The sequence below is a fragment of the Mus musculus genome, chromosome 17, assembly GCF_000001635.26.
Source record: "Mus musculus strain C57BL/6J chromosome 17, GRCm38.p6 C57BL/6J".
Taxonomy (NCBI): Eukaryota; Metazoa; Chordata; class Mammalia; order Rodentia; family Muridae; genus Mus; species Mus musculus.
In genome coordinates, this window is record NC_000083.6 from 52,415,011 (window position 1) to 52,487,099 (window position 72,089).

Genomic DNA, 72,089 nt, shown 5'->3' on the forward strand with positions numbered 1-72,089 from the left:
ACACACATGAAAAAATATACCAGCAGCAGTAGCAACAACCATAGAGCCTGAAGGTAGCTCAGTACCTGAGTCCAGATTACTAGAACCTCATAAGGAACAAAACAAACAAACATATAACAAAGACAAAAACAGATGTAGCAGTGCATGTCTGTAATCCTGACATTTCTAAGAAAAAGACAGAAAATGGAGATGGGAACATCATCCAGAAGTTCATCCAGCTATCCTTCAGTACAAGACAAGCTACAAAATAAACCAGGAAGATTCTGCCACATAACAAGATGAAAGATGAGAACTGACTTCAAGTTGTCATCTGACTTTTACACACATACCATGTCAACCCTACTTACACACATCATACACATGTCCACATACAGTACACACACACAGAGAGAGAGAGAGAGAACAAATTAAAAATGTTCTATATTGTAAAGAAATACAAAAATACAAAACAAAAATATCAAATTATAGGCACAGCTAAGAGGCGCGCAGCACTTTAGACAAAATAACCCACAGACGTTTATGTGACATCAACAACTGTGAAGTCTAATGAAAAACTCAAAGACCATATAATTACATTTAATAATACTGTCCCCTTAATAGAAAAATATACACAACAGAAATGACCAAAGAAGAAGTTTGTGGTGTAGCATTCACTAAAGAAGTAAGTCTGGCAATGTTAGTAGGAAACAACAAGGCAGAGAAATGAAACTGGGACCCATTTAGATTGTGGGGAGAGATTTGCCAGACATTTGTTAGGATCTGAGGATCAAATTTTTACCAGTCTTTTACAATATATCCAAATGGCAAGTCTAAAGGGATAGGAGAGAAAGAACCCATCCTATAATGAGTGAGAGGGTGTTCCTTCTGGCCTCAGTTGCTGTCCCTAAAACTCCACCTACAGTTATTATTGCTGATGCTTTATATAATAATAACCTCCAGTGATTATTACTCCTGACTTTGACCATAAACCCTGCAAGAGCTGATGCTCAGGATTTACTAGGCACCAAGTAAAATATTAAGTATCTTATAGATATCATCTTATTATATATTCCTAAAGCACACTATTAATTCATCCTCAGATTGGTAAAAAGTGAGGGCCAAAGAGGCTAAACAATTTACATGTGAAGAGGTGTTTTAATATATGTGGTAAATACCACTGTTATTAAGAAACCGTGTGCCAATGAGGAGGAACTGGCCTTTCATCTCTGAGATGAGCAGTTGCTTTTCTGTTTAATGGTTTCTTAAAAATCCCCTTGTGACGAGCTCTAGAGGACAAATAATTTATTTCTCGTGGTGTATGGCTCTCTAAATGAATTAATTGATGGACATCCCATTGTCATTTTGAGGGATATGGAAATAAAACAGGCAGGAGATGCTCTCTACCAAACTAATTTGTGCTATGAGCACATAAATAATAAGTATCTTTAAAAGTGAATGCGGATTTACCAGCTCATCTGTTTTTCTTCGAATCCAAGATCCTGTGTCTCTGTGCTGTCAGCTGAGAAGTTTGATTGCGGTTTTTAAGTATTGAAGTAGAATTAAATAGTAATTATTGTTGGGGGAGAGGAAGGAGAAAAATAATTATTTCAACCTCCCATACCCTGTTCACTCTAGGAAGAATAGAATGAATGTGTACATCATGAAGATGATAGCCCAGCAAGAGCCACTCGCCCCCCATTTTGGATCCCTAAGATAAACATAATTTTCATAGAAATGCTTGCTATTTGTGTTTTCATGGTGGTGACATTTATGTTGGCAGTGTAAAAGTAATGGAAGCTCAGCACAAACTAAGACAGCACACACTAATGTATTAGTAATAAGGACAGTCTCCACTGCTGTCTACTTGCGGGGGTTAAAAGCCAGTTGCATCCAAGAGAGTCCTTAGTTAAATAGTAAAAATTATTAATTTTGTTCAACCTTAAACCTGCATGCAAGAAATTTATTGTTTAGTTCCATGCAAAGCTCTTCTGCTAAATGTTTCATGGTGAAGATCATCTCTGGGCTAAGTGCTCATGTAATGGTTGAGACACCAACAGGACTAGTTCTTTTGTTATAGGACCAGAGTCCTCATGTGAAAGACAGACAGACAGATAGACACTGTTGTCTATGTCCAAGTATTTTCAGACATTTTCTTGCAAATAAAGAAAGGAAGGCTGTGGTTCCAAGGAAATCAGCTAATGGTGTTCTATAGCTGTCTCATGTGAGACTATGCCGGGGCCTAGCAAACACAGAAGTGGATGCTCATAGTCAGCTATTGGATGGATTACAGGGCTCCCAATGGAGGAGCTAGAGAAAGTACCCAAGGAGCTAAAGGGATCTGCAACCCTATAGGTGGAACAACATTATGAACTAACCAGTACCCCGGAGCTCTTGACTCTAGCTGCATATGTATCAAAAGATGGCCTAGTCGGCCATCACCGGAAAGAGAGGCCCACTGGACACACAAACTTTATATGCCCCAATACAGGGGAACGCCAGGGCCAAAAAATTGGGAATGGGTGGGTAGGGAAGTGTGAGGAGGGTATGGGAGACTTTTGGGATAGCATTGGAAATGTAATTGAGGAAAATACGTAATAAAAAATATTAAAAATTACAAAATTAAAGCTTTTAAGGGACTATGACTGACACAATCAAATGTGCCAAAAATTATAATTACTGTATAACTTCAAAAAAAACCAGTATTATCACATGACAAATGTAAGATTTCTTACCCAACGATTAATGAGTTCAAGATATATTTAAGTACAGTATCCAATACTCTATTTTAATGTAACAGAGTACAGGGTCTTCATTTCAGATTTCATATTGTAACCAATGCACATATGACCACCACTTGCTGAGCTCTGAGTGGATACTAAGATGTATCTACAATTCTCTGAAAAGCTTGTTAGGTAGCTCTCTTGCCCAGCTCTGTGTCTGTGTGCACTTGTATAAGTAAGAGAACCAACTATTTTGTTGTTGACATGGACATAAGACAGGTGTAAGATGATAAATATACTAATCCTTTCAACAATATGGGATTTAGAAAAGTAGTTACTGGGGACTGTTTTTACTATTAAATGTATATTGTTTTAAATTTTAAAATCAATTGCTATGTAAGTCTTTATATTCTTCTAAGCTCTGATTTATGAGTTGATATATCTTAGTCTATGCCTAACACATGAGTGAAACTTTGGGGCCTCAGAATTCCAAGAGTGTACAGGTTCTGAGACGACTGAGAGTTGCTGGCAGAGGGAGTGTCCCTTGGTATCTTGACTGCTACAACCTTTCTTCAGAATATTTAACTATGAAAACTCTTAAAATCTGGGCAAGCATTTTCTATAACTATCCGTGTGTATATAAATATTTTCTTGTGTGTGTGGGTGGGTGGGGGGGATGTGTACTTCAGTTTATGTGGAGATCAGAGAAAAACCTTGGGTGTCTGTCACCACCATGCACTTCATTTGTGACAGATCTGTTTTCTTTTGTTCTCTGGCCTTCCAGTTTCCAGATATTCTGCTATATCCACATTCCATAATTCCATAGGGACACTTGATTATAAACATGTAATTTCATTCCTGGCTTTATGTGATCTTTAGAATTCAAGCCCCAGTCCTTACCATTGTATCGAAAGTTCTTTACCCACTAAACCATCTCCTTAGCCTCCAAATTTGAGTGGCTTTTAATTAACAATGTTTACCTTAATAGCTTGTCCCTGAGAAGTTTATTTATTAAAGTGTGTATCAACATCCTCTTTTGTAAGAGAAAATAATTTCCATAAACATACAGGGAATTATTTAAATATTTTTGATAACCTTTTAAGACAGACCACCATGTAACTGTTAAACATATTGAAAAGAAGTAACAAGACTAATGATATATAATTTTCATTTTGCAAAATGGAATTGAAAATTCCCTCCTTCCCTTGTATATTTGGGAGGCATATTTTTATTTACTTTCATATAAGTAAAATGTTAATAATAAATTGGGAGGCTAACGAATGATGAATTGTTACAACTTGACAATAATTCATGGTTTTAGATTTTTCTATAGAAAAGAATAATTTAATCAAAAGAAAATTTAAAATGTGCTGTAAAATGATATTCTAGGGATAATTTATCCTGGGCATAGCCCAAAATAGAAATAACTAGAAAATCCTACAATGAATATGGATGGGAGGAAGGGAAATGAGTGCAAGGCTTGTCTTTGCTTCAGGTCCACATTATGGATCCATATACCATGCCAATGTGAAAATCTACAAGAGACATGCTTTGTCTGGGTTTCACACAATGTTTAGGATGAGATCTCAATCGATAGTTATTTTTTAAAAACTTTTTTAGTCTTAGATATAGATACGTGTCTGTGTGAGTGTCTTCCGTGTTAAGTGCAGGTGCTCACAGGACCCAGAAGACGGGATCATAACTCTTAGAGCTACAGATACAGGGAGTAAACTGAAATTCTGTCCCTTTGGAAGAGCAGTGAGCACTCTTAACAGTCGAGACATCTCTCCAGGCCCTCTCTTTGTGAGTTTAACATTCTGAAACTTTGCTGTGCTTCCCAAAGGGATGAATATGCTGTTGAATTTGCCCAGCCAAGACTCAGTCTGGTTCTCTAGCATTATTATTCAAATTAAAAAGTCGATACTTTCTCACTGGTTTTGAGTAATACCACATTACAACTCCACCCAAGTCTCCTTTTTGTAGGTTTATTGGCTTTATTATTTGATGGTATGTTTTTTTGATGAGTGGTATGTAATTACTCTGACCCTATAGCAGCGTTTCCAAGCATTTCATTCCACTTACCTAAATTTGTGATTGAGGGATGACAATGTAAATAAAGGATAGATAGTTCAATTTCATTTGGGCAAAGATTCTAGACTAAGCTCTTAATGTTGCCATGGGACCGACTGCAGAGAGGTAGAAGTATTAATGGTTTACTATGAGAGATGAAGGAAAATATCAACGGTCCATGGAAATACAGACCATGTAGAAGAAAATATGATAGGGTTTACTGGCCTTATGCTACATTGAGCACGCCCATAGGAAAAGTTAGTCCATCTTGTCAACTCTGAGGTCTTCTTCGATTAGAGTGTGGGCATTCCATAAGATTCTAGGGTATCTTGACAAGTAACTTTTTTCCAATTAGGTGGAATACTTAATCGATTCTGGTTCTGGTTTTGATTGATTTTTGAGATGTTATTACTATGTTGCTCAGGCTGACCTAGCACTTGTCATCTTTCTGCTCCTGTCTTCAAGGTGCTGGGATTACAGGCAAACCTGGCCTCTGGACTGGTTCTCACTGATGGTATAACTCTTCTCTCACATTATGCATACTTTCCATAATGCAGAACAAAGTTAACTTCAACAAAGCATGTTTTGTAATATCTACTTCTCCCACTAACCAGTGGTCCTTCAGGGCAAAGGCTACATGAAGTTCATAGATACAAGTTATACTTATCCTAAAATTGATTTTATTTGTTCTCATAATAGAGCCTTAACCTTTAGCTGAAAACACGGCCACTCATAATTAAAGTGTATTTCTCAGCCCCTGGTAGGAAGAATAAAGATGGGATAGGAGTACTAGTTCTGTGGATACTTTCTGGACAGTCTTCCCCTGTGGCAATCCATTTTTCTTGGTGACAGTTGACAGCACGTGAGTATATGAATGTGACAAAGACTATTAGTAGCCACTGATCATACATTGATCTTCCACATTTACCACCTTCCTTTGCCTCTAAATTGGGATTGTGGGATTAACTGCAGCTCACAGGATTTGACTGGAAACATGGGACATCTCACCTAATTAGAAAAAATTACTTGTCAAAATAACCTAGAATCTTACAGAAGGCCCATGGTCTAATCTAAGATGATTTTACTTCTATAAAAAGCTAACAGAAGTATCACATATCTTCTCCATTATTTGTTTGTTTGTTTATTTTATGTCAGTAGAGGGCATTAATTTCAGATACAGTTATAAAAAGAAGGGCCCATGAACCCACACAGAGCAGCGCAGACTCAGAACAGACTTGTAACACAGCCAATGGTAGTGATACCGATACCGATGCTGTACTATCTTGAGTCATGAGGTCCAGCTCACCACCCTGGGAGTGACAACATCATAGTGGAAAGTGTTTATGAGATTACCAAGATGGAGATGGAATCTTTCCTTTTACTCCTCCCACGAGAAACAAAACCTAAATTTGTTTTGAAATCGCCCTAGTTCTGTGCAATTTTTCAATAGCCACTCAGTGCTCTCAATAACAAATCTGATGGCATCTCGAGTCTCACTTGCCAGCGATATTCACTGAAACATTTCATCAATCAGAACCAAATGGATTGGCTGATTCAGGAGATGCTAAGGAGTGCTTGGACAAGAGCAGATCTCGGCGTCCAGTGGCGAGGAGAAGCTGTTTAAAAGGTATTGCCTTGACAAACTTTCCTGGTATTTTCTGGCAAGCCAAATGAAAAACAGAAATCCAAGCCAGGGGTGGCTGTGTCAGCCCAGGGATGGCTCTGTCAACCTAATACCTTCATCAAACGCACAAGGGAATTCTGTCCTGTTTATACTGCCCTTCTGAAAACATGTGAGTTAGATGCTAAAACTCACAAGTAGGGAGAATTTATAAGAAAATCCAGATTTGGGGCTTATTTTGAAAAGAAAGTCAAAGACATTGTAACTGTCTCACAGACGTCACAACTCGAGGCACAGATTCTCGATGATTGAAAAAAATAAAGGTCTAAGGTGATGGTTAATAATGCATAAGTGTTAATCATTTGAGATAAGCATGGTATTATTTATCAAAAAATTAAAAGTCTGTATGTGTATCTATATGTCTCTGTCTCTGTAAATAGCCTTTCCAGTGAATCTACAAAAAAAGCAAGATTGAGAATTCTTCCTAAGTGGCTACGCCCTTTGCTCTGGATGTTTACTTTAAGAGAAAGACCCTGACATGTACAGTGTAACAGCAAGAATAAAAGGAACTGAGAGACAGAGGCAAAGCACAATTGGCATCAGAAAACTCTCAGACAACAAGAATAATAATGGCAGAAGGCATTTATGTGAGCAGGTGTGATGAGAGGACAGTGATCCCGGAAGGCATATGACCATCATAGTCTCTGCCTGTTCTCTTAGCTCCACCAAAAGATGAAGTGGCCCCCAGACCCTGGATCTAATGTAAGAACCATATGCTGTTGTGCTCTTTTGAGCCCTGCTCCTGGATCTTGATAGAATTCTTGACAACTTGAATGGTGATTGGTGCTTCTCTGAAGACTTGGAAGATTGAGAGGAAAATAGATCTTCCATACATCTCCCCTCACTCATCTTGGTTTCAGTATGAAATGTGAGGGCGGAAGGTGAAATACAAGCAGAGACAAAATGAGGTTGTAAATCAAACACTTTCTTATTCTCCTTGATCAGAAAAGCCTGTTGAGTGCTAGAGAAAGAGCACACAAGATGTGGGGAAAGAAAGCAGATTCAAATTGAGACAAAGGGAAAAGTTGTATATTTTGTGCCTCACTAAATCTCTTGGTGGGGGTGGGTGTAGAGCCCCAGATGTTAGAGTTAATGTAATATGCATCAGTCCATCACATTGGGAAATGAATAGTCCCCACAACAAGGAATTAATAAATCTAGTAATTGTGTCATGTCTGTAATATCAACTAAGAAAAAAAAAAAAGCTCAAGTCTTTTGATAAATGGGCATATCCTGAGCACATGTGTTTCTGGAACCTTCCATGGGGATTCATCCAGAAGGTCACCAGGGCATCTCTTCTCTTCTACTGTGCTCTCTGTGGGAGGAGCTGGTGTGAAACAGAGTGGCAGTGTGTGTTTGCCTCCAATTAATACCATCCCAAATTCATTCTCTATGCTTTATTTCTTACCAACAACCTTCCCCAGGATATGAGCCCTCCAAGGCTATTAGACATTATAGGAAGCTTGCCAAAATGTCCTTTTCCATTTTCTAAATGGTATAACTAGAATGTGGTTTGCTTTTAGCTCTTCAAAGGCTCCTTTAAAAAAAAAAGAAATAAAACGAACAACTAAGCAGTTGTCAGCAGCACCAGGGTATTGCAATGTATCCAGGATGATATGTGAAACATTCATGTAAGACACTTTGGATTTTCTCTTGGTTTTTCAATGGTGTGTTGAAGGGTCTGAAATAAAAAGCATTGCGATCATACCATTACCTTGGGTATGATCAAGCCTCTTCAGCATACTGATTTCTACACAGAGGTATGGGTCTGGGAGAACAAATCTGAGAAACAAAAATTTTCAAAGGAAATGTTTTGAGGATAGAATTATGTTTGCTGCAGTTAATCAGGTTTTGCTTGTAGGTTACTTCTATGCTGTTTATAATGATAAGCCATATAGGTTTGAGTAAACCCAGGAAGACTAGCGAGCTGTACCACCATGCGTACCCAGACTGAGTCTGGGTTGAGGATCAGTGAGTGCATATCTAATGACTTGAAAATATCCATGTAATCACCAAGGACTGTCACATTCCAGTCACAAAGCCATTACCCTGACTTTACCTATTATTATGGATTTATTTTGATTCCTGGTTTGAAGGGATACCAGCTATGGTCTGAAAAGTATACTGTCAGAACATATTTGAAGCTGAGCCTGGAAGAGCTTGTTCACATCTGGGTAAGTCAGGTAGAAAAGAAAGGGTCAGAAGGAGGACCATACTGTCCTGAACCTAGCTTCCTGCAGTTCTTCCTGCTTAGGCTCCTAGGGATTTTCACAATTCCCCAAACCTGTGTCACCAATTGGGATTCAGATATATGAACCTGGGAGAATACTTTGTATTAAAATCATACCACTGTTATTGCTTGCACCATAAAGAAATTTTAGACCCAGATGTAGCTGTCTCTTGTGAGACTATGCCGGGGCCTAGCAAACACAGAAGTGGATGCTCACAGTCAGCTAATGGATGGATCACAGGGCTCCCAATGGAGGAGCTAGAGAAAGTACCCAAGGAGCTAAAGGGATCTGCAACCCTATAGGTGGAACAACATTATGAACTAACCAGTACCCCGGAGCTCTTGACTCTAGCTGCATATGTATCAAAAGATGGCCCAATCGGCCATCACTGGAAAGAGAGGCCCATTGGACACGCAAACTTTATATGCCCCAGTACAGGGGAACGCCAGGGCCAAAAAGGGGGAGTGGGTGGGTAGGGGAGTGGGGGTGGGTGGGTATGGGGGACTTTTGGTATAGCATTGGAAATGTAAATGAGCTAAATACCTAATAAAAATGGAAAAGAAAAAAAAAGAAATTTTAGGAGTAAAATCCACCTCCACCACTGGAAATAATGGACCCCCAAAGACAGGACTTTATCTTGCCTTTAACCCCTGACAGATGGGTGGTGATTCCTAGCACACTATGCTGAAGGGCATGCCCAGTTGCAGCATGAGTAAGCAGGTGAGTGGGTGGATTGGTCAGAAGAGAAAATAAAGAGCTTAGGGGCCATGTGGATGGATGTTTGCTGCCTTTTCCTGAGCTCTCCAGAGACTCTCTGATTGACTCCTGTCTTCCTCCTTTGATGTCACTATCTTTGTACCAAGTAATATGGAGCTTAGAATTTTATTAGAAATACGGATAGTCCATCCTTTCATCTTACCACCAAACTTTGCCTCTGTAACTCCTTTCATGGGTATTTTGTTCCCAATCTAAGGAGGAATGAAGTATCCACCCATTGGTCTTCCCTCTTCTTGATTTTCTTGAGTTTTTCGAATTGTATCTTGGGTGTTCTATGTTTCTGGGCTAATATCCACTTATCAGTGAGTGTATATCTAATGACTTCTTTTGTGATTGGGTTACCTCACTGTACTGGCTAGTTTTGTGTCAACTTGACACAGCTGGGGTTATCACAGAGAAAGGAGCTTCAGTTGAGGAAATGCCTCCATGAGATCCAACTCTAAGGCATTTTCTCAATTAGTGATCAAGGGGGAAAGGCCCCTTGTGGGTGGGACCATCTCTGGGCTGGTAGTCTTGGGTTCTATAAGAGAGCAGGCTGAGCAAGCCAGGGGAGGCAAGCCAGTAAAGAACATCCCTCCATGGCCTCTGCATCGGCTCCTGCTTTCTGACCTGCTTGAGTTTCAGTCCTGACTTCCTTGGTGATGAACAGCAGTATGGAAGTGTAAGCCAAATAAACCCTTTCCTCCCCAACTTGCTTCTTGGTCATGATGTTTGTGCAGGAATAGAAACCCTGACTAAGACAAATTGGTACCAGGAGTGGGGTATTCCTGTGACAACCTGACCATGTTTTGGGGAAGACTGTGGAAGGACTTTGGAACTTTGGGCTTGAAGATCCATCCGTTGTTAAGAGCTCTGTCGGATGTTGTGTAGGAGCTTGGAAGATAATGTTGAGAACACTGCAGAAGATGGAGGTCTGGTTTGTGAAATTTCAGAGGGAAAATTAAAGACTCTTTTCAGGGCCATTGCTGTTTTGAATGTGAAGATTCTGTAGTTCTGGTTAGCTGGGGCTGAAGAATCAGCTGTGATTAACAAGATACCAGAACTACCAAAGCAAAAACTTTGCATTACTGGGACTATTGATGCTGGTTAGCTGGAGCTAAGAAATTAGCGGTGATTAAGAAGAGACCAGCATCATTGAGGTGACATCTTCTGGGAAGTGTTTTCTGAGAGCACAGTGGCTGTGTTCCAGATATAGCCAAAGTTGTACCTTGTGCTGTGGCTGGACTTGGTAATGTGTAAGGGTCACCCAGGTGGTACTGGTTTTGAAGGCATGAAGGAGTTGAGCAGAGCAGCTGAGGCTTGGCACTGTGAGAGGCCATGGAAGGCCATTGGTGAAAGTGCAGCCTCAGTTGCAATTGATGGCCCAGGACTGAAGGGGTCATGCAGTGTTTTGGAGATGCCAGTACCATGAGATGACCACCAAGAGCAGCAGCAGCAGTGGAGTACAGGCATCTGGAGCCTAGAGGATGAAGCGTGTGCTACAAAGGGCCTGGCTGGAGAAGTGACCCAAGCCCTTGGAGGAGCCCAGAAGATTGTAAGTTGGATCCCAGACATTGGACGGTTGGAGATTGACTTTTGCTTTTGATTGTGGCTGTGCCCTGATATTTTCCCTCTTGAAGGAAGAAACTGTTTTAGTGGAGCCCACGGTTAAGAGACTTTTAATTGTAAAAAGACTTTGGATTTTAAGAGATGAATATTTTAAAGAGATTGAAATTTTAAGAATATGTAAAGACTGTGGGACTTTTAAAGTTATTTAGATCTTGGGGATGAATAAGAATGTAAGGGTTGAGGCTTACTAGTGATGTGTTTGTGTGTCAAGTTGACAAGGGGTCAATTGTACTGGCTAGTTTTGTGTCAACTTGACACAGCTGGGGTTATCACAGAGAAAGGAGCTTCAGTTGAGGAAATGCCTCCATGAGATCCAACTCTAAGGCATTTTCTCAATTAGTGATCAAGGGGGAAAGGCCCCTTGTGGGTGGGACCATCTCTGGGCTGGTAGTCTTGGGTTCTATAAGAGAGCAGGCTGAGCAAGCCAGGGGAGGCAAGCCAGTAAAGAACATCCCTCCATGGCCTCTGCATCGGCTCCTGCTTTCTGACCTGCTTGAGTTTCAGTCCTGACTTCCTTGGTGATGAACAGCAGTATGGAAGTGTAAGCCAAATAAACCCTTTCCTCCCCAACTTGCTTCTTGGTCATGATGTTTGTGCAGGAATAGAAACCCTGACTAAGACACTCACTAAGGGTGATATCCTCCAGATACAGCCATTTGTCCAAGAATTTCATAAATCCATTGTTTTTAATTGCTGAGTAGTACCCCATTGTTTAAATGTACCACATTTTCTGTATCCATTCTTCTGTTGAGGGACATCTAGGTTCTTTTCAGCTTCTGCCTATTATAAATAAGGCTGCTATGAACATAGTGGAGCATGTGTTCTTATTACCAGTTGGAACTTTTTCTGGGTATATGCCCAGGAGAGGTATTGCTGAATCTTCTGGTAGTATTAAGTCCAATTTTCTGAGGAACCTCCAGACTGACTTCCAGAGTGGTTGTACAAGCCTGCAATCCCACCAGCAGTGGAGGAGTGTTCCTCTTTCTCCACATCCTTGCCAGCATCTGCTGTCACCTGAATTTTTGATCTTAGCCATTCTGACTGGTGTGAGGTGGAATCTCCTGCCACCAAACCCAGACACTATTGCACAATGCCAGAAAGATTTTGCTGAAGGGACCCTGTTATAGCTGTCTCGTATGAGGTTATGCCAGTGCCTGGCAAATACAGAAGTGGATGTTCACAATCATCTATAAGATGAAACACAGGGCCCCCAATGGAGAACCTAAAGAAAACACCCAAGGAGCTGAAGGGGTCTGCAACCCTATAGGTAGGACAACAATATGAACTAACCAGTACCCCCAGAGCTCATATCTCTAGCTGCATATGTAGCAGAAGATGGCCTCGTCGGCCATCACTGGGAAGAGAGGCCCCTTGGTATTGCAAACTTTGTATGCCCCAATACAGGGGAATGCCAGGTCCAAGAAGCGGGAGTTGGTGGGTAGGGGAGAAGGGCGGAGGGAGGTATAGGGAACTTTCGGGATAGCATTTGAAATGTATATAAAGAAAATAACTAATATAAATAAATAAATACGGATTCTCTTAACCCTTCTAGGCTAGACACATCATTTCTAAAACAATGAAAACCTGTTCTACAGTAACTCTAGCTTCAAAAAAAATACCTAAATAAACATTAGAATATTGTGACATCTATGAAAGTATCACTGCTATCATTTAGGGCCTGGCTACAGATAGGGGGAAATGACATGAGAGGAAAGATGGCGGAGGGTGAAAGGGGAGCTGGCTTAACATCACACAAATTCCAGAGAATCCAAAAAACTATTTAACTGTAAGGTTAAGAAAAGATTTCCTACCCACCTGAGATGATGTTTCAAAGTAATAAACTATAGATTAGAGTTAAGGGTAATTGGACAGTTAATTCTCTATCCCTTTCCCTCCCCCTCTCCCACTCTCCCCCTAACCTCCCCCCCAACACTTACTTACAGATTCTCAAGCCACAAAGTAAGAAACAAATCAGGAAAATTAAAGGTATCATGTGAAAATGCCACATAAACACCAAGAAGGATGCTCCCACCCCATAGAACCACCAGACACTATCAAGTATCAGACTCAAAAGGCACAAGTGTTAGGGTGATTCAAGCTCCATCATTAACTTGACTCAGCCGTTTAGAAATTTCACTTAGCTGAGCCCAGTCAACTTTGGGGAGGAAAAGCATGAATAGAAGAATAAATAAACATAAAGTATTTAAGTTTCCTTTTTTATTAATTTTCAATCACTTTTATTTTTTACAGTCCAGTGTTGCCCCTCTCTAGGCCCACCCTCTCACAGTTCCTCCTACCCCCTGTCTTCAAGAAGATGCCCCTCCTCTAGGCCTCCCCTCTCCCTGGAGCCTCAAGTCTCTTCAGGGTTAGGCTATCTCCCATCAGGCAGTCCTCTGCTGTATTTGTGTCATGGGCCTCAGAGCAGCTCATGTATGCTGCCTGATTGGCAGCTCTGTGTCTGAGAGATCTCAGGGGTCTAGGTTAGTTGAGACTGCCAGTCTCCCTATGGGGTCACCCTCCTCCTCAGCTTCTTCCAGCATTTTTCTAATTCAACCACAGGGGTCCCTAACTTCAGTCCATTGGTTGGGTTTAAGTATTTGCAGCTGTCTCAGTCAGCTACTTGTTGTGCCCCTCAGAGGACAGCCCTGCTAGTCTTCTGTCTGTAAGTACACCATAGCACCAGTAATAGTGTCAGGCCTTGGAGCCTCCCCTTGAGATGGATCCTAACTTGGGCTAGTCACTAGACCACCTTTATAAGTAACCATTCAAAAATAATATTAATGACAGTGCAGATTATATTAGTTCATGATAAGAACAGTGGGTGATTCAATTCTATAGTATGGCAGGGAGAAAAAGAACATTTTGTCGCCTGGTGCCCATGCTCGTGAAGTGACTCAGTGCTGCTCAGTAACAGAATCATCAGATGCACATTTCCAACATGGAGCATTCAGGCAATTTTCAAAGGAAAATATAATTGGTAAACTATGTATTAAGAGAAAATCAAATCTAATAACATCCTCAACTAAAATAATGGGAGATAGGAAATTGACAAAGGTAAAAGGGAATCAGAAGATAGCTGAAAATATGGTACATAATAATCTAATTATATGAAAAAATCATTCCTAGTGGAACTAGTTTAAATACAAAAATTAGAAGGCAGGTATGTCAGGGTATCATATAAAATTGAGACAACTATTGGTTGGCTACAAGAAACTGACTTTACATAAAAATACACAGATTTAAAAAACAAAGGAATGAAGGAAAATATATCACACTAGGACTATTCAAAGAAAGCCCAAGAAGCTGAATTAACTTCAGACAAAGCAGACTCCTAAGGAAGCAAATTTGTCAGGAATAGAGATGTTGCATAATGACAAAGGATCCGATTGTCCTGGAAGACACCACAATCCTTAATGTGTGCATACCTAACAACAGAATGTCAAAACACCAGAGACAAAAATTGATAGGACTGCATGGAGAACTAGTTGGAGACTATTACAGTTGAAGACTCTAACGCCCTACTATCAGTAATTGGCACCAGGCAGAAAACAACTAAAGATGTATTTCAACAGAAGCACTCCATCAATCAACGGGAACTAATTGACATTCAGAGAATGTATTTTATCCAACAACAGCAGAATAGACATTCTTCTCAGTTACATGCAACGTTCACAAGAAAAGGCCATGTGTAAGAACACAAAACAAGCCACAACACACTTTAAAGACTAGGAGTTCTATGAAGTATGTGATTTGGAACACGGTGAAATTAAAAATGGGAATCTATCACACAAGGACACCGGTAAAATTCTGAAATAATTGGAAATCATACATACATTTTTGCATTGCAGGTGAGTCAAGGTGAAGGAAGTCTCAATAAATCAGTAATCAGACTGACTAAGATAAAAAGGAGGAAAAAGAAACAGTGTTACTACTGTAAGTGAGAGGGGCTCAATGATATTCCCATTTAAAATGAAACATTACTAACTATGCACACACATTTGATAAAATTCTTTGACATAATAATTACCAGAATCTTTACAAAAGGAAGCATTTTATGGCTAGGGCCTATTGAATCAATAATTGATGTTTCCAAATTGAATACACAAGGCACAGTTGTACTTACTAGTGAATTTTAGTAAGTATTTAAATGGAAGAATGATATTAACATTCTGGGTCTTTTTAAAAAAAAATATATATATATATATAATCAGAGGTATGTCTTCCTAATGTGCTTGATAGAATTGGGGCTACAAAACAGAAGGACTATATAGACAGCTGTCTCAGATAAGTCTAGATGAAAAAAATCAACAGATTATAGCCAATTGAATCCAACAATCCATAATAAGAATTATATAAAACAACCAAGTGGAATTTATTCCATATATTTGTATTCCCTATAGAACACACTCTAGGGTAGACTCCAAATCCCAGTGTCTGGGAAACACAAACTGGAGTCATTATGGGGAAATAAAACAAAAACTCAAAGTTAGAAGCATAGAGAGGTGACAGGGGTGATATGGGAGGAGTTGGGGTGAATATGATCACTATGGTATATGAAATTCTTAAATAATAAACTAATATTTCACAAAAGAAGACAAGTGCATTACATTTGGATATACAGGTGTCAGAATTAAAATTGTCATGGTGTTTACTATTTTTTTAGTTTTTACACTTTTCCCATTTTTGGTGAATGATTATTTTATCTTTGAAGTGTCTTTCCTCCTTTCATTAGCTTGGGAGGTATATTATATATATATATCTTATATTTCTCTCTGTTCTCTTTTTAGTATGTTTGTGTGACCAAGTTACAACCTAAGTTGCTAGTAAATCATCACAGAGTATAGAAATATCTGTGAGGAAACAAAAATCTCAGGAACATCTTCTATTCAGGATGACATTTCATACAAATGTAGTTTAGGTGTGTGTGTTTGTATGTGTATGTGTGTGTGTGTGTGTGTGTGTGTGTGTGTGTGCGTGTGTGTGAGAGAGAGAGAGAGAGAGAGAGAGAGAGAGAGAGAGAGAGAGAAAGAGGGGAATGAATGTATGTACACATGTTTTTGTGGGTGCACATGGAGGCCAAAGACCAACTTGATACAAGGTCTCTGAGAAGAGAGAACCTTAACTGAGAAATTGCCTCCAAAAAAGAGGTTGGGTTTTAGGTAAGCATGATGTAGGGTATTTTCTTCTTAATATAGGAGACCTCAGCTCACCATGGGCCATGCCAAACCAGTATGGTGGTTCTTGAGTCAATAAGAAATCAGGCTGAGCGAGTCATAAGGAGCAAGCTAGTAACCAGCACTCCTCTTAGTAAACATGGCCTCTGCATTAGCTCCTGCTTCCAGATTCATTAACCTCAATGATATATCCATATATAATCCCTAATCCATGCTTGTTGAATCTGAGTGGCTGGCCTATGACAGTTTTCAAAGAGACATATCTGATTCCTGTCAACAACATGTCAATGTCTTGTGTTCCATTTTAAGTCTTGAGATGTTGTTTGCAGACCAGTAAACTTAAACAACATGTGTTATTCTGTTCTACCGTAGTTTAGATAGCTTGTGTGATACACACACTTTAAATTTAGGACTAATATGGGACTCAGATGTCCAGGAGAGAGGACAATCTGGTGATGGCACAGAGCATCTTCCATTAATCTTACCTGACAGGCTTTAACACTAGTGTTACTTTTACATTTCCCCTAATGCTAAGGAAATACACTTGCAGAATGTACCGTCTGTGCTTTGTGTGATTAGGATCCAAATGGAATGCATGTCAAATTCTGACTCCTTTTATGTTTATGAAAATAAAAAGGAGTTTCCCTTTTCCTTCAGCTTTATGAGGGAATCAATGGGAAGTCATCCACTGCACAATCTTCTCCTGGAAAGTGATAAATATTTACAGTGGATAATGAGATTTCATGTCAAAAATTGATGGTATTTATTGTGTTTTAATAAAAGCAGATTTGAAAACATTAGTTTTATTAAACAAAAAAACCCCAGAATATTGTTTTAAAAATTGCCATTTTCATCTTTGCTTTTCCTGTGGAGACCTTATATACAAAGGCAGATTTTTAGCTAACTATATTACTATGGAAATCAGCTCCTACTGAATAGAAATGGTACAAAATAATGGAAACACTAATACATCTTTACACATTGTATTATTCATCTATCAATTACTCTCCCTTATGTGGGGCTCACTCCTCCAGGTCTGGCTGTTTAACAGTCATATATTTTCTAATATTTATTCTCAATCTCTTTCTTCCATCTTGATCCTAAGAATTAACTAAGAAGAATATTTAAAAGGTCATGCTGTCCTTTGCTGTGCAAATCTGGGAGATAAGGCTGTTACTGACACATTTTCTAATTTTTTGAGCAAATGTTAAGGGAACACTTGGTCCTATGAGAAGCTTGTCACAAACAGGTCAGATATGTTACAGGTGGCAGAAACACAATCACCGTCTTGACCCTACTTCGTCCCTTTGACCTCCAGAAACAATGAATTATAAAGATCATTGCTGCAAACTGACTTAAAATAACACTATGCCTGTTGAACAGCAAAGGAACCAAAGCTCGATAGGTTTAGGGTCATTTTGAACATACATACACTCTTCTAGGAGAGTATCAACTTGGAATTTTATAGACTGGCTCATCCTATGAGCGTTCTTGTTAGGAATCATTTTGGTTATTAATTCATTTAGATGGACTGTGTAGTAGCTCTGAACTGTATGAGAGGAAAAAAAAAAAAAAGAAAACAAACCAATTAATTGCCTTGCGTTCCCCTCAATGATGGATTGTAACCAGCCAAATTATCTTTCTTCCTATCAGTTACTTTTGGTCACAGTGTCTTGTCTTGTCCTGTCTTGTCTTGTCTTGTCTTGTCTTGTCTTGTCTTGTCTTGTCTTGTCTTGTCTTGTCTTGTCTTGTCTTGCCTTGACTTGCCCTGCCCTGCCCTGCCCTGCCCTGCCCTGCCCTGCCCTGCCCTGCCCTGCCCTGCCCTGTCCTGTCCTGTCCTGTCCTGTCCTGTCCTGTCCTGTCCTGTCCTGTCCTGTCCTGTCCTGACCTGTCCCCTCTCGTTTTGTTTTGTTTTGTTTTGTTTTGTTTTGTTTTAACAGAAGCATCAATGAAACTAGGACAACACCTTAAATATTGACCTGGAGGAGGTAATGGGACCTATGGTCATAGGTGACAAAAAAGGTAACCAAGGACACTGCATCAGATGCTTCTCAGTTCGTGGTGTAATGTAAAAGAGATGGTTGATTGATGAGCACAGAAAGCTGAAAAGTGCAGGGCTGTGTGGAGTGTGTGTCAACCCAAAATGTACTGTCCAGGAAAAATAGGCAACAGAACAAGCACAAAAAAGAAACTAAACACAAATCTGTCATGGCTAAAGAGAGTGGATAAGAGCACTTGGCTGATCTTTTAAAGAGCCTAGGTTTGAGTCCCAGCTCCCCCATGGTGGGTCACAATTCTCTGTAACTCCAGTACCAAGAGATTCGATGTCCTCTTCTGATTTCCGTGCCTACCAGGCACACAAGTGGTGCATAGACATACATGTTGGGGGAAAATCACCAACACACACAAAATTATACATATATTTAGATGTATGCTAAATGCAACCAATAGGGCAGTAAATTTGGCTTCCAAACTGTACAATGACGTGACATAGCTCATGACACTAATTCTGTCTTTCTTCTCTTATATGTAATCGTTAGTCTTCTTGCCACATCTTTTTGATGATTCTTTTGTTTGCTTTGTATTTTTTCCAATTCTAAGAATCAAACACAGGGCTTTATACACATTTGGCAGGTATTCTACTCTGAGATACACCCCCAGCATCATCCATGATAAATTTGAAAAATCCCACACATCAATGTCTTTCTGGATGGTATGATAAATCTTTCCTGAAGGTTTTCTTTCCTGGTCGATAGATAGATTTATGTTATTCAAGAACAAAAAGAAGTTAAAGGCATTGTACCCAGCACTGCCTTTTATATCACCAGTTCCCATCCTGATTCCTAGGCTATGGCAAATTCTTGCTACTGACTTCAAGTTTCTCCCAATGTTCTTAAGATTATATAAAAGCAGGAAAGTCTATGCACTCATGTGTTCTTGTCTCTCATTGTAAACTCTGATACCCACAACCTACCGTTGGAAAAATCACTTGATGTTTAAATACATAAAAATAAAAATACATACAAACTCATCTAAAACTCAATAAGCTTTCTGTACCTCTACTCAGTATTTCTCTTTCCTTTCTTAAAACACAGTGTATCTCTTCATAAAGATGTATATAAAAGTGTCTAACTCTATTAATAATTATGAATAGTAGTTTTCAAACATTTTTTCCTATAAGACCCAAGGTATGCATTATTTTTCACTTTAACAGTATATTTTGTGAGACAAATGTCATAAATGAATATCTGGGCCAAGGGGTAAATATATTTATAATTTTAACAAGCTACCCATCTGCTATAATTGTAAAATTTCCCTTAGAAAGTCTGTTTCAAGCCATACCATTCTCAGCATAACCAGACTCACTATCTTTGGCATGAAAACAGCTATAAGATTATTTGATTTCTGATAATACTAGCTAAAAATATTCTATTGTTTTTAGTATATATTTTTAGTGTTTTAATGAGATAACTATTTTTGCATGTATTTTAACTATTTTCTTTCCCATGAAATATGTATATATATTCATATAAAACCTTTTATTTTAATTTTTTAGTTCTTTATAAATTAAGCATTAGAAATAGTTACCTAAACAATAAGATGTAAATATGAGTTTCAGTTTGTTATCTTTTATTGTTGCTAGTATAATTGCATTTTTTCATACACACTAGGTGTTTTACAAATGAATTTATAAATTATTTCTTTTATAGTGTTTAGACTTTGAATCATAGATATTCCTCACTCCAAGCATTTCATGTATTTCATAAGTTCCTCAGTATTTGCTTAAAATTTTTGAGAATTTCTTATATTCATACAACAAAGTACAATCACTTTAAATGTTTATCCCTAACCAATTCCTTCTGTGGCCAACATGCCTTTATCCCAATTTAATTTATTTTTCATATTTTTCTTCTAAATAGTTTGTTACGTTTGAGTTGGTATGGAATATAATATGACACATGAATAGAACTTTAAATTTTTATATATTTTTATAATACAATTACAAATTTATAATATCTCATTCCTTTCTACAATCTCTCTCATATACCTATTGTTTTTTTTAATTCATGACCTCTCTTTTAATTAATTATTGTTGCACACCTACACAAACAGTCATTTATGTTCCTATATACATACATATAAGGTGCTCGTCTGTACAATGTTACTTGTGTGTATGGTGAAGCCCTCCTCAGCTTTCCCTCATCCATGATAGCATGTCTATTTCTGTTGCTTTTGATCTGTTCAGTTTGGGGCAGTCATGCTACTGAGACTTTATGGGTGTGATTCTTATGTAACTAAGAGACAAGGAATCACAATAAATTTCCTGTTCCTCTGTCTCTTACAGTCTGACAGTTGCAGCTTTAAGGAACATTTCACCTGTGCCTCAATGACTTAACATAGTATAATGTAAATAAAATGAAAACAGACAGGGAGAATACTGGGGACAGATAGCCATACATGATTGTGGGTAGGAAATAGGAAAAGGAGGGAATTGGGTAACCATAATGAAAAATTTATGAAAAAATATACAGAAACCTGTGATCTTAACACACACACACACACACACACACACACACACACACACACACAGACACACACACACACAATCAGAGAAAATTAAAGCACAGGACACATGAAAGAACTGGGAAGAATACTCCAGGGGTGATAAAGATTAATGAAAACTAAAGATATATGACCAAGCCTTATGGAAACAATCTAGTTTGTAAGAAATCTAAAATTTAATGCATGTTTTTAAAGAGTTTTAACAGAAGTTTTCTCATTGGGTGAAATATACTGCTCACAAAAGACAGGATTGGCTAATTGAAAAATCTTACTAGTGGGTTGGGCATCTCACTGTTTGTTATTTGTCACAGAGATTCTACAAACACACCAAATACCATAAACAATGGCACACCATATCTAGAGAGTGAGACACTTTTGCAGACGACACCACTTGTTTTAGACATAAAGAAATCCACCTAGATTGACAAGCTACCTAGCTTATGTCTATAGGAGATGGCCTCTCCAGGTTCCATATCCCCAATGCTGTGAGTGTCAGCTAATGTCACTCTTTTGATTCTTTGGAGCCACCCCAATCCCAGGTCTCTAGCATGTCCTTGAGATGCCTTCCACCCCATATCAGTCTGTAGATTTCCATTCATTCTCATGGCCACCTGGCTGTCTCTCATACTTGATCCTGAAACCCTCCCATTCCCCTCCCCATCCTTTCTCATACCCAGTACCCTTTCTCCATCAGCCTCCTACAACTATTTTATCTCCACCCCCCAAGTAAGATAAAAGAATCCTTGCTTAGGCCTCCCTTCTTGTTTAGCTTCTCTGGGTCTGTGGAGTGTGGCATGGGTATTCTGCATTTTATGGCTAATATCCACTTACAATGGACATACTGTAGATGTCATTTTGCATTCTAGATGTACCTCACTCAGGATGATATTCTCAAGTTCCATCCATTTGCTGGCAAAATTCATAATGTCTTTCTTTTTAATAGGTGAATGGTATTCCACTGTGTAGATGTACCACATTTTCTTTCTACATTCTTCAGTTGAAGGACATCTACGTTGTTCCCAGTTTCTGGATATTATGAATAAAGCTACTATAAATATAATTGAGCAAGAGTCCCTGTGGTATAGTGGAGCAATTTCTTAATATATGCCTAAGGGTGGCTTACCTGTGTCTTGAAGCAGAACTATTCATGGTTTTCTGAGAAAAATGCCAAATTGATTTCCAGAGTAATTGTACAAGTTTGCACTCCCACCAGCAACAGAGAAGTATTCCCCCTGTTCCATATCTTCTATAGCATATGCTGTGCTATCATTTGAAGATATTTTGGTTTTTTGTTTGTTTGTTTGTTGTTTGTTTTTGGGGGGGATTTTTGTTTGGTATTTTTTTATCTTAGTCATTATGATTCGTGTAAGGTGGAAGCTCAGGGTTGTTTTGATTTGCATTTACCTGATGACTAAGGACGTTGAACAACCACAGCCATTCAAGATTCCTCTGTTGAGAATTCTCTGTTTTGCTCTGTACCTCATCATTTAAATTGGGTTATTTGTTTTGTTGGTGTCTAAGTCCTTGAGTTTTTTGGTTTTTTTTGGGGGGTTTTTTGTTTTTTTTTTGTTTTGTTTTTTTTGTTTGTTTGTTTTTATCAACCTTGGATATTAGCCCTCTGTCGGATATAAGGTTGGTGAAGAACCTTTCCTAATCTAACAGCTACTATTTTGTCCTATTGAGCATGTCCTTTGCCTTACAGAAGCTTTTCAGCCACATGAAGTACCGTTTATTAATTGTTGACTTTAGAGCCTGAATCATTGGTATTCTGCTGAAGAAGTTGTCTCCTATACTAGTGATTTCAAGGCTATGCCCCACTTTCTGTTCATTAGATTTAGTGTGTCAAGTTTTACATTGAGGTTTTTGATCTGCTTGGATTTGAATTTTGGGCAAGGTAAAAGATATGGATCTATTTGCTTTCTTCTATATGCAGACATCCAGTTAGACCAGCACCATTTGTTGATGGTGCTTTCTTTCACCATTGTATGGTTTTGCCTTCTGTGTCAAAAAATATTGTGTCCATAGGTGTGGGTTTATTTCAAGGTCTTTGATTCTATTCCATTAATCAACCTGCCTGTTCCTGTACCAATACTATGAAATTTTTATTACTATTGCTCTGTAGTACATCTTGAGGTCAGGGATGCTGATACCTCCAGAAGTTCTTTTATTGTTCTGGATTGTTGTAGCTATCTTGGGTTTTTTGTTTTTCCATATGAAGTTGAGAATTGTTCTGTCAAGGTTTGTAAGAAATTGTGCTGGAATTATGATGGGAATTGTATTGAATCTGTAGATAGCTATTGGTAAGATGGCCATTTTCACTATGTTAATCCTACAGATCAGTGAGCATGGGAGATCTTTCCATCTTCTGATATATTCCTCAATTTCTTTTTTCAGTGACTTGAAGTTCTTGTCATACAGGTCTTTTATTTGTTTGGTTAGAGTAACACCAAGATATTTTACCTTATTTGTGGCTATTATAAAGGGTGTTGTTTACCTAATTTCTTTTTGGGCCCATTTATCATTTGTATAAAGGAAGGTTATTTTTTTTTAGTTAATTTTATATCTAGCCACTTTGCTCAAAGTGTTTATTAGCTGTAGGAGTTCTCTGGTAGAAATTTTGTGGTTGCTTATTTATAGTATCACATTATCTGCAAATAACAATACTTTGACTTCTTCCTTTCTAATTTGTATCCCTTTGATCTAATTTAATTGTGTTATTGCTCCAGCTATAACTTCAAGTACTATATTGAATAGATAGGGAGAGAATGGACAGTCTTGCCTTGTCCCAGACTCAGACTATTTTCTAAAGTGTTACTACGACAAATCTTTGATGTTTCTAACCAGAGATTTGTTTTCACCTTTGTAAAAAAATAATTATCTTTGTAGTGGGTAAAAGTTAATGCATTGGCTTATCTCTTTTCAATGTAGCAAATATACTACTAGAGAATGTTCATCTGTGGATGAATTTACATATTAACAGCCACCCATTTAAGGATCAGGGAACATCTCAGAAGATTGTGTGGAAAGAATATACAAGCTCAACTTGTACATTAGGAAAAGATCTGTGAAATACAAATGGTTGGACATGACATGGTGGCTGAACATATCAACTCCTTGCACTTGAGCTGGCTTGTCTAAGACCTACATAAAAACAGTACTGTCAAAATTCCGGAGTGGGTGGACGAAGGGATCATAAGTCCCTACCATTAATGGAGGATCAACTGTAGTTGATGGTACTGAGAGAAGGAAAGTCTCTCTTCTGTGCAAATGTGACTACTAATAGGTAGTTCAAGTTCCAATGAATGTCCCTACATCTGTGCACATATGGGCACCTTTAACTGAACTTAGGTCCATTAATATCAAGAATTATTAAAATGAGGGCATAAAGTTAGGCAGGAGATAAGTGGTAAACACTAGGGACATTTTGAGGGAAATAATGGGGTATAATTAAAATACATTATCTAATTTTATGAAAATTTCAAATTAATAAATAAACAAACAAATAAATCATTTCCTACAAGTAAATGGAAGGGGCACCTTATAGGGTCTCCATGATTGGCTTCCAGCTATTCTTCTACATATTTCACAGCTGTCACCAAGTTGAACTATATTCTTTTGCTTAATTGAGCCTCTTAGTTTCAGTATCTCACAATCAGGAAGTGTGGTTCAATTTTGTGATTTTTAGTTATGACAGGGAAGCTGTGTACTTGAGATCTCAACAGTATGGCTGTTGAAACAAGACTTGAACAATGAGAACACCAGTTGACATGCCAAAACAAATAGGTGAAATTTTATAGGATCCCACTCCTAAATGGAGCATGCAATTAAAATCTGCTCAAGAGGGAGAATTAATCTTCCCCATAGATGAGAACCCCAAATGTCTATCTAATCTCAAGTATTCATCCCTAAAAAATAAAGACTAAAAAAGACTCATTGGGTTGCATTTATGTATTTATTTGCAGATATATACAACAATAGTAATTAAATCATAAGATGCCATGACTTTGAAATGGAGCAGGTTGACACGGGAGGAATTGGAGTGAGAGGAAGAGAGTTAAGTGATGTTTTCATTAAATAAACAAAATTAAAGAAAGAAATATTTCCACAACTATACCCACAGTCCAGTCTGGTAGATACAGTTTTTCAGTTGAAGTTCCCTCTTTCCAGGGGACTTGAGGTTATGTTAAGCTGAAAATAAGAACTAACCATAACGAAAGGTGAAGGTCCAAAATCCCCGTGGAGGGTTACAGAATGAGCCTGGATCCAGAGGACTAAAGATCTGAAGTTGTCTATGGGATTCTGTCAGGAGCGAAAGTATACACGCATGGCAGGCTTAAGAGCAATCAAGCTACTGAGCAAATGCAAGTTTCCTGTTTGATCTGTGCCCTGTCCTATCAAACCTAAGCTTACCGGACCTTGCTACCTGCATTCAGGGTGGATTTTTCTACTTCAGTGTGCTGACCCACAAGTTAATGGCATCTAGAAACGTTCTGACAAACGTATCCTGAAGTGTGTTCTGCAAACTCTCTAGGAAACTGTCAATAAGCCACGTTGACAACCAAGATAATCCAGCACTGGTCCTTCATTTTTAAGAGCTATACTGTCTTAAATTTCTAGCTTGGTGCCAAATGGAAATGGTAAAGGAAAACACCCTTCTTTTGACCATTGTCTTAGAAAGATGAGTAAACTATGAAAGTAAAAATGTGAACCCCCTTCATAAAATGTTGTGTAATTCTGGTAGTGATGGCCATGCAATTCTGTGTTATTCACAAGCAGAAAGTCCGAACTCATGACTGAATCATCTTTCTAGTCTAGTCAACAAGGGCAAGGCCCCCAAATACAAGAATGATAGAATGCATTTTTTTAAAGAAACAAATAAGCAGGATTTTAAAGAAATTTCATTTTATAAAACTAACTCTAAGAGGATTCTAAGGTGCTAGTCTCTAAAGAGGTTTATACATTATTCATTCTAATAGGACACCATTTTCTAGTTATAAATAACTCTTAAACAGCAACATTCTGCAGATTGTGTATTAAAGAGAATAGATAATTATGTTCATAATATAGGAGGTGATGTATATTTACACTCATTTTTATATTTCAACTACCTTTTGCACCATATCTGTTTCTAATGATGGTTGAAAATGAAAATGTAATATTTATATCTTTAAGTGACAATATGCCTTTATGAGATGAAAATCTTATCATTTTGATAAATTTTAATTAAACTTAGTACCTACAGATGGTCCTCACAATTTCCTTTCCAAAATGTAACTGGAATTAAGAGCAATGCCTTTTAGGGCTTACCTTTGTCAAACTCCAATTGTGATGACTTGTCTTCCTTTCATCCAGGAAGATTCCATTCTCCAAATTACATTGGCTTTTCAAAAGACTATAATAAGTGTAGCTTGTTGTCTGTCATCTCAGAAAAATTAAAAACCTAGGGTATCTGTCTATATTTTTATAGACTTGAGTTTTATGATGACAAAATTTATATTCCACTAGCACAGGATGTGATCTTATTTAGAAATGGAGTCATTGATGTAGACGTAATGAAGTCGTTAGAATGGATCTTTATTCTAAGAGGAAAGTGTGAGGACAGACATGAACATAGAAACCACGTCATTGGGTGAGGGTTCGGAATTGGTATATAAGGGAATATAAAATGTGAAGAAATCCACCAGAAGATGGAAGAGAGACATAGAATGAGTTCTTTCTTGCAATCCTTCTGCCATGCATCTAGAACCATGAGATAGTATTTGTGCTATTTAAGTCACTTGGTCTGTGTCAGTTTTTCAGCAGGACTACTAGACTGGCATATTCTCTGTATGTCCTTGGTTCCTGTTGCTGTTCAGTTTCGATGTTTTTAATTGTAATAGATCTACATCATTTCCTCCTTTCCTTTCCCCCCCCCCAGCCTCTCTCAGCTACTACCTCTCTTCTAATCCTTCCCAAACACTCCACTCACAAGTTGATAGCCTTCTTTTCTTTTTCTTTGGTTATTAGTTGCATACATATATGTGTGTATGTATGTTTGGAATACATGTATGTATATATATTCTACCTTCAGGCCTTCAGGCATATATATACATACACACACACACACACACACACACACACATACATATATATATATATATATATATATATATATATATATATATATACACACACATTCTATTTTTGTATTTTTGTATATATAGTTTAAGGGCTGATAACTCTACATTGGAAAACCGATAAAGAGTCTCACCCCCAGAATTTTTCTTTTGTTGTCTGCAGTTCTTTGGTGTGGGACCCTGTAACATTTTCACTTTTCTACACTAACATGTCCTTTGATGTTGCTATTGTTCCCAGGGCAGACTATTTCACAGCAGACTTCTTGATATATCTTTTATAATATCCCTACTGTTTCTTTAGCTATGTTCCCTGAGCCATAGATCCAGGAGCTGTAATGTAGTTGGATCACTGGGACTGGGTTCCCTCATGATCTGCTAATCTCTATTGTGTCTAGTTGTGTTTTTCTATGATAATCTCCATTTTTTTTTTATTGTAAACACAGGCTTCTTCTAGGAGTGATAGTGACTCCACTTTTCTGTGGGCATTAAGACACCATTTAAAATGAAGCACAGTGATAGTAGAAGATTTTTTTCCAAGGTCTATGATCTTACTAGCCCTGGGAATCTGGATAAGTTTCCAGTACCGGGAATCATTTCCCTTCTGTTGACTGAGCCTTGTTTCAACTAGACTGTTGATACTCTCAATACTCTGCTTTATAGCTATAGCTGGCATTCTATGCCTAAAAATGTGTATTATCTGTTCTGTTCTACATATCCTGCCACAACAGAGACCCTTATAAGTCCATCTGGTAGTTTCAACTTGGAAGGGGCATACCTCCACCGAAGGACTTCAGTTTCCTTTGTAACCTATCAAACTCTCCTGTCCTTCCTCACTGGGTCCATGAAGAATCCATGTGGACTCTTTATAATATATTTGGTTCTTCCCCTTGTATTCTCTTTCCCATGTGAAAGTTATCACCTTCCTTCCCCTGTTTCTTCCTCTCTTTGCTTGAGAAATATATCATGAAGTCTTCCCTTTGTTTCGCATGAGCTTATAAAACAGACATACTGAGGTGATGAGAAAGATTGGGAAACATCTTCCCTAATTCTAGATCTGAAGCAATTTCAGTATTTTTAGCAGCAAATATTTGTTAAGACGCATAGGAATATCATTCAGAGGCCTCTGTGATTTACTTTCCACTAACTAAGACTACTCTGCTGTGTTTATTGTAGTGTAATTTGAGCACAGAGAAAAAGAGAAGGCAAATTCAGTCATAAAATTGCATTAATTAATATTAAATGTGGTGTAAGATATTGCACCCGTTTAGACTTAATAGAATAGAATTGAATTATCAGAATAGAACTGGGGGTATTTTAACTAAAAAATATAACAATATTGTTATGCTTCTTTTCAGTAAGGAAGGTGATAATTAACATAGAAATTGCCAATAAGATCATTCCGGAAAAAAATAAATTATTTCATTATATGTTAATATTGTGATAAAATATAAGAAAGAGAAAATAACAATAAAAGAAATAATAATTTGCAAAGTATGACAAATCGCTTTTGAATAAATATTCATAAATATTTCCCTCCTTTGACTTCCTGTGAAAGCCATGCAGGGACACTGCTTACACTGACCTCTTCTTCCTCAAAGAAGGAAAGGAGCTGCTGGGTAGTTGTACCCTGAAAGTGAGTTGTCACTGGGATGTACTAAGATGCAACAAATGAGAAATTGGACATTTGCATTACTTGAAGGCCTGGGGCAATGACTCAGAAACAGAAACTAAGTTCCCAGTAATTGCTATGTCTGCTCCTCAGATAGAGAAGGTATTCCTCTCTGCAGAGGAAAGTAGGTAAAATGGTCCAGCACATTGCTTCAGTGTAGACATTGGAGACTCTAAATCCTGGAAAGTCTCAGAGATGCTAGAGCCTTTGTGTTCCGTCAGGGAACAAACCTGGACTCTGCACAGCATCTCCAAGGAAACAATTTAAACTTTCTTGCCTGTAACCCCTTAATCCGGGCTGTTCTGGTTCTTCACCCTTTTAAGAGATGAGATATTCTCAGAATTCATACTGATGTAGGGTCACCTGTGAAGACCTTGCAAGATTTATCTCCTATGACATCTGTCAGTTCATTGGGGGTGGAGTGTTGGCACATGCTGATGCCAGGTTTGTGAATGTCATGGTCAAGGTTCTTCTGTGTGGGTCTGTACCTCTGTCTGGATGAAGCCAAGTGTACTTTGCCAAAAACCATTGTGTCTCATACCAAAGGTCCTTGTCAACAGTAGAGTTGGTTTGCCAATGCCAGAAAGGACCTCCATCAAAAATAATGGTATTGTTTCATTATTTATAAAAATAGCTGCATATACCAACTGTTACCTACACCATACTTGCTTGAGTCACAAAAAGAGTATGCTCACTGTGTAGCTTCCAGAGAAAATGATTCTTTTTGCTTATACAATGACAGACAATGCACCCATAATCTTAATTATGAATTACAGCCAAAGGGGGAATATATATTTGGCCCAGGGAGTGGTACTATTAGCAGGTGTTACCTTGTTGGAGAAGGTATGGCGTTGTAGGAGGAAGTGTGCCACTGTGGGGTAGGCTTTGGGGATCTTCTCCTATGCTCAGGCTTAACCCAGTGTGCAAGAGAGCTTCCTTCCAGCTGCCTGAAGATGAAAGTTCCTCCTGCCTGCAGTCAGATCGAGATGCAGAACTTTTAGCTCCTTCTCTAGTACCATGTCTGCCTGGATACTGCTATGCTGATGCCTGGATTCCACCATGATGATAATGAACTGTAAGTCATTATCTATATGAAACTGTAAGCCAGTCCCATGGTCATGGTGCCTCTTCATAACAATGGAAATCCTAACTAAGAACTAAGATACTGTGCAAACTGGGTGACATGAGTTTGAGCTGTAAGACCCATATAAAGATGGAAGGGGAGAACTTACTTAAGAAAAGTTATCTTCTGAATCTCAAAATGAAGTGTCCTATATCCCTCATGTGTGACACACACACAAATAAGTACATAAATTTTAAGAAGTAACATTAATGAAATGACTGATAAAATGTTTAATGATTATTAAAATGCTATGACATTCAGGGTAACACATTTGAGAAAAGTTAAGAAAATAATGCATGGTGTAGGTGAGAAATTTATTTGAGAAAGAAAAACACAAGAAAAAAATCCGTAAATGTTGAAAAGGAAATTTGTCAGTGTAAAAAGTAGTTAAAATTTTGAGTAACAGGGTCAGTAAATCAAGAGAGAGAGAGAGAGAGAGAGAGAGAGAGAGAGAGAGAGAGAGAGAGAGAGAGAGGAGAAGGAGGAGGAGGAAGAGGAGGAGGAGGAGGAGGAGGAGGAGGAGATCTTCTTTTAAACAACACAAATTTATTGAAATATCACTATCAGACCAAATATGAGCCACAACAATGATAAGAAAATAATAAGAAATTAAGAAAGTATACAAGACTTTTGAAACACATTTAATTGAACAAATATCTTAATCTTTTAGTAAGCAAGGGAGAATATGAAAGCAAAGGAATAGAAATTTTATTCAAAGAGATGATAGCTGGAAATTTCCTGAATAGTGGGAGAGATTTAGATATCAAGGATAAGTAAGTCTACAGAACCCCAATAGATATGATTAGGAAAAACCTCTCTCTTGACTTTTAAAAATTAAGCTATTAAAAGTACAACACAAAGATATTGCAAATACAATGTGCCAAGGTTCATAACCCATACTAAACCATCAATAATTTTATCAGTAGAAACTTAATAGGTAAGGCGGGAATGGAATTGATATAGTTCACATTTGGTAAGAAAGTAACATTAATAAAGTATATTTATATCCAACAGTCTATCCAGAAATGAAAAAGAAATACTTTTTTAATATAACAAAAATTGAGAAAAGATCATTACACTCTCACTAGATAGGTTTTATAAAAGTTGCTGAAGAGAGCCCTATACTCAGTAGAAAAAGAAAACCACTATTATAATGAAGGCATGTGAGCATATAAAGCCACTAATGAGTAAGGCACACACAAAGAGGTTAGGCCTTCCCTGGGCAATAATCCACAAAACCATAAAGATGAGCAGGCAAGGAATAGAACAAGCTACATCAAGGAAAAAGAGAGAGAGAGAGAGGGTTATATCTTTAAATATGTTTAATAGTATTTGTGAACATGAAAGGACAACTCCCCAATTAAAAGCATGGGCTATATGAATGTATTAAGAAAAAGAACCCTATGAACAAGATCTGTACAAGCTCAAGGCAAACAATATCGCAGTATGAAGTCAGGAGGTGGGCACAAACTCCCATACATAGCAGAAGAATGATGTACCAGGAGAGAGAAAGCCCACTTTCTTTAAGGTGTGGCCCCCATTAAGTTAACTACACTCCAATGAATGGCCATATTCTCTTTCTGCTCTTAATTGTGAATGTGGTACTTGACGTCCTTGCCTTTACTCCCTTGCAATAATGGACTGTAACTTGGACTTACAAGCTAAATCAACTTGTATTACATACGTTACTTTTTGTCAGGGTATTTGTCACACAGAACAGGCCCCTATTGTCAGAGCACCCAGCTGTTATAAAACGAACATTATTAGATCTAAGTGAGATAGAGGATCCAAGGCAAAGATGGACAGTAGGGGACTAACACCTTACTTTCATCAGTGGATACCAAAACGGAAACCTAACAAAGAAGCAGTAGAATGAAGTTGTGCTGTAGATTGAGACAGACATTTACAGAAAGCTTTACCCAACAATTATATAACATACACTGTTTCCTTCAGTACCTGGAACTCAAATAGATTCTATTTTAGGGAACAAAATTATTCTTTCCACATGCAAATAATTGAATTCATGTTATATACCTTCTCTGATAACAGAATCAAGCTAGACATTAATAAGCAGAGATATTCCAGAAACTAAAAATTCATAGAAACTGAACAACATGCCACAGAACAATAATGCATCACTGAAAATGGAAACAAAAAAAAATCTTGAAGTAAATTTAAATGGAAACACCATACGTTGAAATACATGGAAACAGCAAATGCCGTTCTCAGAGAGAAACTTACAGTAGTAATGAATGCCCACAACACAAAGAAACATTTCAGGATAACCTGACTTTGGATCTCCAATCTCCATGAAAAAGCAGATTACAGTAAAACTTTGTATCCCCAACATGGGGGCTTAGAGTGATACAGAGGCAATAAGATACTACAGGTACTTGGCTGGCCAGATAATCCAGCCAAAATAGCAATCTTTCAGATTTAGTGAGATTAGTTACCTCATTAATAAATAAACAAAATTAAACAGATAAGAAAACAAAGTTGAGAATGCTAGAAGATAGCCAGTGTCCATCTCTGACCTCCATACATGTATCTATGTACACGTAGATACACATACAGACACATGGAGAGACAATACACACAGATATACACACATACATTCTTTATTATTGAAACAAGAAAGATAAAAAAGATCCTTAGAGACTACTTTGAAGTTCATGTCAATTAATTGGAAAAACTTAGAATAAATGGGAGAAAAATGCTAAAATTAAGTGGTGGATGTAGAAAACCTAAAGAGATCAACAAGGCGTAAGGTCCAGTCTTTAACAAGACTCACCCAGCAAAGGGCAATCCAGAGTCCTGCCACTCCTGATTTCTATCAGTCTTTTATTTATTCATTCATTCATTCATTCATTCATTCATTCATTCATTTATTTATTTATATTAGATATTTTCTTTCTATACATTTCAAATGCTATCCCGAAAGTTCCCTATACCCTCCCCCCGCCCTGCTCCCCTACCCACCCACTGCCGCTTCTTGGCCCTGGCATTCCCCTGTACTGGGGCATATAAAGTTTGCAATACCAAGGGCCTCTCTTCCTGATGGCCGACTAGGCCATCTTCTGCTACATATGCAGCTAGAGATATGAGCTCTGGGGGTACTGGTTAGTTCATATTGTTGTTCCACCTATAGGGTTTCAGACCCCTTCAGCTCCTTGGGTGCTTTCTCTAGCTTCTCCATTGGGGGCCCTGTGTTCCATCTTATAGATGACTGTGAGCATACACTTCTGTATTTGCCAGGCACTGGAATAGCCTCATATGAGACAGATATAACAGGGTTCCTTCAGCAAAATCTTTCTGGCATTGTGCAATAGTGTCTGGGTTTGGTGGCTGTTTATGGGATGGATCCCCCGGTGGGTTAGTCTCTGAATAGCCCATCCTTTCATCTTACCACCAAACTTTGTCTTTGTAACTCCTTTCATGGGTATTTTGTTTCCTATTCTAAGGAGGAATGAAGTATCCACCCATTGGTCTTCCCTCTTCTTGATTTTCTTGTTTTGCAAACTGTATCTTGGGTGTTCTATGTTTTTGGGCTAATATCCACTTATCAGTGAGTGCATATCTAATGACTTCTTTTGTGACTGGGTTACCTCACTAAGGATGATATCCTCCAGATCCATCCATTTGTTCAAGAATTCCATAAATCTATTGGTTTTAATAGCTGAGTAGTACTCCATTGTGTAAATGTACCACATTTTCTGTATCAGACTTCTAAAGAAGAAGCTACTGCAACTCTGCAAAAGCTGTTTGGCAGAGGTGATGAGGAAGCCCCACCCAAAGGATGAGCTACAAGACCACCCTGACAAATGCACAGAAGTTGCACATGCCATTCCCATCAAAGCCCACCTGGCATAGGTAGTTCTAATAACAGACTGCAGATTAACAGTGAGACTAGTTCAAATGGCCAAGGTACCAATTATAGAACTGAGGCATAAATACCAAATGGTGACTTTTAGGATGGTTTGTGAAGTGAGCGTGTATTTGCAGGTGCAGCTGTGTCCCTCCTTCACTACAGGAGCTACTCCCCAGTGGCCTTCTTTTTCACTCTCATCATAGCTACACATTGTTTTCAATTTAACTTCCTAAACACCACCGTCTTATACTACAGATCCTTTTTCAAGAGTCGGCCTGTGGTTGTGGTGATTTACACATGTAATCCAGCCACTTGGGAAGCTGAAGCAGGAAGACTGTGGTTTCAAGGTCAGCCTGGGTTACCTCGGGAGACTCTGTTGCAAAACAAAGAAGAATAAAAACAAACTCCCCTGAAACGTTCACTGGTTGTTGTTGGCCCATGCAATAGGGCCTCCCTCAGCAACTTCAATATGCTGCTTGAACCCTTTCACAATTTTCCAAGCACACAAAATAAATGAATGCATAATTTCTTCTTTTATTTTACCAGAACCTGTTATCAAATTTTCGACTGTGAAGCTAATTGAAATGCTATCACTTATTTATTATGTCTTACTCTAAACTCCCAAGGCTAGTAAATTTCCTTCTTTGTGTGTGTGTGTGTGTGTGTGTGTGTGTGTGTTTGTGTGTGTGTGTGTGTTTGTGTGTGTTTGTGTGTGTTTGTGTGTGTGTGTGTGTGTGTGTGTGTGTGTTTGTGTGTGTGTTTGAATTGTGCCTATGAGGCCAGAAGAGGGTGTCTGATCCTCTGGAGCTGAAATTACAGGTGGTTGTGAGCCACTTGATTTGAGGGTTGGGACTAAAACTCTGGCCCTCTGAAAGAGCAATAAACTTTTGGGACTAATAAGCCTCCTCTTCAGCTCCTGTAAGTTTCTTTTACAATTGATTCTAACACAGCTCAAGTTTTATGGATGCTAGAGTATGAAAAAGTACCAGTTTGATAGCACAGGCCCATAATCCTAATACTGGAGAGGAGAGGCTGGGCCAGTAGAATCTTGAGTTACAACCTGGGATAGATATGAAGACCCTTCCTCAGACAAATAAGCAAATATGAATGACAAGTAGACATCATCATTGTTCACGTGATTGATGCCTCTACCTTCTGCCTCTGTCTAAAATAGTTACTGCTACTCTATGGTCGGTCCCCATATTGCCATATTCAAATAAACAAATCCAAATACATAAAACTCTAATCAAATATATCCCACTGCCTTGAGAATCACTTGAGGCTGTTTCTCTTCAATGAGTCACAGAACCACTCCTGCTTGGACACCGCTAGAAACCACTACCTAGCTTCCTGGGACAACAGATGCTTTCATTGCTGGTTGAAGATAGCAAAGTTAAGGGGGAGTTGGCATTTATTGTATTTTCACACCCTCTTTTTGCTACTCCAACCCAGAATCTAACTAGGGAATCTATTGGGCATCCCACAATATGTATTTGTTAACCAAATGAAAACTACAAAATTAATAAACCCGTTTCTAACCCCTCCTTGCCACTTGGTCACTAATAAATTTCATGACATCACAGAACTTACTTAGACCCTTATCAACGTCTCAGTGCCCTAGTGGAAGAGTCAATGGAGCTGATAATCCTTGACATAAGTTCAAAGATCAACTTGGGATGCTAACACTCTTTCTTTTGAAAAAACAATCACTTGAACTTGACCTATTTCAAACACTGTATGTAAGTATTATTACACAGTGATGTGATTGTCAGGTTTTTGTTTTCTTCAAGTCTGTTGGCACAACTGTGAAGTGACATAAAGTACTAGGTACAGAAAAGGGCCTTTAGAAAGCCTCTGACTAAAATGCTAGCAAGCATTCCTGATGTGGTTATTATTCTGGACAACTTTACATTATATGAACAGAATGACTTAGACCAGATACATTATGAAACCAAGGTAATCATGCCTACCTCCTGCATGCTGGAGCCAAAGCAGCCCGTCTTACAGTAAGCAATAGGTGTTACTATAGCAATGTAAAATTACCCAAGAGTGTGACTCAAAACTTTTTTTATTAACTAAAACTTTTATTAATAAAATTAGATTAGAAGCATATTAAGAGTTCAATATTTTAAGGAATCACCCTTAGGAAAAAGGTATATAGTGATTTGTGTTGGCTATACTGCTATATCATGATTAACATGAGCTATCTAGAATCTCAAGCCTCATGACCCTGCAGATTGGATTCAGTCCAATTACTTTCATTAAATATATGTTAGTTTCAGCTGTAGGTGGTATCTGATGTCGGAGAAAGGAGGTCTGCTTAAAGTTTTAAAATGATTGGACTTTATCATTAACTACTATTTGTGAGTTGGGTAGCCACTACACCAAGTTCTCGCACTCTAATTTCTTCAACTGACTGAAAATGGGGACAGTATAAGCCGCCTCCTAATAGACTGTAAAACCAGCAGGATGATTGTGTTACCTGTCTCTTCAATCCATGCTACTTCTGACTAAATTTAACATCAACTATTTATAAGCTATAATTCTGTAAAATACCTATGAATTATGGTAGCATTCCCACACAGATGGGTTTATGACAGGCTTTGTGATTCAAAAGTCTGCCCTTGGGAAAATACATCATTGTTTGATTAAGTAAAAAAAAAAGCCATTGTAATAGCCAATGAAACACACGCCTTTGATATGAGACACATATCATTGGTGATTTGGTATTCCTTGTATGTGAAGACTTGAAGAGATGATATACTGTGTCATGATTTAGATTTCAACCTAAAATGGACTGAAGATGCCATGGAGTCCTCTATGGGCTTGAGGTCTTGGAATATTTTTCTCTGAATCATCAATTAGATTCTCACAGGAGAGCAGTAGAGGTATAGCTCAACCATTCTTTCTCAGCATCCATGAACCCTAGGGTTTATCTCCAAAACTGAAAAAGGCATACTCTAAATATACTCTAAATAATGTATAACTTTGAAATATAGTCAATTCCTTCAGGCGTTTTATTAATATGACATGCAGGGGTTTTGGTCTTGTACTATTACAGCATCCAATCATCAAATATCAATGGCTAAACAAAGAGCATTTATTATTTGTTTAGCAAGATCTCTTATAGGCTAAGCATCCTTCCAAAGCAGCACTCCTACCATCACATACATACGGTAGTTCACAATGGACTATAATTCCAGCTACAAAGGATCTAATGCCTTCTTCAAGGGGATCAGCACAAAATTGGCATATACTCATACAAGCAGACACATACAAATAAATAAAAATAACTTAATGTGTGTTCTTGAATTTCAGGAAGCCAGCTGTTGCTTTTAAGGGTCAAGTAGTCGGTGGACACAGCCTTAATGCAAAGCCTTAGTGGATAACACAGCTAAGGTTTGCAGTTGGTGGGATGTGTCAGACCTTCATGACCCACATGATAAGCTGCTATACCTTACTTCACACTCCCCATCCCCCAGTCATTGCTGCAGTAATCACCTACACACAAGTTTCCCACTCAGATCCCAAGTACACATAGCCCAGCAGTGGGACTTAATTAGTGGACCCTTCTTCAATCACTTATGTAGGTAGGTCTGCAATACAATATGTGATCTTCCAGAAAGTCTATTGGAATGAGCAGCAATGATGTGGAGTGGACCGCTTGACTGCTTACCCATGAGTACTTTCTCCTCTCTGCCTGTCCCTCAGTCTTATCCCTTCGAAGCACTTTAGGGCAAATTTTGGCTAATATTTTGTAATTTAATGTGTGTAAATGTTTTGCATGCGCATAGATCTGCACATCACTCGTGTGCCTGGTATCCATGGAGACCAGAAGAGGGAGTAAGATCCCCTGGAACTGTATTTACAGATATGAGTTGTCATGTGCATGCTACGAGTCACTCTTCCTCTGAAAGAGCAGCCTATACTCTTAACCACTGAGCAGTCTTTCCAGCCACCTATTGTATTGTTTTTTTTTCTGTTTGCTTTTATTTAACTTTTTATTGATTCTGTTTTGATTTCACCTCATGCTCCCCACTGCCACTCATTTCCCTGTCCCTTCTCATCTGCTCTCCACCCTTGCAACCTCCCTTCAAAGGAAAAAAAAATCTTGTTGTGGAAACTGTAATTTGTGCTAGTGTGTCCCAAAATATCCACTTTGTCTATGTTTCTTTACATGCAAATATATGTTGCAATGAGTCATTGGTCTGGATCGAGGCCTCTGGCTTCTTATACTATATCAGTACTGGATCTTCACTGGGATTCCTCTCAGATATCCTGCTGATGCTCTGTTTCATGGTGATCCTGTAGCTTTGGATCTGTAGGACCAGTCTCTTCATACTCTCCAGCGGTTCATAGATGAGACAGATGTTGGAGTGAATCAACTCAAAGCCCTGGATTTGGGCCTGGGTAGTAGTTGTGCCAGTTTTCCTGTACCCACAGCACCAGGGAAGCTCTCTACCATTGCTTTGGCTAGTTTATCCAATGACAGGTCTCCTGTTCTCGTGACCACAGGGCCAGCTCTATAACCTGTAGCAGGTGGTATGGAGCATGGTAAGGGTGGGGGGAAGGCATTTTTTTTCCTTCATACACACGACTTAACAGCAGAAAAGTAGCAGGGTTAGCTCTTCCAAGTGTTGCAGGTGGTAAGAGATGGGGCCAGCTTTCCCACTCTTATGACCTGGGGACAAGTTCTTTTACTTGACATAGGTGGAGAGGGGCAAGGGAGAGGTTTTGCTTTGTTTTGAGCTTTTTATTTTAACTCTGTACCAGTAATGTAAACTGGAAATGGTTGGGTGATTTTTGCATAAGGGACCAATGAGATCAACATAAAGAAGATTGACACTTCTTTCTCTTTAGAGTCTCAAGTTATTAAGCTAACTCAGATACATTAAAATAGCTCTCAAGTGAGTTACAGCAGCAGGAGATACCTATGGCCAATTTTATTGTAAAAACAGAAGTATATAATTGACTATTGACCTAGACTGGTATTTATACAGCGAGTGGGGATAAGCAGTCACTTAATTACCCTGTGAATATGCTTGAGGAAGGTTAGCTATGAGAGGTGTGCCATCTTCACAGCACACCATAAGTGAGATAGGCCATGAAAGATACAAGCATCTCTGAGAATAGTAATCTCTGATTACTGGTTCTGCTTTTTACCTGCCCTATAGAATGTGTAGAAGCATGTCAGAATTGGTGTGCAATTTCCATGAGCCAACAAACAGTATACATAAGACTAGTGCTACAAACAGCAGAAGACTTAGACAAGTAGGTGATTTTCTCAGGGGCCTCGAGGCCAAGGCTATGTCGTCAACTGGCACAGCTATGGCAAAAGTCATGCCAGAGTTTCTGGATCTCTGATCCTACTTTTAGCGGGTGAGAAACTGGAATTCAGATAAAGCAGTACACTTGAGCACTAAAATAAATAGCTAAGGTGGGACTGAGCCAGGAAGATAAGATTCTCATACTCCATGATAGTCAAGGTGGAAGCTGAACTTGCACAATGAAGCTTCTGATTGATTATGTGAAAATAGGAAGCATGGAGTACGGGCATCTCAGGGACTCAGGTGCCCTGGATTCCTCCAGGTCTTATCAAAAAGCAAACAAAAATGTTTGCTCAGTTCTAATCTTTCTGGTAGAAGGTGATGATGCATACTCAAGAGCTGTGGAGTTTGCATTTCATTTCCTGATTTTGGTTCCTGTGCCTTTGTGTTATAATGGTTTAACTAAATCAAAATATGTCTACCAGAATTCATGTCCATGCATGGCTCCATGATATTGTCAACCAAAATAAAGTTTTATATTGGCATAGAGGGCAGAGTGAAACGATCATAGTTGCTCTTTCAGGACAGCTGTTGGGCCTTGGCGATGAAGACCTCCTGTTTTGGGTGTGCTAGTGTGTTGGTCAGTGTAGGGAAGCATCCAGGTGGCACTCATCCTACTCCAGCCACGCCTCCTTCTTCAGCTTTCTGTGAGCCAGGATCCCATCTAACTTTGTAATAAGAAGCTTTTCCTGTGGCCCAAAACTGAACAAGGTGAGCTTCAAAAACACCCAGTGTTGTATTAAATATTTTTAAAAATCCCAGTGGAGGGAAGGTTCCTGCTACCTACCCCAATGGTTTGTCTTCCCAAATGAAAGAAACACACACAGCCTTTATATTTTGATATGCCTTAATCAGCTCAATAGCTGGGCCACTGCCTAACCTCTCTGTGGTTAATCCACCCAAGCTATTACCTACTAAACTCTATATTCTATCTTGGCTGCCCTGGACCCAGAAGGCTGCCTAACTGGACCATGCTCTCTAGGTTCTATCGCATACTGGCTATATCTCTGTCCTCCACTATTCTCAGGCATAGTGTCTCCCCTCTCCTCCACTCTCCCTGCATGGCAGATCTCCTCTTCTTCTCCCCTCATTCCTGTCCCAAGCCTGGGAATACTCTAATCCTGCCTCTGTCTGCCCTGCCTAGCCATTGGCAGTGAGCAGCTTTATTACCAATCAGAATCAACTGGGATCAGGGTACCTCAGTGTCTTATATTGGAACTGTCATATGTAAGCAATTTGGGGGACCCAAATTAACATTAGAATAGAAGCATCATTAGGCCAAACTCAGTACAACCCAGGGGCTCCAATATACTCTTACCTGCTCCTATTCATACCAGATTTCTTTTTTTTTTTCCTTAAAGACAAATCTTGCTGAAGCCATGATCTGAACTACATAAAAAATCAATAGACCTACATGAACTCTTCATCAGCTTCCCAGCTTTATACAGAACCCCCACTGGTAAGCTTCTGCTCCATGTGTTCGGTGTTGAAAGTACTTCTCTGATCAACCCATACCCTGACATCAGGACTATACCAGAGATCTATTTTATGACTTAGGGACAGAGACTGACATACTCCTGAGCATGGGTAAAAATGGAGTATTCAGGGTGGGTTCCCAGGGTTCTACAGCATCACAGAAAACACAGCACACAGACTGACACCAAATCCTATGGGAACCTGAGAGGTGAGCACCCATGCAGGAATCAGGCCAGGGATAAATACCTGGCCATGCCTTGTGAAGGGAAAGTCCCACTTCCGCAGGTTCAGAGAGAGAGGCTCTAGGAGAAGAGCCTGGGATCTACTGTGGCTAGATCTTACCTAAAGAGTCTCGATTTTAAATGTATGTAACCACAGATAACACATGTCTAGGGTTAGTAATTTCTTTCTGCAGGCCAGACTGGCTCACAGTAAGCATATACTACAGAGGTAAAAGTATCTGGGTTGAGGTTTCTGCACCACCACTCAGATATGTTACTTATCCTTTGACAAATGACTGGGGTTAGGGAGGTGGATCTTCATGTCCTTTGTCTCTAAGCTGTCAGTGAGAACACTTATCTCCTCTGATGTCTATTAAGACCAAAAGAGTACCTAAGATACCAGAAAAGGCTATGAGAAAGAAAAACTAGTTGTTCACTAATCTATGACAGAGTGCCTCCTAATCACTTACAAGCTGACGTCCTGTCATTACTGAGGGCTCGCTTTCAGAATTACTTTGTGTGTGTGTGTGTGTGTGTGTGTGTGTGTGTGTGTGTATCATTGCTTGCTCTGAGAAATGGTGAAAGGAAACAGGTGAAATAATTTGCTTTTAGTTTCTTCAGTGTTTCTCATATTGTGTCTTAAAAATATGACGAGTTGGGGCCAGGCAGATAATTCGGTGGATACAAGATTTGCTGCACAATATGAGGATAAAAGTTCAGACCCCAAGAATGAATGTAAGTTTCATGTGAGTATAAAGGCCTGCCTGTAATCCCAGGTCTTTATACTCACATACTCAAAGAGCATGCCCATGCAAGATGGCTAGCCAAACCAGCCCTGCATGTGAGCTCTCCTTTCATTTGAGAGGCCCTTGAAGGGACTCTGGCCAGCTTGAGTGTGGCGAGCATGCCTCTGGCAGGCCTTACTTACCCTTTTGCCCAATTCTCTCTGCCTTGCTAAAAATTGTTAGATTACATATGTGAAGCTAGCCCCCAAGGTCTATCCCATTAGTTGTACCAATCCCTCCTTCTCTGGCTGATTACCAAGGTCCAGCTATCAAAGTACTGAAGACTGGCAATCAGCCCTCTTTGGTTCACCTAATTAACATACACAATTAAAATTAAACACCTTGTCCTAACACGAGGTCTCCCCTTTATAAGCTGCCACTTTCCTATGTGCCACCTCTGTCTCCTCTCTCTCAAGAGGCAATCCTTTGTCCTTCTCCCTTGCCCCTTTCCTCCCCTCTCCTTTGTCCCCTTTTCCACTCCCTCTTTCTCTCTTCCTGTCCTTGCTCCTTATCCCTGCCTTCTGTCCCTCTGGAACAATACATTTTCCTTATACTGAGAACTTGGTCTTTGGGGTCCAAGCTAACACTTTTCCTTTCATCCCTGTCTCAATAAATAATGTAAAGGAAGACTTCACTGTCAGACCTCCACATATATATGGAGGCATATGGGTCCATACCCATTCAAAGGTGCATATACTCACCCATAGACACATGTACCAAAACAAACACATGAGTGCAGGAGGGGGGATATAGCTCAGTGGTTAGGAGGTGGAGTTCAGTTCTCAGTGCACATGTCTTATGGTGAACAACTGCCTGTAACTCCAGCTCTAGGAAATTCAACTTCTTTCTGGTCTTTATGTGTACCTGGACACACACACACACACACACACACACACACACACACACACAAATAAATCTTTAAAATAATGTCTGAGGTGGGAGCTGGAGATATGGCTCAAAGGTTAAGAACTGACTATTCTTACAGAGGACCCAGATTCAATTGGTTGCTTGTACCTGTACAGTAGATCACAGCTGCATGTAATTCCTGTCCCAAGGATTCTGATGTGTCTTCTGACCTCCACATGGAACAGGCACACACATAGTAAGCAAACATACAAGCAGACAAAACATTTATACAATAAAAATAAATAAAGATATAATATAAAAAAACAAACAAACAAACCTCAGTTGCTTTTCAGCTGTTTCCAACACACAGTTCAGGGTGTGAGATGTTTCATTTCTTTGATGAGTGACCCCCATCTCTTCTAAGTTTCAGGCTTGCAAAAAGAATTCTCATGCTGGTACTTTCATATTATAAGGTACTGAGCATATCAGAAGATGCCACTGGAGAAATTTCAAACAGAAAGACTGGTATTTGTTCCCCACTTAGCCATAATGCTAAGGACCATTGTCATTCAAAAGGCTCCTGTTGTTCAGTCACTCATCTTGCTGAGAGTGATTCTCAAAATTTCATGAATAGTAAGATAGTTTCTGGTTCCCTAGATGTTAAAATATGAACAAAGGAATTCATATTAAATAGCATTGAATAGAGCCTTTGCAAAACAAAAAACAACAACAACAAAACAAACAACCCCCAAAAAAAGAAACAACGAAAAAAAAAAACATTGCAAATTGAAATAACAATAACCACAACAACAAAAAGTCTAAGAGAACAATCCAAGTTATATAAAGAAAACCACCTAGTATTTTTACAAGTCTCAGATGTGTTATCTGTGTCCTTTCTAGGGCCTTCCTTAAGATATTTACTGTTATGTCTAGAGAATGGGAAAATCTGGTTTCCAATGATGGTATATGGCACTCATGGGTGAATAGGTAAGTTTGAAAAGTCACATGCACGACAATCCTGCTCATTTGAGTTTGAGGGCTTGAAGACCAAACCAGAGAAAACAGGGACAGAAGGATTCAAGGCCTTAATCCCTCTGGGAAGGCATATTGAGGTGAGAAAAATCATGGGAGAAATTAAATACAATGCATAACACATTCATTTAAGTCAAAACATATAACCTGATGTGGAGAGAGGGAAAAAGAGAGGAGAGAGAGAGAGAGAGAGAGAGAGAGAGAGAGAGAGAGAGAGAGAGAGAGTCAGGGAAGAGGGGAAAGGCAGAGACAAGGTTCTAGAAATTCCCCATGGTGCTGAGATCTCACAGACCCATTCGCCCACCAAGCCTACATTCCAATGTTTCCTCTGTGAGAAGAGAAGAGAACTGCTCTGATCTGGGCTATCTTGTCCTCCTTGCTTAGCCTCTTTACCTGCAAGTGTCAGGTGTTAGAAAAGGAAGCCAGCACCAGAGAGAAACAGAGCAAGGAAGGGCTCTCCTGCCCCACATCCCACCGCTATAAAGGATTCCAAGAGCTGAACCGGGCATTGTATATTTCATTTACAACGACTGTACAACAGCTGTATAATCGATGTTGTTGAAGATGTGAGTGTTGCTCAGAGTGAAGCATAAATGTCCACAGCGAGCTGCAAATGTGAATAAGAATGGCCTGCCTGCATAGTAATTGGTATTATTACTGGAATGAATGAGAAAGCCACATATGGACGGATGGGTGGGGCTACGAAGGGGTGAAACAGGAGAGACTAATGGTTGCTTTATTTTCTCTTACCCATGTCCCTTCTTTCAGATAACCAGTCATTGCAGGTGGAGGAAAAGGAATGAAAAGTAGAAAACACAGCAGGCAGAAGGTAAAGCAGTTTATCTATAACATGCCCTTTCCACTCCTATTAATTGTAGCAAATTATAACATGCATCCCCTCCTGCGGAGGAATCTATTACAAAGGGGTAGAAAGACAGACTTAGTCAACTGGGTGGGGGTTGGGGGGGGGAGACATCGGAAAGAGAAACACTTCAGGTTAATTGGAGCTAAGAATATAAAATACTCATCTTAAAGTGTGTGCTTCAGTTATGAGAAGGAAAGTGTCGAGATCAAAATGTTTTCTGTGCAGGATTCAACACAGCATGGGTGTTTTGAAACAAGCGGTAATCATTTCTCATGGAGAAATCAGAAGCAGCAGCTCCTGCTTAGGACAAGCGCAAGAGAGACCAATTCTAGTCTCCCTGGGGACCCTGGAAGAGACACATAGGCAGTCGGTGAAGGAGTCGCTTGAACCAAGCGGCTGCAGTAGTGACAGGGATTATGAGGCAGTTCAATTGCTTAATGCTTTATTCATACAGTAGAAATGACACGGAATTCCCCTAGAATTCTAAACATTAGGAGGGAACAAATTTTTAGTTTGAAAAAAAAAAATCAGTGTGACTTCTATACAGCTCTCAAAGCAAATGAATTGGTCAACTCTGTCATCAGGAAATAAGAAAATGTAAGGATTATTCCCTTGGCAAGCCAGGCTCCCTGATATTCTTTGAGAGACGAGGAATTTTGAGCCTGATGCAGAAACAGCCTGTGCCCGGCTCAACAGAGCTCTGCTCTGCTTGCTCTCACCCTGGTAGCATCCATGCGGCATTAGAATCTTTATTAGGACTCTATTTAAATATTTTTTTAACTAGAAATTATTTCTCTAAAGTAATAAACAGTGCACCAAACAACACCAAGTTAAAAATTCTTAGAAAGAAAGGCAGGGAAATTAGATACAATTTTCACACAGTTCTCATGTAAGCACATGAGAATAAAGAGGGGTCCCTCTCACCCTTTTTTTTTTTGAAGACCATCTTTGTTTACTTCATTCCCAAGTATTAAGAGATTGTGTGATCCATTTGCATAGGGTAACTAACATATACCACATCATTTGCACGTCTGCAAGTACACGTGAGTAACCGTAATTACACGTGACACCAATTACTCTATTACTTTGTATTAAATTATAATGGAAAATTCCACTAGAGAATTGAAGCCTAATTGCATCTTAATTTGCATAATTTTGCATATTAATTACATCTCCGATGAATAATAAATTTCAGCAGATTTTTAATTTATGCATAGACACAAAAACAAGTGGAGAAATAATTTAGAAAAAAAAATACCAGCAACTATTACTTAGGGCATTCAACTAATTTTGCTTAGTTTAGCAAAACAAAACTTGGTTTGTTTGATATGGCATCTTTAGGCTGATTGCTGTTTATTGCATAATATGTCTCAAAGCATAGGTGCAGACATGGCTTTTCTTAATAAAAGAGGAGGGGGTTCAATTATAGCATTTTAAGTTTAGAGATTTTATAGTTTGCTAAACCTGTTTTGGGGATAACGTCTCTTTTTAGTTGGAAATATCTTTAATTGTAATTCCTTTTTAAAAACTGAAGATTAATTTCTGTTGTTGCTATTTTAAATGCAAGGGATTACAAAAAATAGAATATAAAAAAATACTTTGGTGAAGGCAACCACTTATAAAATGTGTCAAATGATTCCTTATTTTGAATCTATGGTGAAGTAGCTCAAAATTATTTCTGTGATTTTACATGAGCAATTCAAAGAAAGAATTCCCATGCAGGTTGTTGTTTTGTTGGGAAATCACTGTGCAGAGGAATGGCTTTTAAACCTAGCTGCTATTTTCTGATTATTTTCTTTGTTTATCAGTATCCTAGTCTAAGCAGTAACATTTGCTTTTGATTGCTAGAGACCTCGATTTTAAATTTCTTACCTTTGGCCTGATATTTATTAAATAAATGGAGCAGTTTTCTATAATTAATACATATAAAGCTATCTTTACATCAAAAGTCACAATAAAACATGACTTGGTATTTCTCAAATGATAATACATCTGTGAAAATTCAATTTGTCCACCTTTGCCTCAAAACAAGCCTTCATGTTTTACTGTTGAAGCAAATGCCAAAGAAGGGGGCCCTGGGTGCTGCCTCCTTAAGTCTAATACTATGATCATTTGGCAAATTATACAAAAGGAGAAGATGACAACATCCCAATAAATCAGGAAACTGTCAAGATTAATAATCTTAGCCGTCATCTGTTTTCCTATGAAAGCCCGACTGGCATCAAGCACGTTCCAGTTTATTCTGCCCTTCTTCTGGTTGGGAAACTGGATTTGTGCCAGCCTGGTGGCACACGACCTCCAGGAAGCCATCCTGTATGCCTTCTATCGTATTAGTCTGCATTTTGCCAGTCGCGCTGTTTCACGGGGCTGCAAGCAAGAACTCCTTAGGACACATGCGCCCTTCTCCCGTTTCTGATCAGCATTATCACTTGCTACAGACGGGAGACAATCTTGAGCTTAAAAGTCTGCATTTCTGTTTGTTTCCTTACATTCTAATATTTGCTGTTTGGTTTTAAAAGTTTTCCTCAGCTCAGACAAAGTAGAACCAATGAAAGAAATAAAATAAAGGCCCGACGTTCTATTGTCAGTACAAGGCCTTGCCTCTCTGGTTTCTGTTACTGGATGACAGACCTTTGGTTACTCAGGTATTTAAAAGCTGATCATTCAGCCATCCAAAATAGAACTGTGTCCGTGATCACATCTGTCTCTACTTTTTTGTTCAAGCCTTTTGATCAGGTTCTTACATTAAAGAGGGATTTGAGCTGGCTGAGTTCCTCGGGGAGGGGAGGGGGAAGAAAAAAAAATGATTCCAACATTTGAACAATGGTTCCCTCTTGTGGCCAGGCTTCAGGACTGCTGTTCAGGAAATCGAGAGCGGTGAAAAGTCTCTCCTGATGCTTAGACTTTTGTGCAACCTGCTGTATACCTACTGGCACCTGGTTTGGAGACCCTTCCTTCAGGTTCCAGTCACTGGTCCTATTTTTAGCATGGTGTAAGCTTTGTAGATTGAGGAGACAGCGGAACCCAGCTGTTCTGTGCTCATCATTGCTCTTATGCAGAGAAAAATCTTCCTTTGGAACAGCGTAGTGTCCGTATTTTAGGGAAAAAAAATTGAAGTTGTTAATGAGTATTTGGGGGAAAGGCTGTCTGGCTCTCATTATAGGGTTCAGAAGTGTATTTAGACTCCATAAGTCAAAGCATTCATAATCTCCTGAGGGAGCATTTCTGGTGTAGAATTAAGTCTAGACTGTGCTCATTCGTTTAGGCATTTTCATCTTTGAGGGTAAGAGCCTACAACACGACCAGTTACTCGCAGATGGGCCTCCCATGCCCCTTTCATCCATTCTCAAATAGACTTATTCGATCTGACTTCCTGATGGGACAACACTTGGTCTAATGTAGCATCTGTCAAAGCCCCCGCACAGGTCCTCACGGTGTTGAACCATGCTTAGAGTGGCGACTGCCAGAAGATGCCCCTTTAAACAGACTTTCCCCTCTTTAAGATCATATTCAATGGAGAAGTAAGCTACTGCGACATTGACAGGAATCTGCTCTTGCATACATGAGACTTTAAATATCAAGGAAAAATTGTAGCTGTCCGTGCAACAAGATGAATGCAATGTGTGTGTGTGTGTGTGTGTGTGTGTGTGTGTGTGTGTGAGTGTGTGTGTGTGTGTGTGTGTGTGTGTGTGTGTGTGTAATACAATTCTAGGTATAGAAACATTCTCTCTCAATGCTGTTCTAGGGATCCCATTTAAGGAATGAAAGCTTTTGTATTTGTCAAGGCATTTCCAGGCCACAATTCTTATTTACCTCACAGTTTGTTTGGAAGTTTTACATGGTAAACAATATTCAGGGTAGAAATGGAAGCAGTCTTGCCAATCCTGGACAACATTGTCAGTTGCCAGGAATCAAGACTACAGAGCTTTAGTAATTATTATTTTTTAATTGTACCTATGAACATGTAACGTATGTAAAACATGCGCATGCACATCTGTGCCAGGATATGTATGTTAAAGTCAGAGGACCGCTTTAGGAGTCAATTCTTCTCCCTCTGCTCTATGCATCCCGGGGACAGAATCCAGACCCTCAGTCTTAGCAGCAGACACACTGACCTACTGACCCATTTCGCAGACAAATGCAGGTGTAATTGCTCATATACTACTTTTTCTCTTGAGGGCAAACAAAGCTTTCTGATGCTCTCACATTCACTTGCAATATGAGTCATGTCAGAAGCACAGCTAGGTCAGTAGAGAATAGGGCTACTTCAGTTTAAGTTAGCCCAAACTTCAATATTAAAAAGAATGGCTTGCTTTTCTCCAAGTAGCGGACTTCAAAACAACTAAGGCTTCCTGTCATTGCTTTCAGCAGCTCCCCCTCCCTTTTCTTCACTGTTTCTTGGGAGGTGTCCTCCATGTGGTTTCTTTGTCAGGTAATAGGTGCCTGGCCGAAAGCTCCCCAAAGAGTCCATGCCCAATCCCCTGATTCCTTTCCCTTTTGTTCTGCCTGTTTGTTCAATAGAACAACCCAGGTTTGAATGGCGCATGGCTATAGCAGTTTCCCCGTAGCACATGCTTCTCAGCAGCTTGTGGACATTTAAAAAAAATTAATTAGTATCATCTGACTTCTGCAGGAAACCCATCCTCAAACCCAGTGTCTCTCTCTACTTTGCCCTTCTTATCTGTCTCTGCCTCTACCTAAGTCTCAGTCGCTATCCCTCTGTCTCTGTCTCTCTCCCTGACTCCCCCCCCCCCAAGAGATTAGCAATCTAATTCATTTGCACAAGAATAATAACCAACAAAAATCCATCTGGCTCTTCATTTTCTTTCTCTTAAAGGATCACAGAAGCCCTTGGAAGTTAGCAAAAACAAATAAGGAAAGAGGAAAAGTGTAAACTGAAGGGACCTAAGTTTTAGATGTAACAATTCATTCAAATTTTAAGTGAAATATTCAGGGCTTAGATGAATAGATAGTTTCTAGCTCTTATTTTGTCACATGGAGTTTAGAGACAGTTCAGAAACTGATTGTTTAGCCAATGATTTAATAAAGGATATTTTTAACAACAGAAAAACATGGAACAAAATCTCACGGAGAGTAAAAAAGAAGTCTTTTTTTATTGCCTTCTAAGCTTTTGGAAAATGGCAGGTTCACCTCCCTTGTGTCGTGCCTTGATGTGATTGGAGCAACTGAGCATATGTTTCTGAGCACAAGTCCACTGGAGCTCAGAGTGGCCTGTCTGTCCTTCAGGAGCTGGTCACATTCACCTCTTCTAAGAGACTTCCTTGATTTCCCATACATGCATGAACAGTGCTGTCATTAGCTCTCATTAGGCATTGTTTGATTTTCATCTGCCGTATTTTAAATTTGATTGCTTTTTTATCATGTTCCCTGTCTCCAGGTTGTAACTCCCATGGGGTCAAGAATTCTTACCACTTGCTTTTAAGCAGCACTCCACAAATGTCAATTGACCAAACAAACCCAAATCTAACAGAAAGTAGTATGATTTAAACAGGAGTTAATTTTCTCCCCCTAGACCAATAATTTCTTATGGGAATAGAGAAAGGATTAAATGTACTAAGAGGTAGAGTTGAGCTGCTTCCATCAATCAAGCTGGAGATGAAGGCAAGTCCAAAAGGAAGGCAGAACTTTCCCTGCTCATCTTTCAATCCCCCATGAAGTTTCCAGAATGTTGATGTAAGATCATAATCTTGGGTTTATATATGAAGAGAAAAGTATGCATTTCATACTGGTATTCTCTTGTCTGGCTGCTTCCGTGCTCCATCTTCTCTGTGGTGAATGAGACTCCTGATAATGTAATGATCTGAAGACGTTGGAAGTCATGGGTTTATGGTACTCTATCATTACAAAGGTGCTACAGCTTTGTCTTAGCCTTATGAATAGAAGGGACAATCAAGTCACAGAAAGATCTAAGACTGTTTTCTTACTGTCCCACACTCAAGTATTGAATCCCCGTGAGGAAAATCAGGTGGCAAAGTCCATTGTAAAATGGGTTTCAGAGCAACTCCATTATTTTTTATTTCACTTTAAGAGAGGAAGGAGATAAGACGAGCAAATAGCTAGAATCAGAAAGATGACTACAGAAAACCTTGTTGCCATTAGCTGGCTGTGACCTCGAACATGAAGACTAGAAACTAGAGAAAAATCCGCCACTAATCTATTCTTGGCAGAAACTGTTCATTCGGGTGAGTAAGAAGCCGCCTACTAGCCTTTTTTTCCCTTCCCATCTTCTAGATAAAAATGAGTGTTTAAAAACTGTGCTAAAAATTTCAAAAACACCTTAAAAAGATTCCATTACTTAAAGTGATTTGGATAATTGTGTTCAATGGTAGCCATTATTTAAAAATATAATTAGTTGCTGAACTCAGAGAAGGAGGGAAATTTCTGCAGGTGTTTCTCATTATTTGCTATGCATACAAAATATCTGCATAAATTACCATTATTATTCCAATGTATACTAAGAGACAATAAAGCATTAGCAAGCAATGAAGAATGCTGTTGACCCACAGACTGGGAGGGAGGCCTGGATGCACAGTAATAGTGTGCTGGCCTTCGGCGCTACCGCTCAACATGTGCAGCCATTCAGGAATTGAAAGGAACAATTTTGCACCTGTAACAATATTACATATGGAACATCAGAAAGATATTGAAAACAGGAGAGGGGGCGGGGAACAACAAAGCAAGTAGACAGGAGCAGTGGGAGCTGTCATTGTTTCCAGAGGTTGGCACACACTGCAGGTAGATGTGGGGTATTTCTTTGAGTTTAAAGCTCCTGTAGAACCTGCACCTGATTGTTTTTCAATGTATGGTTCATTTCACATTTTTTCTTTCATACTATTTCTGGGTTTGGGTGGCAGGGCTGGTGTTAACATGGTTCAACAGAGGTTTCTGTGGTGATGGAAATGGTTTGTGTCAGCCTCCTTCTTCCACTCCCAGAAGAAACTATTAGTACATGGGAGAGGTAATTCTATTGAATTCCTCAAGTCAATAAAAGCATTAGTATCTTTTTAATACCAAGCATAGGGCTAATATTCCATTGCTATACCAACTTTGAAATCAGTGCTCTTGTGGTAGAGATGAGAGTCTTTAGAAGTTAAATGTTTGTAGGACTAGAAAGATGGTTACATCAGTGGTTACATGAACATACTGCTCTTGCAATGGACCTGAATTCTGTTCCTAGCACCAGGACCGGTGGCTCACAACTGTTTGTAACACTAGCTCTGGAAGATCCAACATCTTCTGTTTGTCTGAATGTTCCCAGGCCAGCATGTGAAGGGTCAGGATAAAATCGGAGTATTTTCAATTCTGTTCTTTCCCATAACTTTTTGTGCAGAACAAAGGAACAGAATTTGAGTTCATTCTGCTTATCTACTATGCATGGATGCATGGGTGCATGGAGGCATGGATGGATTGATGGATGGATGCATGGGTAAATAGATCCATGTAGGCCTATAGCATGTGATAAGCTAATAACAAAAAGTTTCTCACTGGAGCTGAAGATCAGTAATTGATCCAACTTTTTTTTTTAAACTTTTATTTATGGCTACTTCTTTGTTTTTATTTGTTGGATATAAAAACAGGGTTTTGTTATGTATCACAGCCTGGTCTGGATATCAATCCTGCCTCAGCTGGATTACAGGTGTGCCCAGTCATATTTGGCTTGATAATTTCAACCTTTGACAAGGGAAAAAAGAAAAGCAAGGTCCAGAGGAGTTGGGTTCAAATAAGAAAGCACTCAGCAAGTCAAAGATCAAAGTCCCTGTGATATATAGATGCCAAACACCTCAAAAACATGGCACAAACACTCATGAAATGGGACATATCCATTCATAGGGAAATCAGGTACAGCATCAAAAAGGGAGGTATATATATATATATATATATATATATATGCCTAGGATTTGATGACAAAGAGCAAGTGAAAACCATGGGTCATTCTACTTTTTGTTCTACATCTATGCATGGCAAAAATAATGCTCTGCCATAAACTGTACTCAGACTTCTGCTGAAGCAATCAGCAAGCTGTCTCCTTCAAATAAGGAGTAAAGCTGAGTATTGTTCAGTTCCTGTTTGGCACTTTCATACTGCTACCAGGTATCAACAAAGGCATATTTGGAATATTTGTGTCATGCAGCCATGGCCTGGGGTATTTTCTTATATATATATATGAATGATAGGGTTCAGAAAGAGTAGAAGGAGCTTTCATTTTGCCTGAATTGTATTCTACATTAAGTAAATTTTGTTCTCATGAAATTTCAGAATGCTTTAATAACTTGCCCAAAGACATACAATTGCTCTATTATTATTATCAACTCAAGATCTATGCTTAGGACTGTTAAGTGTGAAGAATGAACACTCTACTTCTTGAAATTCTGAAGATAGTTTGTCCTCAGTTTTGATGAAGAGCACAATTATAGCTTTGAGGATTCAAGCATATTAGCTATATCTTTTTTTTTTTTTTTGCTGTGATAAAACAGGAACTTTGAACAGGTCACATAAGTCAAGAACATAGAGAAATAATTCATACTAGTTTGCGCTCAGCTGGTTCTCTCTACTCTTACAGTTCAGGATTCCTTGGCTAGGGAATAGTGCCTCCCACAGTGGTGGGTTTTCACACATCAATTAACATGATCAGGATAGCAATGGGCATGTCCACAAACCAACCTGACCTAGACAATATCTCATTGAGCCTCACTTCCCAAACCTTAGGTTGTGTCAAGCTGACAATTAAAATGATCCATCACACTAACTACTTCATCAGATATGTGTAACAAATCTCAAAATCTTTGCTGGTTCTGTTCCTCCAAATAATTATCCACACTCTGCCCCTGTTTATAACCCTGTTCCATTTTCCAAAAAAAAAAAATCTCTCTATTATTCACAGGAAACCTACACTCACCTGTTCTGATTTCACAGGGGTATTACATCAGCAATCTGAGCCACTCTGCTGTGTTTAAAGCTGTCTATTACCTTTCATCTAATTTTATGTGCTGGTGTCCTTTGCCCAGTACTCAAGGGTTCATTCTATTCCTATTCCTTTTTGTACATCTCAAAACTGACAAAACAGGTGCATAATGAGTGCTTAAACATTGCTTGACATACTAGAACCATGCAGCAAGTTAACGCAAGTGCTAGTAAATACAACTTAAACCGAAGTGTTTTTATCCCCTCACGTTGAGAGTAACATGGAATGTATTTATTATTTAATTTTCGTTGTAACCAAAATGTCTGAGAGAAGCAATATGAGGGAGAACAATTTCAATTTCGCTTTTGACCCCAAAGGGTTTATTTCATAGTTGTTTGTCTCCTGAGCTTGAATAAGATACTACAGCATCAGAAACATGCGGCCAGGAAGCAGAGAGAGTGACAGGAAGTCAAATGAGGTGTAGCCTTCAAAGGCCTTCTCTACAGGCCTACTTCTACTAGCTAGATTCTGCTTCTCAAAGATACCACAGCCCCCAACAGTAGCACCGTAAACGCCTGTGGAACCAATGTTCAAAACAGAAGCAGGTAGAGAGCATTTTCGATTCAAACCACAACAGTAAGCTAGCCATGGCATGATGGTAGTGACCTACTTCTTTCAAACCAAGCCAGCACAAGACTATGAGCTCTTTAAAATAAGTGTCTCACTCATAGCAAACTGACAGGTATGTCACAGCACCAACTCTGGAGTCTAATTCATGCTCAGAGTCATACTTCCGCTAACTGGAGTTCAAGTCTTAATTTATAAAACGGGCTGAGTGTTGACACAAAGAGATGATTGCCCTTGGAAGGTAAGTTTAATGTAGCCCTAGAAATGAGAGATGGGGCCCATCCCACTGAGCTAGAGAAGGAAGATTCTTATACAGGCAGGAGGTAGAACTGGTGTCAGTCGAGTTGGTCCAGAACTTGCACTGTGGCTTTTGCGGTCAAAGGCAGTGGGGATAAAATAAAGGAGTTAAGACTGGTGAATATGAATATTTGCGGTGGGCTTTTGGCTACAGGAAGGTTTTCTATTATTTGGCACCTGGTTCTGAAGGAGAAATATTACTTGGGATGTGAGTTAGATGAGAGCTCCTTGGGAGAAAAGTCTAGGGATTCCTGCATACAAAAGATGCACACCTACCATTAATTCTTTATTAACTCTAAAGTTTCCTGTCACTAGAAAGGGCAGTCTCCCTAACATCATGATTCTTAAGGTTAAAAGCATTACAAATAAAGCATTGAGAATAAAACTCATAGCCAGTACAGTGACATTGAACAAGTTTGTCAACCTGACTTACTTTACTCATCTATAAACTGGGCACAATAATAATAATCATGACACCACAGGGCTGCTGTGAGGGCTAAATGAACTAATATAAAGAGCATGGAGAACAGAGTGTGACGCATAGGGAATATGATATTAAAACCATAGATACTTGTCATCACAATACCTCTCGATGCCCCCCAAAAGGACAAGGATGCTTTGAGAGTTCCAGATGCATGCATGAATGTCAGTATGAATGTGACTTTTCATGACCATATATGTGCATTTCTTTTAAGGAATTTATATTTCTAAGTTCTTAGAAAGAGAAAATGAGTTCTTGAGTTAAGTGGGAAGCAAAGTAAAGACGATCACTTCAGGTAAGGAGACTCCGAGGCTCTGCAGCCCGAGCTGCTGATTTCCTACAGTGCTGATTCCAAGCCATCTGTCTCTGCCTGGGCATTTAAGGCAGACATTTGTCTTTCAAGTTTCTTCCAGCAACATCACAGTCACCAAATGAAGCCTAATCTCTCCCATCTATAACCCAGTGAGGTTTTGTTGGACTGGGTAGCAGCGTTCCCAATTTGAAAGAGAAAAATTGCATCTTTAGACAGCAGCAGCACAAGTCACCTGAGAAGTAGGTATTATTTAGGCCCCTGGTAGACTCTCTTCTATTAGCATCCATATAATGAAAAAGAGAGCAGCAGCATCTGTCTTTTCTTCTTCTGTTAAAGTTCAGTGAAATCTAGCAGACTCTGCCTGTTATGAGCATAGGAAATATCCCAGGTTCTACATTTCTGTTTGTTTGAGACAAGCCATAGCTGGGACTGGCATCATGCTCACGAGGATTCGGAATTTGCCTTAGGTGTTAGAATTCAACGTGCACACTCTCCCCTCCCTGTCCCCATTCTTAAACCCAACGAACCTGGCATTTCAGATATAAAGACACTTAGAGCTAGATAACTGCATGATATTTAAACAGCCCCAAGGATTCCCAAAGTGGGTGGAGGGGCACAGATTTCAGGATTCCACTGGTCATTTCTTATTGATGGTCTCTAGAAAGGATTCAATTGTATAGATTTAGAACACTCCATTTCCTTAAGTACCCACAATGTCTAGATGAATGATATCATTTTATTATCAGTAATACCAAAGATTCCCTCTGAGAATCCGAACCTGAAGATACCTGTCTCCTACCTGTACCTGGATATCAATAGCACAGAAGAGACTGATATCCACTGATATTCCTCTTCACAGGTAATATAGCTATTAGAAATAATATCCAAGCCGGGCGTGGTAGCGCACGCCTTTAATCCCAGCATTCGGGAGGCAGAGGCAGGCAGATTTCTGAGTTCAAGGCCAGCCTGGTCTACAGAGTGAGTTCTAGGACAGGCAGGGCTATACAGAGAAACCCTGTCTTGAAAAACAAAAAACAAAAAGCAAAAAAGAAAAAAAAAGAAAGAAATAATATCCAATGAAGACTCTGCCCACCTCTCCCTGAGTAAATTTATATATAGAATTTTTAAAAGTCTCTGTTTCCTTCTCTACAAAAGGAGAAGGTTAAACCCAATGTTCAGAATCTTATGTCCCATGGTGTTACAAAGGGATGTGTAATGATAGTTTATCCTACCAGTTATCTGCAAGGTACCTTAACATTGTCTGACCAGGCCACCTCATATGAGGCCAGGACAGAAGGAGGCCATCTGCTCCGTGACATTGTAAAGACACTCTTCACAAACTTACATATGTACTTATCCACGAGCTTACGTATACTTCGCATACTTATAATCTTTCTAAAAGTTTTCAAGTTATTTCCTATAATAAGAGACTTAATTTAAAAATGAGTTGAGTTATAGGCCTTTATATAGCATTCATTTCTACACACTTGAAATAGGAAATGTTAGCTATTTAATCAGTCAGGTTTGTAATTTAGTTTGTAAACTCAGAGACCATATCTAGGTTTTACATAATATTGATTACATGATCAGGGCTCATTAAAGGATAATAATTTAAAAATCACATCTAAGTGTTAACATTTTTCTAGCTAATTTCCTTTCCATGTGAATGCTTCGTATTTTAATATATCACCATTTCTCCCACTTATTTATTTATTTGCTCTAGAAAACCAGTGCGAATTAATCTAGAATTATGACAAAATTAATGGAAATTTAAATGAAAGTCTAATCTTATTGGAATTTCGTTTTTGATGACATAATAATAGGCTTATATAGCACCTTTCATCTATGGACCTCGGAGCACTTTACAAACATTAGTTAATTCGTACAACAATCCTGTGAGGTTGGCAATTATAATCAGCCCATTATGTAAATGAGAGAAGTGCATCACAGGAAGGTTAAGTTCCTCCGGCAATAGGAAACCAGTGGCAAAGCCAGCATCAGACCACCAGCTCAATGGGCCCAGCACTGCACACGAAGAGAATCTTATAGGAAGCCTACCATCCTTGTTAGTAGCCAAGAAAGGCCACTGTTCAAAAGATACAGGGTTCAAAAGAGCGTTTAATGTCACCGTATCACCAGCCCACATTGATTATGAAAGACCAGCATCAAGGGAAGCCTGCTTTAAGACACGGAGAGAATGTTTTCCTCGTGCATCTTCTCGGTAATGTTAAGATTCCAGCCAAGGGAGTTGTGAGATATTTCTCTTTCCCCAACTGCACGTCTCTCTTCCTTTCATACAAAGGAAGAAACATTAGCCCTAATACCAATGAGGACACTGCTTGTATTAACAGAATTCCTTAGGCAGTATTTATTTTATATTGGGAATGATGTACAGCATTTTGCATGCAACCTCATATAGTCTTTTTTTTTTTTTTCTTTTTTCTTGGAATTTATTTTAAGAGGTCATCATTTCTTCTTTTATTTTTTCCTTTTTTTTGCATTTTTTATTAGGTATTTAGCTCATTTACATTTCCAATGCTATAGCAAAAGTCCCCCATATCCACCCACCCCCACTCCCCTGCCCACCCACTCCCCCTTTATGGCCCTGGTGTTCCCCTGTACTGGGGCATATAAAGTTTGCAAGTCCAATGGGCCTCTCTTTCCAGTGATGGCCGACTAGGCCATCTTTTGATACATATGCAGCTAGAGTCAAGAACTCCGGGGTATTGGTTAGTTCATAATGTTGTTCCACCTATAGGGTTGCAGATCCCTTTAGCTCCTTGGCTACTTTCTCTAGCTCCTCCATTGGGAGCCCTATGATCCATCCATTAGCTGACTGTGAGCATCCACTTCTGTGTTTGCTAGGCCCCGGCATAGTCTCACAAGAGACAGCTACATCTGGGTCCTTTCAATAAAATTTTGCTAGTGTATGCATTGGTGTCAGCGTTTGGATGCTGATTATGGGGTGGATCCCTGGATATGGCAGTCTCTACATGGTCCATCCTTTCATCTCAGCTCCAAACTTTGTCTCTGTAACTCCTTCCATGGGTGTTTTGTTCCCAAATCTAAGGAGGGGCATAGTGTCCACACTTCAGTCTTCATTCTTCTTGAGTTTCATGTGTTTAGCAAATTATATCTTATATCTTGGGTATCCTAGGTTTGGGGCTAATATCCACTTATCAGTGAGTACATATTGTGTGAGTTCCTTTGTGAATGTGTTACCTCACTCAGGATGATGCCCTCCAGGTCCATCCATTTGGCTAGGAATTTCATAAATTCATTCTTTTTAATAGTTGGGTAGTACTCCATTGTGTAAATGTGCCACATGTTCTGTATCCATTCCTCTGTTGAGGGGCATCTGGGGTCTTTCCAGCTTCTGGCTATTATAAATAAGGCTGCTATGAACATAGTGGAGCATGTGTCCTTCTTACCAGTTGGGGCATCTTCTGGATATATGCCCAGGAGAGGTATTGCTGGATCCTTCGGTAGTACTATGTCCAATTTTCTGAGGAACCGCCAGACTGATTTCCAGAGTGGTTGTACAAGCCTGCACTCCCACCAACAATGGAGGAGTGTTCCACTTTCTCCACATCCACACCAGCATCTGCTGTCACCTGAATTTTTGATCTTAGCCATTCTGACTGGTGTGAGGTGGAATCTCAGGGTTGTTTTGATTTGCATTTCCCTGATGATTAAGGATGTTGAACATTTTTTCAGGTGTTTCTCTGCCATTCGGTATTCCTCAGGTGAGAATTCTTTGTTCAGTTCTGAGCCCCATTTTTTAATGGGGTTATTTGATTTTCTGAAGTCCACCTTCTTGAGTTCTTTATATATGTTGGATATTAGTCCCCTATCTGATTTAGGATAGGTAAAGATCCTTTCCCAATCTGTTGGTGGTCTTTTTGTCTTATTGACGGTGTCTTTTGCCTTGCAGAAACTTTGGAGTTTCATTAGGTCCCATTTGTCAATTCTCGATCTTACAGCACAAGCCATTGCTGTTCTGTTCAGGAATTTTTCCCCTGTGCCCATATCTTCAAGGCTTTTCTCCACTTTCTCCTCTATAAGTTTCAGTGTCTCTGGTTTTATGTGAAGTTCCTTGATCCACTTAGATTTGACCTTAGTACAAGGAGATAAGTATGGATCGATTCGCATTCTTCTACACGATAACAACCAGTTGTGCCAGCACCAATTGTTGAAAATGCTGTCTTTCTTCCACTGGATGGTTTTAGCTCCCTTGTCGAAGATCAAGTGACCATAGGTGTGTGGGTTCATTTCTGGGTCTTCAATTCTATTCCATTGGTCTACTTGTCTGTCTCTATACCAGTACCATGCAGTTTTTATCACAATTGCTCTGTAGTAAAGCTTTAGGTCTGGCATGGTGATTCCGCCAGAAGTTCTTTTATCCTTGAGAAGACTTTTTGCTATCCTAGGTTTTTTGTTATTCCAGACAAATTTGCAAATTGCTCCTTCCAATTCGTTGAAGAATTGAGTTGGAATTTTGATGGGGATTGAATTGAATCTGTAGATTGCTTTTGGCAAGATAGCCATTTTTACAATGTTGATCCTGCCAATCCATGAGCATGGGAGATCTTTCCATCTTCTGAGCTCTTCCTTAATTTCTTTCTTCAGAGATTTGAAGTTTTTATCATACAGATCTTTCACTTCCTTAGTTAGAGTCACGCCAAGATATTTTATATTATTTGTGACTATTGAGAAGGGTGTTGTTTCCCTAATTTCTTTCTCAGCCTGTTTATTCTTTGTATAGAGAAAGGCCATTGACTTGTTTGAGTTTATTTTATATCCAGCTACTTCACCGAAGCTGTTTATCAGGTTTAGGAGTTCTCTGGTAGAATTTTTAGGGTCACTTATATATACTATCATATCATCTGCAAAAAGTGATATTTTGACTTCCTCTTTTCCAATTTGTATCCCCTTGATCTCCTTTTGTTGTCGAATTGCTCTGGCTAATACTTCAAGTACTATGTTGAAAAGGTAGGGAGAAAGTGGGCAGCCTTGTCTAGTCCCTGATTTTAGTGGGATTGCTTCCAGCTTCTCTCCATTTACTTTGATGTTGGCTACTGGTTTGCTGTAGATTGCTTTTATCATGTTTAGGTATGGGCCTTGAATTCCTGATCTTTCCAACACTTTTATCATGAATGGGTGTTGGATCTTGTCAAATGCTTTTTCTGCATCTAATGAGATGATCATGTGGTTTTTGTCTTTGAGTTTGTTTATATAATGGATTACATTGATGGATTTTCGTATATTAAACCATCCCTGCATCCCTGGAATAAAACCTACTTGGTCAGGATGGATGATTGCTTTAATGTGTTCTTGGATTCGGTTAGCGAGAATTTTATTGAGGATTTTTGCATCGATATTCATAAGAGAAATTGGTCTGAAGTTCTCTATCTTTGTTGGGTCTTTCTGTGGTTTAGGTATCAGAGTAATAGTGGCTTCATAAAATGAGTTGGGTAGAGTACCTTCTACTACTATTTTGTGAAATAGTTTGTGCAGAACTGGAATTAGATCTTCTTTGAAGGTCTGATAGAACTCTGCACTAAACCCATCTGGTCCTGGGCTTTTTTTGGTTGGGAGACTATTAATAACTGCTTCTATTTCTTTAGGTGATATGGGACTGTTTAGAAGGTCAACTTGATCCTGATTCAACTTTGGTACCTGGTATCTGTCCAGAAATTTGTCCATTTCGTCCAGGTTTTCCAGTTTTGTTGAGTATAGCCTTTTGTAGAAGGATCTGATGGTGTTTTGGATTTCTTCAGGATCTGTTGTTATGTCTCCCTTTTCAGTTCTGATTTTGTTAATTAGGATTTTGTCTCTGTGCCCTCTAGTGAGTCTAGCTAAGGGTTTATCTATCTTGTTGATTTTCTCAAAGAACCAACTCCTCGTTTGGTTAATTCTTTGAATAGTTCTTCTTGTTTCCACTTGGTTGATTTCACCCCTGAGTTTGATTATTTCCTGCCATCTACTCCTCTTGGGTGAATTTGCTTCCTTTTTTTCTAGAGCTTTTAGATGTGTTGTCAAGCTGCTAGTATGTGCTCTCTCCCGTTTCTTCTTGGAGGCACTCAGAACTATGAGTTTCCCTCTTAGAAATGCTTTCATTGTGTCCCATAGGTTTGGGTACGTTGTGGCTTCATTTTCATTAAACTCTAAAAAGTCTTTAATTTCTTTCTTTATTCCTTCCTTGACCAAGGTATCATTGAGAAGAGTGTTATTCAGTTTCCACGTGAATGTTGGCTTTCCATTATTTATGTTGTTATTGAAGATCAGTCTTAGGCCATGGTGGTCTGATAGGATACATGGGACAATTTCAATATTTTTGTATCTATTGAGGCCTTTTTTGTGACCAATTATATGGTCAATTTTGGAGAAGGTCCCGTGAGGTGCTGAGAAGAAGGTATATCCTTTTGTTTTAGGATAAAATGTTCTGTAGATATCTGTCAGGTCCATTTGTTTCATAACTTCTGTTAGTTTCACTGTGTCCCTGTTTAGTTTCTGTTTCCGCGATCTGTCCTTTGAAGAAAGTGGTGTGTTGAAGTCTCCCACTATTATTGTGTGAGGTGCAATGTATGCTTTGAGCTTTACTAAAGTGTCTCTAATGAATGTGGCTGCCCTTGCATTTGGTGCGTAGATATTCAGAATTGAGAGTTCCTCTTGGAGGATTTTACCTTTGATGAGTATGAAGTGTCCCTCCTTGTCTTTTTTGATAACTTTGGGTTGGAAGTCGATTTTATCCGATATTAAAATGGCTACTCCAGCTTGTTTCTTCAGTCCATTTGCTTGGAAAATTGTTTTCCAGCCTTTCACTCTGAGGTAGTGTCTGTCTTTTTCCCTGAGATGGGTTTCCTGTAAGCAGCAGAATGTTGGGTCCTGTTTGTGTAGCCAGTCTGTTAGTCTATGTCTTTTTATTGGGGAATTGAGTCCATTGATATTAAGAGATATTAAGGAAAAGTAATTGTTGCTTCCTTTTATTTTTGTTGTTAGAGTTGGCATTCTGTTCTTGTAGCTGTCTTCTTTTTGGTTTGTTGAATGATTACTTTCTTGGTTGTTCTAGGGCGTGATTTCCGTCCTTGTATTGCTTCTTTTCTGTTATTATCCTTTGAAGGGCTGGATTCGTGGAAAGATATTGTGTGAATTTGGTTTTGTCGTGGAATACTTTGGTTTCTCCATCTATGGTAATTGAGAGTTTGGCCGGGTATAGTAGCCTGGGCTGGCATTTGTGTTCTCTTAGTGTCTGTATAACATCTGTCCAGGCTCTTCTGGCTTTCATAGTCTCTGGTGAAAAGTCTGGTGTAATTCTGATAGGCCTTCCTTTATATGTTACTTGACCTTTCTCCCTTACTGCTTTTAATATTCTATCTTTATTTAGTGCATTTGTTGTTCTGATTATTATGTGTCGGGAGGAATTTCTTTTCTGGTCCAGTCTATTTGGAGTTCTGTAGGCTTCTTGTATAATCATGGGCATCTCTTTCTTTATGTTTGGGAAGTTTTCTTCAATTATTTTGTTGAAGATATTAGCTGGCCCTTTAAGTTGAAAATCTTCATTCTCATCAATTCCTATTATCCGTAGGTTTGGTCTTCTCATTGTGTCCTGGATGTCCTGGATGTTTTGAGTTAGGATCCTTTTGCAATTTGTATTTTCTTTGACTGTTGTGTCGATGTTCTCTATGGAATCTTCTGCACCTGAAATTCTCTCTTCCATTTCTTGTATTCTGTTGCTGATGCTCGCATCTATGGTTCCAGATCTCTTTCCTAGGGTTTCTATCTCCAGCGTTGCCTCGCTTTGGGTTTTCTTTATTGTGTCTACTTCCCCTTTTAGTTCTAGTATGGTTTTGTTCATTTCCATCACCTGTTTGGATGTGTTTTCCTGTTTTTCTTTAATGATTTCTACCTGTTTGGCTGTGTTTTCCTGCTTTTCTTTAAGGGCCCTTAACTCTTTAGCAGTGCTCTCCTGTAATTCTTTAAGTGACTTATGAAAGTCCTTCTTGATGTCGTCTATCATCATCATGAGAAATGTTTTTAATTCTGGGTCGAGATTTTCGGTTGTGTTGGGGTGCCCAGGACTAGGTGGGGTGGCAGTGCTGCGTTCTGATGATGGTGAGTGGTCTTGATTTTTGTTAATAGGATTCTTACGTTTGCCTTTCGCCATCTGGTAATCTCTGAAGCTAGCTGTTTTATTTGTCACTGTTAAGAGCTTGTTCTTCAGGTGACTCTGTTAGCCTCTATAAGCAGACCTGGAGGGTAGCACTCTCCTTAGTTTCAGTGGGCAGAGTATTCTCTGCAGGCAAGCTCTCTTCTTGCAGGGCAGGTACCCAGATATCTGGTGTTCGAACCAGACTCCTGGCAGAAGTTGTGTTCCACTCACTAGAGGTCTTAGGATCTCCTGTGGAATCCTGTGTGGGCCCTTGCGGGTGTCAGGCGACTCCGCTGGCAAGGTAGCCCGGGGCTCGAGTGGAGCAGAAGGGACTTGTGCCCCAGATCAGGCCCGGGTAGTCTGCTTCCCTATGTACAGCAGTCTCAGGTTCCGTGCAATTGGATTGGGGCAGGCGCTGTGTTCCACTCACCAGAGGTCTTAGGGTCCCATGGGGGGTCCCGTGTGGGCCCTTGTGGGTGTTGGGCAAGACTCTGCTGGCAAGGTAGCCTGGGGCTCGAGTCGAGCAGAAGGGACTTGTGCCCCAGATCAGGCCCGGGTAGCCTGCTTCCCTATGTACTGCAGTCTCAGGTTCCTCGCCATTGGATTGGGGCAGGCGCTGTGGTCCACTCACCAGAGGTCTTAGGGTCCCGTGGGAGGTCCCGTGTGGGCCCTTGCAGGTGTTGGGCAAGACTCTGCTGGCAAGGTAGCCCGGGGCTGGAGTTGAGCTGAAGGGACTTGTGCCCCAGATCAGGCCCGGGTAGCCTGCTTCCCTATGTACCGCAGTCTCAGGTTCCGCGCGATTGGATTGGGGCAGGCGCTGTGTTCCACTCACCAGAGGTCTTAGGGTCCCGTGGGGGGTCCCATGTGGGCCCTTGCGGGTGTTGGGCAAGACTCTGCGGCAAGGTAGCCCGGGGCTGGAGTCGAGCGGAAGGGCTCATATAGTCTTTATAATAATCTCTATAGGGTATATTAGTTAACAATTATTGTGTAGCAAGGTATCTTAAAACCCAGTGGCTTATTACTGTATTTGTCCTTTCTTATATGCACATGAAGCATGGGGACTTAAGCTACAGATTGGATTCTGGTCTAGCCCAACAATGTCTACTTTTTCTTACATAGCAGAGTAGTTGACTCCGTTTACTTGTGCACATCACATCTTCAGCTACCCCTGTGGTAATGCAAACTACATGGCCAATCTCAAAGCCCTGTCCAAGAACACTCTGTACCACATGAGAGCAGCCAATCTGAGATCAACGGGCATGGTGTAGAAAAGTTGATTCTGCAAATGAGGTTGATGGGGAAATGGTACATGCTTTTAAACAGTAATCTAAGCTGCTACTGTCACTATTCCTGTTTCCGTTATATAGATGAGAAAGCAGATTGGCGCACAACAGACCAGCAAGCACTGTGTCTGTGTTTCCCAGCCCCAGCTTCTGTGCTGCCACTCTTTAAGGAGTGTGTACATCATGGGCTATTTCTTCATTGCTCAGAACATACTCTGAAGTGGTACATGTGCAGCTTCCCATCTTCACTGGAGACTGATGAAGATCTAAATTACAAGGCCACAGACCTCTTTGTCCTAGTTACAGCGTAAGTAGGACTAAATAGCCTTTTGTAATTCCATGCCTACAGTTCCTCGTGGCACCAAGAAGCCCTGAGCCACCCTCAAGCCTTCATCACTAGTGCATTTAAGCCATTAGACCAGCCTGCTACATTTCAAAGGATGACGCCAGTGATTCACAGAAAGTGCTTTAGCGTTGGATGTATGAATTAATCATCCCAGCTAACTAGACACAGAGTTCACCTAGGGTCTCTGACCTCCTCTGGATAAATATTAAACGGATCAGCCTTTCTCAGTGGGCTCAATGCAAATTACCAACAGTCCCTGGGTCAAAGATCTAAGAGGCGATCAGAAGTTTAAATGAATCAGACCCTAAGGGCAGACAAGAATTCTATTACTGGAGTGAATATTGCACACGAATCCACATGCAGCTCTCTCCTCCAGCATCAGCAGGGATGACAGGAAGTAGGACATGAACCATTTCAAACCTTGTGCTTTTCCTGGCTGCTGTAGTGCTTTACCTCTAGTCACTCTGTAGAATTATGAACTGAAGAAAAGACAAAAAATTTACAACATGATGAGCATAGATCTAACTGCTTTTTGAAGAGATAATAAGATTTATATCTGGGAAGTTATGAGAAGGATGGGGGCTGCAACGTTCCCGTGTCTGCTGTTCAAATTCCATGCTGCAGACTGCAAGGATTCCCTGGTAGGGCTGCAGGAGCAGCTGCATGGGAAACCCAGAGGTGAAGGTGCCGTGCCCTTGGCCTCCCCATATTGAAGCAGAGCAGCTGCATTTTGATCTGCCTGCACAAATGAACGACATGCACAATCACACTCAGACAAAAGCACTCTGCTCCTGAAAGACAAAAGGGATGAAAACCCATTAGGTTTGGATTATGTCTTCTTTAAGTGCAGAGTTCATCCTTCTCTTTGTAGACCAAGCAACTGTACTTATCCCAAACAAGGATAACATTTATTTATCTAATGCTAGGGTCTTTATATATCAGCCAAGAATGGGATCCTCCTTGCTGGGTTGCCGGGTCCCCCCCCCTTTTCTAAAACATCCCATTTTCTTTTGATTGCTTTAATCTTTGTGTTCTCATTTCCTTATGTTCAGGATCAAAATTGCTCTTTCACTCCTAGCCTAGGGATGGGGATGTCTGATATCATTGCAAACAAATAATCTAACTGAAGAGAGGAGAAGGTAACAGTGCAACCTTTCAGGTTTAGGAATGGATGGGTTATACTGAATTCTTGCCCAGCCTTCTTTGTCAAAATCCTTGTAGGTTTTCCTTTGGAAGCCTGACCACTATCCTCTAGGGAATAGGATTTTCCTGGCACACTTGCTAAGGCTCAGTAAAACACAAAGGGTTCATCCCAATCACTTTTAATTTTCCTCTCTTCTAAGAAGATGGCTAGACAACAGAGGCACAGACTGTCCTTACCACTAGAACTGTTGTGCATCTAAATGTATGAGGATCTACATCTAAATGTACCCTAAGATCCTTTAGAGTAGTGTTTTTCAACCTGTGGGTCATGACCCTTTGAATGACTCTTTCAGAGGGATTGCCTAAGACCATCAGAAAAATACAGAAATTTGCATTAAGATTCATAACAGTAACAAAATTACAGTTATGAAGTAGTGGCAAAAAAAAATGCTATGGTTGGGAGTCATTACAAAATGAGGAACTTATATCAAAGGGTTACAGCCTAGGAAAATTGAGAACCACTGCTTTAGACAGATACAGGTCTTCATGGAGCATCCTTTGCATTCCCTTTCTATAAATATTCTAGCCCTCTCTCTTCTGTCACCACAAAATAAGTCCTCACACTTATATACCTCAGGTTCTTGGTTTCTGAACTACACCATTGCTGTATCAGAGCAAGAAACATCAGCTCTAATCTCTGGTGCTATCTCACCACTCCTACATTTTTGGCAACATAGCTGGTGAAATATCTGAGATACCCAAGTCAATATCTTTTTTTAAAAAGATATTTTCTCTATTTACATTTCAAATGTTATCCCCTTTCCCAGTTTCCCCACTGAAAATCCCCTATCCTCTCCCTCCTCCCCCAGCTCCCCAACCCACCCATTCCAATTCCCAGACCTGGCATTCACCTATACTTGTGCATAGAACCTTCACAGGACCAAGGGCCTCTCCTCCCATTGATGACTGACTAGGCTAGCCTCTGCTATATACAGCTAGAACCACAAGTTCCACCATGTGTTTTCTTTGATTGGTTTTTTAGTTCCAAGGAGCTCTGGGGATGCTGGTTAGTTCATATTGATGTTCCTCCTATGGGTATTCAGACCCCTTCAGCTCCTTGGTTACTTTCTCTAGCTCCTTCATTGAGGATCTTGTGCTCTGTCCAATGGATGATTGTGAGCATCCACTTCTGTATTTGCCAAGCACTGGCAGAGCACCCCAGGAGACAGTTATATCAGGCTCCTGTCATCAGGCTCTTGTTGGCATCTGCCATAGTGTCTGGGTTTGGTGGTTGTTTATGGATCACCAAGTCAGGCAGTCTCTGGATGGTCGTTCCTTCAGTCTCTGCTCCAAACATTGTCTCTGTAACCCCTTCCATGGGTATTTTGTTTCACCTTCTAAGAAGAATTCTGAGCTTCTGGGCTGAACCCAGATGTCCCTCAACAGGAGAGTAGACACAGAAAATGTGGTACATTTACACAATGGAGTATACTCAGCTATTAAAAACAATGAATTTATGAAATTCTTAGACAAATGAATGAAACTAGAAAACATCATCCTGAGTAAGGTAGCCTAATCACAAAAGAACATACATGATATGCACTCACTGATAAGTGGGTATTAGCCCAGAAATTCTTTTTTTTTATTGGATATTTTCTTTATTTAGATTTCAAATCTAAATAAATCTAAATTAAAAAAATAAAAAAATAAATTTTCCAGGTCTCCACTTCGGAAAACCCCTTTCCTATTCTGCCCCCTGCCTCTATGAGAGTGCTCCCCCAGCTACCCACTCCTGTCCTTCCTCCCTGGCATTCCCCTACACTGGGGCATCAAACACACTTAAGCCCAAGAGCCTCTCCTCCCACTGATGTCCAACAATTCCATCCTCTACCACACATGAAGCCAGAGCCATGGGTCACTCCATGTGTATTCTTTGGTTGGTGGTCCAGACCATGGGAGCTCTAGGGGGGTCTGGTCGATTGACACTGTTGCTCCCTCCATGGGGCTGCAACTCCCCTCATCTCCTTCAGTCCCTTCTTCTGGAGGAGAACTCCTCCATCTGGACCCTGTGCTCAGTCCAATGGTTGGCTATGAGAATCACTTCTGTATTTGTCAGGCTCTGGTAGAGTCTCTCAGAAAACTGCAGTAGCCGGTTTCTGTCAGCAAGCACTTCCTGGCATCCACAACAGTGTCTGGATTTGATGGCTGTATATGGAATGGATCCCCAGGTGGGGCAGTCTCTGGATGGCCTTTCCTTCAGTCTCTGCTCCACACTTTGTCTCCACATTTCCTCCTGTGAGTATTTTGTTCCCCCTTCTAAGAAGCACTGAAGCATCCTCATTTTGCTCTTCCTTCTTCTTGGACTTCATATGGTCTGTGAATTGTATCTTGGGTATTCTGAGCTTTTGGGCAAATATCCACTTATCAGTGAGTACATACTGTGTTTGTCCTTTTGTGACTCAGTTACTTCATTCAGGATGATATTTTCAAGTTCCATCCATTTGCCTAAGAATTTCATAAATTCATGTTTTTAATAGGTGAGTAGTATTCCATTGTGTAAATTTTCTGTATCCATTCCTCTGATGAGGGACATCTGGGGTGTTTCCATCTTCTGGCTATTATAAATATGGCTGATATGAACATAGTGGAACATGTGTCCTTATTACATGTTGGAGCATCTTCTGGGTATATGTCCAAGAGTGGTATAGCTGGGTGCTGAGGTAGTACTATGTCCAAGTTTCTGAGACTGCCAGACAGATTTCCAGAGTGGTTGTACCAGCTTGCAATCCCACCAGAAATGGAGAAGTAGTCCTCTTTCTCCTCATTCTCTCCACCATCTGGTGTCACCTAAGGTTTTTTTTTTTTTTTTTTTTTTTATCTTAGCCATTCTGACTGGTGTGAGATGGAATCCCAGGGTTGTTTTGATTTGCATTTCCCTGATGACTAAGGATGTTGAACAAAAATACCATGACAAAAAGCAGCTTAGGGATGGAAAGGTCTTTTTCATCTTACAGCTTATAGTCCATCTTCTGGAATTCTGAGAAGGAATTCAAGGCAAGAACTAAAGCAGAGACTATGGAAGAGAATTGCTTACTAGCTTGTTCCTCTGACTGGCTCAGGCTGTTCTCTTATAGCAGCAAAGACTAGCATACCATGAGTGGCCCCGCCCACAGTGATCTGGGCCTTCTCACTTTAATTATCGATAGAGAAAATGTTCCCACAGGCCAATTTTGGCAATTTCTCAGTTGAGTTTCTTTCTTCCCAAATAACCCTAGGTTGTGTGAAGTGGAATAAAACTAGCCAGCACAGTTACTGAGGACTCAGATTTTGTGATGATGTTAGTGAAACTTCTGTGGTTGCCTTACAAGTGCTTTCATGTACAGATAAGACTTTTTACTCTTAGCCACATTTTAGCAGTGTCTAACAAAACTAGGTAGAATCCATTTGTAGTGCCCAGCAGTGGTCTATATTTAGACTTTTATTAAACAGAACAAGTTCATTCTACACAACACAGAGATAGGTCTAATTGAGGTTCTATTAATCCTTTATCTATCCAACTATGAGTCTATGTATAAGTCCAGGTACTAAAAAATAATAACTCAAAGGGGTCTGCAACCCTATAGGAGAAACAATATGAACTAACTAGTATCCCCCGGAGCTTGTGTCTCTAGTTGCATATGTAGCAGAAGATGGCCTAGTATGCCATCAATGGTCTTGCAAAGAATATATGCCCCAGTACAGGGGAATGCCAGGACCAGGAAGTGTGTGGGTTGGGGAGCAGGTTGGGGGGAGGGGATAGGGGACTTTTGAGATAGCATTTGAAATGTAAATGAAGAAAATATATAATAAAAAATAACTCCTTGACTGATATTGTGGGTGTCACCATAACCCCATATCTATTTGAGCATTACCATTTCTGAGTACCTAGGTAACATGAAGTGACTTTTAGTTTCTATCAATATATAACAATAGCAGCAATAATAAATCTAAAAATAATTTCTATAAAGTTTTCTTCTGGTGGCCATACACCTATATAAAGACACAATGGTCAGAAAAGTAGCATAAATAATTTGGAGAACAGTACTCAACTTATGACAGATGAGATTTTGTGTAAGCACACTCTGGTTCCATTATGCCATAGAAGGCATCACTCTGAGGTCTGTTGTGTACAGTAAAATCCAGAGTACTTTGTTTCTGTGACAAAATACCATGACCAAAAACAACCTAGAGAAAAACTAGTTTATTGCACTTGCACTTCTGTGTTACAGTCCTTTATTGTGGGAAAGTCAAACAAGGACTTAAAGGATCACAGCATCAGAAAAGAGCAGAGAAAAGATGACTACAGGAATCTTTTTTCTTCTTCTTCCTGCTGGAGCTCACATGGGTAACTATTCCCCTGTAGTGTGAATGGTACCATTCACAGAGGGTTGGATCTTCCTATATATAGGAATATTTAAGACAACCCCCACTACATACGCACATAAACACACTCACACACACACACACACACACACACACACACACACACACACAAACACGTGTGCCATTGCACGCATACACAAACACACATGCCCATAGGTCAACTGGATCCAGACAATTCTTCATTAAGGCTCTTCCAGATGATTCTCGATTGTACCAAGTTGACATTTAAAAGAAACTAACACAATCTCCCTAGAGGATAAAACTGAAGCTGCTCACAATGAAAGCCAGCTTAATGCCATGTCCCTTGCTGTTCTCATTTGCCCCTAGAATTTTCTACTGCCATCTTCTAGGATCACCTCTTGAATAAAAGACTTGTACTGGTTCCTTATTTCACAATTTTCTACTGTTGTCACTCAAACTTAAACACTACTCTCAGCCTCAGCTCCCTCCTTGATAAAAGGGGCAAAATACTAACTCCCTTCTTGTCTTACAAAGATGAAATGAAGTACTATCTCTATAAATTAACAAGTGGATGCTCACAGTCATCTATAGGATGGAACACGGGGCTCCCAATGGAGAAGCTAGAGAAAGCACCCAAGGAGCTGAAGGGGTCTGCAACCCTGTAGGTGGAACAATAATATGAACTAATCAGTACCCCCAGAGCTCATATCTCCAGCTGCATATGTAGCAGAAGATGGCCATCACTGGAAAGAGAGGCCCCTTGGTAATGCAAACTTTATATGCCCCAGTACAGGAGAATTCCAGGGCCAAGAAGTGGGAGTGAGTGGTTAGGGGAGCAGGGCGGGGGGAGGGTATAGGGGACTTTTGGGATAGCATTTGAAATGTAAATGAAAATATCTAATAAAAAATTAAATAAATAAATAAACAGGTTTTTTTTTGTTTTTTGTTTTTTATTTACCTCTGCTACCATTTCATGAAGGCACGTAAGAAGCCATAACCACTCATGCCATCTTGTTTCTAGACCTCAGTAATCAGGATCCCTGCCACTTCATACACTACTCATTTCAAAGAAGGCACAGTGGTCTCATTCTTTCTGTAATGTGCCAAGGAACAGTCTTTAAACTTTCAGTTGCCTCATCTAGGTATCTGTGTGGGTTTCCCCATCACTTTAAATATCCTTGATGAAATATGACCTAACCAATAAATATTTCATTTACTATGGAGGGATCCTTGTTTGTATGCTTCCTGCTAGATCTCACTCACCTCAATGTCTATGTCTGTAAGTCTGAGTTAAAAATGGTGTCCTGCTTCTGGTCCAGGGCTCAGGCCACTGGGTGAGGCGGGATGCGGGAAGTTTGACTGCGCACACAACACCGCCACCATGCGGGTGCTGGGCTGTGAGAAGCCTCAGGACCCTGCTCTGGGGGTGCGGAGGCACAGACTGAGGTCCCTGTGGAACCTGCCTGAGTTGGCTCGGGGTTCGGTCTCCGTGCCTTAATAGAGGCCAGGGACGGCAGGTTCTGTTGGGAGCCGCCCCCACATTCGCCGTCACAAGATGGCGCTGACATCCTGTGTTCTAAGTGGTAAACAAATAATCTGCGCATGTGCCAAGGGTATTTTTCCACTACATGTACTCTGCCTTTCCTGTGACGTCAACTCGGCCATGGGCTACAGCCAATCAGGGAGTGATGCGTCCTAGGCGAAGGATAATTCTCCTTAAAGGGGACAGGGTTTCCGCCATTCCCTCTCTTGCTTGCGCTCTTGCGCTTTTGCTCTCTGGCTCTGGCTCTTGCTCGCTTGCTCCTAAAGATGTAAACAATAGAGCTCTTGCTCTGCGCTCTGGCGCTCTGGCGCGCTGGCGCTCTGGCTCCTAAAGATGTAAGCGGGGGGCCTTTCGTTTTTGGGGCTTGGGGCTTGCGCTCCTGCTCCTGAAGATGTAAGCAATAAAGTTTTGCCACAGAAGATTCTGGTTTGTTGTGTTCTTCCTGGCCGGTCATGAGAACGCGTTTA